Source organism: Nuphar pumila, chromosome 4, assembly GCF_984573655.1.
Source record: "Nuphar pumila chromosome 4, dmNupPumi1.hap1.1, whole genome shotgun sequence".
Taxonomy (NCBI): domain Eukaryota; kingdom Viridiplantae; phylum Streptophyta; class Magnoliopsida; order Nymphaeales; family Nymphaeaceae; genus Nuphar; species Nuphar pumila.
The window spans coordinates 143,296,983-143,360,199 of record NC_143252.1 but is presented as its reverse complement, the minus strand read 5'-3'; the positions used below and the strand labels follow the sequence as shown (position 1 = coordinate 143,360,199).

Below are 63,217 nucleotides of genomic sequence, written 5' to 3'. Positions count from 1 at the left end.
AAAACCAGTGTTGTAACTTGTATCCATAGACGTATGTGAAGTGGGAAAAAAACATTAAAATAAGAGTATGTGATTGAAAATGTTGTGCATTCAAAGACATTAAAAACAGCATAAAGAAAAGTTAAAAAACTGAATAATATATGATGTTAATTTGGTTTAGTTTTGCAAAACTTGTATATATATATATAGGAACAATTTAAAATTTTTATTTTTTATGAAATTAGGCCCACCCATCTTCTCTTTCTTGCCATAATTGTTTATTTCATCTCTTTCCGTTCAATCCTTTCCTCATTTAATTTCCTTAAATCTCTCTCTCTCTCTCTCTCTCTCTCTCTCTCTCTCTCTCTGGACGCAGGGGATCTGACCCTTCCATAGGATTCCCAAGTTCCATTTCTGGCTTGATACTGCACAACTTCATGCTTTCTGCATAATCTTCACAGTAGTTAGCTCGTCCACCTTTAGCCATTGTTATCAGACAGTTAGATAGTTAGGTCCATAGTCACAAATATCGAATCGTGAATTTTTTAAAAACCGACATAATCTGCAAAAAAAATATGATATTTTTCAAGATATCACCTATTTTTAAAATATCATGTTTTTATTGTGATTTTATCATGGTATTCACACTATACTTATATTTGTTATATATTTGCTATATTTTTAGTGTTTCTCTTATATTTTATAGTGTTTCTTATATGTCCCACGGGGTAATCCCCCAAATTGACCACCAAAAAAATGCAAAATTCAAAAATAAAACTAAAAAGAAATTTTATTATTAACTATATGCATTTACTATAGATTTTGGAGAGAGAGAGAGTGGCAATGCAACTTGCCTTTGTGAAAATAAAAATCCTTTTTTGCTGATTTAAGAAGGCTATTTGTTTGCCCACAATGGTTTGGTGCTTTTGGTCAGGGCGACTTGTGAATGCCACCAAGTTGATGAAAGGTCACAAGTTTGAAACCTACTGGTGGCATATCTTGCCAGGAGGTCGAAGCTGAGTGTACTGTCCATTGGGCAAGGGGGACCTCAAGGGTTTTATCAACCAGAGGCCATCCAATATGTTTCTTCGGATTATCAAAAAAACCACAAAAAGGATATTTGTTTAAGGTAAAAAATTTGAACTTATTCATGTTTCCTAGTGCTTCATGACTCACTTAGGATACATTGCATCTAAGAGTCATGATGCAATAAGAAGCTGACCAGAATATTCTGGTGCGATGCCCATTTTGCTGATAATGGCTCACAAAATTCCAAGGAGGTTACCTTATCTATCCTTCCAACCAACGGGTGTAGCCACAGAGAGCGGATGGTGTCCATACTAACCACACAACCATTGGGACAAACGTGCTAAAAGTGGCCGCTAGCTTGACAGTTTTCTGTCCATGATCCCTTTGATGCCGTCCATCGGCAAGATGAGCGGCACTCAAAAGCTGTAAAAAGGATGGTCTTCACCTAGATGGGTCCCACAAAAATTTTGGATGCCGTTCACTTCCTAGGTAGACAGCATCAATGGCTGAAAAAAATGAACGGGTGAAGCTTGTCCAACACCCAAAGCTTTGCTTGGTTTCTGAGTGCCGTTCATTTTGACGATGAAAGAATCCAAGGTATCCTTGGACCTGATCGGCTCTCCTTTTTAGGGAGAGCAGATCATGTCAAACGCATGTCTGACGGTAACATTGTCAGAGGTGTCTTGGATGCCCTTCATCTTAGAAGTGAAGGGCAACCGTCAAACATGAAATAAGGCTCATTGTGAGCTGTTCATTTTAAACCATTACACAAACGGGAAAATTTTGTGGGGGCATCTCATCCATACATGTTTGGATGTTGTTCATCTTAAGATGAATGGGCATCCAAAGGAGCTCCGGTATTACCATCAGAGCACACTCTGACCTGATCCCACCTCTTTTTTAGGAGTAGTTTGTTTCACCTTAGGACACGTTTGGAAAAGAGAAAAACTCTCATAAAAAAAAAAGTTTTGCCTATGTGAGTTTTTTATATGAGAAGTTTTTTCAAAAAAAGTTTTTAGCTTGTTTGTGTAGCATGACAAAAACAGAGTGAAAAAATGTGAAAAAATGAGAGAGAGGAGGAGCGAGTGGTGGTGGTGAGATGCGGTGAAATGGGTGGTAGAGAGTGTAAAAATAAATTTTCTTTTGGTAGAAAAAAAATCCCTCCACCCCACCCCCCTTCCCTCATGGAGGAATGTTTTTTTTTATCAAAAAGTGTATTTTTTATAAAAACTCTCTCAGTGAAAAAGTCTCTCTTGTTTGAGAGCATCGGAAAATTTTGCATCACTTTTCCTACATCTTTCTCGCTAGGCCCAGCTTTCAGCTTGGGTGAAACCAACACCCCAAGCCAAAAGTATCCTGAGGCCCATCAATTTAAATTAGTGGAAGAACAACTTTCTATTGGTTAGTTCTTATTAAAAATAGTTTTTTTATTTATTTACTTTTGCCCATCTGTTCATAAAATTTCAATAAAAAAAATGAAAATTTTCAATTTCTCAAGAGAATTTGGCTGCCTGCCTCTTCGATACTTTTGTCACTGTTGTTGTATCCAACCACATGGGATCCTGTCTACATTCAGCACAAAATTAGATGTGACCCATTAAAGATATGCCCAAATTCAAGTTTTTTTAGACATCTTTTTTTAGAGAAATGTAAAACCAAATTTATTAATTTGGATAGATTACAAAACTTATGATGGAGAGGCACCAACCATATGTTTCAAAAAAAAAAAACAGTACAAGATGATAAGAGTGGTTTAATCCATTTGAGATCTGAATCGGGCTACCTTAGTTTTGCCACGTGAAAAACATCAGATAACACCAGACGCAACACCGTGTGAAAACTGTTCTTTTTTTTTTTTAAAGGCAAGCTGGGGTTAGGCAGACTCCTACCAGTTATACAACTGTACCATTGGGATTTGAACTTGCAACGTCCCAACACAAGGTGCACTAGCTGCTCCTACCAGACAAGCGGAGCCCCCTTTCGTCAAAATTGGAGTTCTTATCGTTGAAGGTCCCGGTGAAGCAAGGCTGGCCCCAATAACAGGTCAAGGAAGACTTATTAACAGTCAACACCATTGAATCAGACTTGCAAGAGGTATTAAACATCAATTGGGTAAAGCGACATTCCCAAAATAAGTGTTTGAATCAGTCAATAGCTTTTTTTATGGACTTGTGCATGTTATAACAATAAATGGACCACTTGGCTGATAGTTATTGATTGGGTCTTAATTTTTTCACTTAATGACAGGATAGTCCAGATTTTTATAAGCTCTCTTTATTAAAACTAGGGTTTGCCAACAATGGTTTTCAAACTGGAGACCTCTTCTAGTTAATAATATGACTAGCACTTTAGGGGTGTCAACGGGTCCGGTTTGGATCGAACCCAGGTGAAACCAGACCTGGCCCCAATTTTTAGGTATGGTATCGAGTTCTTGGTCTAATGGGACCCACCATAAGAAAAATCATACTTTAACTCGATAAAAACTACATGAATCAGACCCGGGCCATACCCCGTAAAATAATATTTTTTATCATTTTTATATTGAAAAAATGTGGGTCTTAATCGAAACTCGAGTTGGGCCGGGGTTTGGTATAAAATTTCAAAAACTATACCCAGCTATCTTTGGATCCGGACCTAAGTCTTAATCCAGTCTTCTTATTTATCACCATACCTCAACCCTATAGGGTTTGGTTTGGGTCGAGTACGGGTTAACCCGACTCATTGACACCCCCCCTAAAAGTACAGCCAACAGTTACCGAGTCCAGATAGAGTGCAATATGATTGCACAAATATTTGTGCATTACGCACCTGATCACCCTCCATCAGGCCTTGGACCCCACAACTGACAGGCCCTTTCCCCAAGATGAAGAGTGATCAGGTGCTTAATGCACAAATATTCGTGCAATCATAGCACCTGATCTTTTCATACAGTTACCTGTCCCTGCGCAATTAGGTTTTCATGTTGCATAAGCATATCTTATATGTTAATAAAGAGTAGTTTCAAGAGACTGATCACCAAATTGCTTGTATCTGAAAGAGTATGTATTTTCATAATTAGACTCTCAAAACATGTTATCTGGTTATGTAAAACACTTAACACAGGAACAACACTTCTCAAGTGTTGTGGGACCCACAACTTATTTGATTGCCAGACAAGACCGGTGTCACCTCTTGTACAACATGGTTTTACCTGATCTGTCACCTGTAGGATATTTTCTTAAAAATTCTAGTTTGTGCAACTTGAGAGGTCTTTGTTTTCACGTAGACCCGAAAAAAATGTCTGTTTTCATATGAAAATGGGGCTGTATTCTCACGTTGAGCAAAACAAATGCACTTTGGGTGGGTCCATATGGGATCGGGTTTTTTCACATAAAAAGGCAAATTTTCATATGAAAGTTGCTTTACACCCCGCCACGGGAATGAGTTTCGTACGAAATGCTCGTTTCGTGTGAAACCTATTTCTACGAGCTACTGCGTGAAACAAAAACCAATCTATAAGGATAGTTTCATGAAAAGAGCTGCGTTAAAATATTCATTCATTGACAAAGACTGTGAGAGGGTGTTTGTCCTACCCTTGACATAAGGGTGACAAGGCATTTATTTGTGCTACTTAATGTTGACAATATTTTGAATCTATCACAATGAATTCGACCAATTCAAAACATCAATTTATTTCAAGTTATGACATATTTATCATGCTTTTTCTATACTTTCAATATTTTTAATTGTTGAATTGTTTTTTTAGAAAATGAACAGCTAAAAAAAATGCAAGCACGAGGCTCACACCCAATATCATGTAAGCATTTCGAGCAGAGCCGTACCTGTGTTTTATGGGGCCTGAGTCGGAGGGAAAAAATGGGCCCCCTATTAATAGTAGGAGTTCGGGGGCGGCGCCACAAATTTTTTTTTAAAGAATCAAAATAACAATAAAGTTTGCATTCACATTAAACAAATATAATATTCCAAATATTTATATTATATTAAATAAAAATGTATAAAATATTTATATAAACTACCTAAACAATACTCATTGGCCTTAAAAATGGGCCCCTAAAATTTTTTTGGGCCCAGGGGCCCTGAGGCCCAAGCTTCATTGGCCTCTTTACAGGTCCGGCTCTGATTTCGAGCACCAAAAGGGTTTGGCATAGTGGGATGGGGCCTAGGCTGCTAGGCAGGCGGTCTAGGTTCAAATCCCATAGGCATCACCCCTTGCTCAAGCCGAAGTGTGGCGACTCCCTGGGGCAAGGGGTACGCCCACAGAGTTTATGCTGACAGGATAGCAGCCGTAAGTACGACAAGCAAAGTCAGCATGACTAGGTCTCTGATCTTGAAGGCAATTTCTCCGCCCGCGTGTGTGTGTATATATATATATATAATAACAATTCAAGTTTGAAGCAGATATCCAACCAAAACTATGTTTATTTACTCAGATTAGGTAAGTGAAGCCAGATCCGAGTGATAGATTCGGTTTTAACAGTGTTATGTTTGAGCCTGCATCTAAGTCTGACGTGAATTGAGTAGAGGCATGCAGTATTAATTTGATCTAAAGCTGACTCTAGATCTAATTTGACCGCATCTGATTGATTGCATCTTACCCATGTCTAACCAGTTTATATTCATGGATATGACCACAATTAGTCTAAAATCGGTTCAATCCAAGCACAGAATTGTTATTAGTGGAAACTAGCTATGGATTTGAGGAATCTAGGTGAAGCAACTCCAACCAACCAACCTTGATTCCTTATTTCAATAAAATTTTGGTTTCCTTAGACAACATGTCAATATCTTTTTATTTGGCCAACTTTACTTTTTTAGTAAACTCAAAGAAAATGGTCATCTTATCAATTATTTACAAAATAAAACCAAATTTTCTGGTTATTACGATTAACTACTTAGATTTTTTGCCTTTGCTTCAAAAACATGTTTTTGTTTTTTATATTTACACGAAGAAGAAGCCGCCCCCATGATCAGATACCTAGTTGTGTTGGCTCTGCCTGTCGTATTACGATCACTGTCCTGGCAGAGTAAAATTTTGTGGACTTACCCTTGCCCCCAAGAAGTCACCATGCTTTGGCTTGCGCAAGGGATGATGCCCATGCGATTTGAACCTAGATCACTTGCCTAGCAAACTAGGCTTCAAAAACATGCTTGGTATTTAAAAGTTTTGATTGACCAAACAAAATATCTATCATGCCCTCAGCTAGATCTGTTTTTTTATCAATGAACAAGTAGAGGCATTTTTATATTTTTGGGGGTGTGCAAATCGGTCAAGTGATATATATTAGTTGGCATTATGTAACTAAGGGCACGTTTGAAAGCAAGAAAATGGTAGAAAAAAAAATTCCAACCTTTTCAAACTAGAAAAAAAATTATTTTATTTTATTTTTGTAAAAAGTACACTTTTTGATAGAAAAAATTCCTGAATCTTTCCTATCAAAATCTCTCTCTTGGGCGATGGTACGACTCGCCTCGCCAAGGGCGTCACCAGTTCCTTCGCATCCACCAGTCTTGTTTCCTTTTTATGTGTACTACAGATATATTCCAACAATAGCACCTTATCGTGATGTTTTGTTGACAAATAACAATATGTGCTTAGTGCTTTTCTCAGGTGCCTTATTTTTCACTAGAAAAGAAAAATAAAAATGATTTTTTCAATAGCCTTTTTTCTTTTGTTTTCGGTAATGGATATTTTCATACCCATCTTTAAGCCTCGATATAGCAAATGGAGTTATTGAATCCCATCAATGCTGCACATGCAGCAAGAAGGCAACACAAAACTGTCTGGTTTTGGTCTGATGGCTGCATTTTCATTTTAAGCAGCATGTACCACAAGCTGTTGGCTTTATGTGTAAGACTGGAATTTCATGTGGATGAGCCAACTTGCTTTATCTGTGATGTGTCCTTAAATCATTGCATCTTGCCTGTCCAAGTTTTTAGGTTTATGACTAGGCTTTGCTGCTTCAGTCACAGGCTTGGAAGCTTTGGCTTGAGTTGTCGGCAAAAACTGATCACAAAATTCAACTTGTATCAAGCCGGCCTAGCCTTAGGAAAGCTGGCTGTGATCAGGGCAAAGTGGAAATTGTTTTTTATTTTGAAATTTAGGTTTTCATTCCTAAAGAAAGCTTATGGCAGATGTTTTGCTCTCTTGAATTAACGGAGATTCAATGCGTCACTTATAGAGAATAAATGTTCTCCTCTATTATACTTATGTATCATCTCTAAGACTACTTGGTTTGCTTATAGATGGTGCTCTTGTTTTGCTGTTTCATGCTTAATTGTATGTTCATGAAAACCAAACTAGTAAATCTGCTGTGTGAAGTTGTATTTTAAAGACAGGCTAGAAATGATGTAAAACAGTGAACTAACATGTGAAATGATACAGGTAAGTGAACTTGCTGATATTGCTCGTTGTATAGCAAATGCAAATTTGCACAATGATCAAGCATTATCATATCTTTTGTCTTGCCTGGAGGGCCTTCAAGATGTTCTTCATAGAAAGAAGCATGCTGCATTAACTGTACAAACTTTTGGTGTACGCATAGAGAAATTGCTTCGGTGAGTTTTTTGTTCCTCTGATCTGATTATTATGATGACATATATTGAAACTTTCCTTTATGCATAGTGATGCCCAAAAAGTTGTTAACTTCCTAATAATTTCTAGCTTTGCTACACACTAAAACCTTTGTATTCCAGGTGCCTCCTTATTTAGATATGAATCTTATACTAACTTTAATTTTATAGGGGGAAGTATTTGCAACTTTGTAATGACAAAAAGGTAGATACTGCAAGTAGTGTAATTGATGAAGAAGGTCCACAGGAAGATGATGTTGTTCATAGCTTGCCAACTGGTCCAGTTTACCCATATATAAGACTTTGAAATAATAAACACTACAAGAAAAACGTTAATTAGCTACGGAAATAATCTATCGCAAATTTGCGATGGATTAGCGACGGAAACATTCTGTCTCAAACTCTTTCGCAACTTTGTGACGGATGAGCGACAAAATTTTGTCGTCGCTAATCCGTCGCTATTTAGCGACGGATTTTGAGACAGAATTTTTTCATCACTAATTTTCGATGTAAAACAGCTCATCTAGGGCACGAAATTAACTTCTCCCCATGCTCTCTCTCTCTCTCTCTCTCTCTCTCTCTCTCTCTCTCTCTCTCTCTCTCTCTCTCTCTCTCTCTCTCTCTCTCTCTCTCTCTCCTCTTCCATCGATCGCCCCCGCATTGTTCGCCTTCTCTGTCCCCACTCTTCGGCGACCCACCATCCGACAGCTCCCTCCGGAGACCTCGCCGACCACCTCCCGTTCTCCTCCCTCGATCGTTCCTCCTCTGTCTCCCCTTTCCCTCGGATTGTCCCTCTCTCCCACTCACTGTATTTTGGCCACCCAACGCCGGCGACCCCCACTCTGCGTCCGACCCTCTCAGGTGATCTCTTCCCTCTTCTCTGTTTCTTTTTCTTTGTCTTCTTTCTTTTTGTCTCTCTTCTCCATCCTTTGTCCCCTGCAGCTCGCCGACAACCCCACCCTGCGTCTGGCCACCTACCATTGTCGGCGACTTTAGCCAGAGCACCTCCCGACCTCTCTTCCACACTGCCATCTCCCTCTCTCCAGTTTTGGTTCGCTGGGCACCCAACCGCCTCCTTCTTCGGCAGCCTTGCCGGGCATCCGACCCCAGCCGACACCCTTTGTTCCCACTCTCTCTTTCTTCCCTCGCTCGTCCTTTTCCCCTTCTTACCTTCCACAGTCTGCCCTCTGGTGACGACGTCGACAAACCCTTCACCAGCCCCGCTCAGATGACTCGCTCTCTCTCTCACTGGCATCATGGGAGGGGCACTGACCCCTCCCCACCTTTTTCTTTGCCGACAGGCTGGACTGCCGACACTTCCTTTTTTGCTGGCAAGTTGGGCCTATCGACTCTCCATTTCCGATAGGCAGGGGCTTGCAGCCTCTACCTTCCTGGCAAGGGGCTTCGTCCCTGCCCATTGTGTCTTTCCCAGCAGGTAAGGGCAAGGCCCCTGCCGCCTTTGGTTTTGCTGGTAGGGGTGATGCCTCTGCCCCTCTCAGTCTCCCTCTTTTGTTTTGATCGGTAGGGGCGACGCACCTGCCGTCGTTGGGGTTCCTTCGGTAGGGGCTTTGCCCTTGCTCCTCTTTTTTCCTCGACATACAGGGGTGCACCCCCTGTCTCTGCCCCTTTCCCCCTCTTTGGTCCCCAAATGTCAGGGGCTTCGCTCCTGCCATTTGAGCTATCCGACATGCAGGGCAGTCTCTTTGCCTCTCTGTTTGTGCCAAGCAGGGCGGTCATCCTGCCTCTCAGTTATCATTTAAAATCTCTGTTGTATGATAGGAATCTAAATATTAGAAAATGCATTGTATTGCCTATATAAATGTGCATTGCAGGTACGCAGCAGAGCAAAATGTGCGATGTTTAATGTTAAGCATCACATGCGGCTTAAAATGTCATGCAAAAAGAAACAAGAAAAATGCAAATGCAAAAGCATGCAAATCGGGTAAATACACGTGGTGAGTAAGTGATGCAAGTGCATCACATGTTATTTACTTTCTTGGATGCAACACTTTTCTTCTCATACACTTACTTAGTTGTGGATATCTAGGACTGTTTTGCTGAAGTTAGGAGATCATGCTGAGCATGATTTGAATGTATGAGAATAGAAGTGCTCTTATTTTTGTAGTTCGGGTTCTATGTTAGTCATGGTAGTAGTTAGCAGGATATTGGAGTGTGTTTGCTGAAGGTACATGTTTGATATTATTGTGATATGAATGATTGAATGTATTGCAATGTTTGACATGACTATCCATGCTTGTATGAAGTTATTTTTTATTTGATTATGCATTCTATGTAAAATTATATTATGAAAACATGCTTAAATTGAATGCATCATGTTTGTAATATGATTTCATCTTTCTAAATATCCTTGTGATGTGTATAAATATGATGTGATGGTGTTACACACGAAAATATTGAATTATCAATGCATACATAATAGTTCATAGAATTGCATTATATGTTAAGCATGTTTGTAATAGAGAGGAAAAGAAAATTTATGCATTAACTGAAACAAAAAAATTGCTCACCAACAATCACCAAACAAGAATTTCTAACAGATTTGTTAACCATAACAAAGTGTTAACCAACTCAACACAAGCAACAAGCAAAATAAAGACTTTATGACCTACAATATGCAAATTATAGCAAACCAACAAGGAGAAATCAGTCATTATATATATATATATCAAATCATTACATCCATCATCAATGCATGATAAATTAGATATTTTCTTCATCATAGCATTATTATGATTCTCTTTTAACTGGTGAAGATAATATTCGCAACATTATAGGACAAAATGGATGCAAACCGTGAATGGATGTATTGTAAGATAGTTGATAATGAGGTATCGCTTGAATATATGGATGATGTTGACAGTTTTATTGAATTTGCAATGACAAGTGTCAGTACAGTGGATCTCACCGGTCGGATCAGGTGCCCCTGCACGATGTGTAAGAATAATTGATTTGTAGAACCTCATGGCGTTAGACATCACCTATACAGGAAGGGTTTTATGAGTGGTTGGCTGAATTGGACGCTTCATGGTAAAGAATTTTAGAATAATTTTGATGCACGGGTGGATGTGGTGCACGATAATCCATATGTGGATTTGATATTTGATACCGTAGGACCAGAACTGGGTTCTGCTATGAGTCCTAGTGATGTACCAACTGGGGTAGAGGAAGAAGCAGTAAATGATGCAGTTAGTAGATTTTATGACTTACTTACAGATGTTGATGAGCCACTGTATAATGGTTGCGAGAGTCACACTATCTTGTCTGCAGTTCTTCAACTACTTAATTTTAAGTCAGGGTATGATTTGAGTCAATCATGTTTTGACCCTCTTTGTTCTATTGTGAAGAGTATGTTGTCCAAAGATGAGAAATTGCCATAAATTTTTACCGTGTGAAGTATGGTCAATGCTCTAAGTATGAGGTAACAAAAGATAGATGCTTATCCAAATCACTGCATGTTATATTTCAAAGATCAAGAAAATAACAGATCATGTCTATCATGTGGGCATCCTTGGTTCAAGCCAAAAACAAGGGGCAATGCTAGCACGAAGTCAAAAGAAGTATCATACAAGTCACTCTGTTACTTCCCTCTCACCCCTATATTGCAACGATTGTATATGTCTTTGAGAACAACTAAACACATGAGATGACATGTAAATAAAGTTCGACATGATGAAGACAATATCACACATTCTATTGACGCAAAAGCTTTGAAGCACTTTGATCGTACTCATCAGACCTTCGCAATGAAAGTAAGAAATGTTAGGCTCGATTTATGTACAGATGGATTTAATCTATTTTGGGGTATATCAACCCCATACTCGTGTTGGTCGGTATTTGTTACTCCATACAACCTTCCTCTAAGCTTATGTATGAAGCATCAAAATCTTTTCTTGTCTTTATTGATCCCTGATCCGACGTTTCCGGGCCAAAATCTTGATGTATATTTAAGATCATTGATTGATGAACTGAAAATATTGTGTGATGACGGTGTTCTCACGTATGATGCCCATAAAAAATAAAACTTCAATATGAAGGTTGTTGTTCTATGGACAATTAGTGACTTCCCTGCATATGGTATGTTATCTGGTTGGAGCATACATGGGAGGTTGGTATATTCGTACTGCATGGAGGATACAAAATCTTTTAAATTGATGCATGAAAGGAAGCCGTGTTGGTTTGATTGTCATCATCGATTTTTACCCAGCGATCATCTATTTCGACGACAAAGGAATGTGTTCCGAGTAGGCACAACTGTAATAGAAGGTCCACCTACATGGTTGTCTGGCACAAAGATCTTAAGATGATTGTGACACTTTCTATATGGACTGACAGATGTCCGTAGTGTGATGCTCTTCCTTGGATTTGGGAAGGATCATAATTGGACAAAGAAATCTCTATTTTAGGAACTACTATATTAGCCAACCTTATTGATACGACATAATTTGGATGTGATGTATGTGAAGAAAAATATGTTTGATAATATGTTCAATACAGTAATGAATGTCAAAAGGAAAATGAAAGATAACCTGAAGGCCCGTATGGATTTAAAAGTAATATGTAAATGACAAAAATTGGAACTCATAGAGTATAATGATAAAGTACTAAAACCAAAGGCAAGGTACGTGCTTGGACAAGATCAAGTAAAGCAGGTATGTCAGTGGTTGAGACAGTTGAGATTTTCAAATGAATACGTCTCTAACATTGCTCGGGCTGTGAAGATAGATGAGGGACAATTATATGGGTTGAAGAGCCATGATTGTTATGTTATCATATAACGGTTGATTCCCCTAGCATTCCATGATATGTTAGACAAACCTATATGGGGGGTATTATCCAAGTTGAGTCGATTTTTTAGAACATTGTGTGCATCGGAAATTGTAGTAACTGAGGTAAAGAATCTAAAGGATTCTGTCGTCACTACTATTTGTCAGCTAGAGAAGATATTTCTTCCAGCATTTTTCGACGTTATGAAACATGTGATCATACACTTGCCATATGAACTTAGGGTTGGTGGTCCTGTGCAATATCAGTGGATGTACCCATTTGAAAGGTACTTTTTTTTTATATTTTTCTCTCTAATGCTATTGGAAATTTATTGTATTACGAGATGTATATTGTTGACAGATGCATGTTTGACCTCAAAAAAAAAAGTTCAGAATAAAGCAAGAGTAGAGGGTTCAATTTGTAAGGCGTAAACTTTAGAAGAGATTTCAAATTTCTAATCTATGTACTTTGAGCCCCGCATTCCAACACGTTACACTTGCCCACCTCGTAATAATGATGAAGAACAAGTTATTGTCGTTGACAAACTATCGATATTTAAACCACTTGGGAATGCCTTTGACAGTTGTCGGTCAAGACTCGTGGAAGATCGAGAGCAAGACACATCACAAATCTATATCCTTTTTATTTGCTAAGATATTGACCCCTACATCGAGTAAGTATATATAATATGTTACACTAAGTTCTCTACATACATGGTTCAGTAATATAATTATTTGTTAAATACATCTGATTTGATTTGGAGTTGCGAAGAGAACTTTCACATCTCACTGATTCAGAAGTACAGAAAGAACGTGAAAATAATTTTGAGGCATGATTGAAAGAGTTGGTAAGGACGATGACATGCATTCTTTTTGTGTAAACAACAATATGTTACTTAATTGTCTTGTTTACAGTCATTGTTTATGCTTGTAGGTCTACCATGGTGATGTTAATAAACAAGAAATATGTGATTTATAAAATGGTCCAACCAAAGTTGTGCAATGTTACAATAGGTACATCATAAATGGTTATTGATTCTATACAAAAGACTACGGTGTAAATGAACTTGACTACTATGGTGTTATTGAAGAAATAATGAAGTTGACTTACTTGGGCATAAATAACATGGTAACTTTATTCAAGTGTCATTGGTTTGATCCCACAGCAACAAGACTCGACCAAGCCTCAGGCATTGTGGAGGTGAATCATAAATCAATGTTTGGAACATATGAATCATTCATATTAGCATCGCAAGCGCAACAAGTTTATTATACTTCATATCCGAATACAAGGAAGTCAGATAGAAATGAATGGTGGGCGGTTTGCAAGGTGAAGTCTAAATTTTACCCCGAGTATGATCACTTACGGAAAGACAAGATTATTGAAGTGGATGATTACTATCAATCAGATGATATGTATGACTTCTCTTATGGTCACGATGTCACATATGGTCTGCATGTCACATCTCTATTGGTTGATGGCACACGTATGATGAATGTGATCCAAATGATATACCAAGTGGATAGCCACCCAATGAAGAAGATAACAAAGTGGACGAAGAGGAGGAGGAGGAGGAAGAAGAAGAATATGAAAGTCAAACAAGTGATAAGGAAGCATACTCAAACTAGTGAAATACATCTTGTAATATATACCACATCACTTTCTCATATGCATCATCTATTTTAACATTATATCTTGCATATCATGTTACATTTTATGCATACTTAGCATGTGCATACACAGTTCATGCCTAGTTATAAAACTGATTCATGTAGGACCTTTAAATATTTATATTTCATGCATATGTCATGTCCATGCTAATAACATTTTTATTTGTTAGAATATGGTTTGTGGAGGTCACAGTGGTCGAGCACCCAGTGGTCGAGGACCAAGTGGAGGCCGTGGGACAGCATTAGGTAGATGTCTTTGTGTTATATTTAAATATAGGCATTCATTATATTTTTGCTTATATGTTGATATAAAAATTGTTACTTGTTAATCGTTTTTATAAGATCCCAACTCAGTGATAGTCAGTCTTAGCTTTTGTCTTCACATAATGCTTCGATAGGTATATCATTTAAATAATTATATACATGATTAGTTTAAATATGCATTGTGTGAATTTCTAACTCATTGTTTTGTAGATGATATTTTGCATGCACATGACCCACCTACACCAACTACTCATACACACCACGATACAACGTTGGATGTTAGGTCTTCTCAGTCTGACACACGATGACTCATTGAAATAGTGTATATCGATAGTCGATCATAAGTATTTCATTATCACTTGTCCAATACTTATCTTATAAATAGTGTATATCGATAGTCGATTGTTAATGTGTATCAATTCATATGCAGCGCGAGGTTTGAGCCACAAGAAGTAATTTGAGAAATTAGGAAGTCACTAGTTCAGCATCTTCTAGGATCGATCGATCAATGAAAAGAGTACCCGAAGGAGGTGTTGGACAGATTATGGTCCTCATTCATGGTATATAATCATTTATCATAGCTAATGTGTTTTATATTTAATTTTTTTGTTATAGTCATGTGTACTAACTTTCTAAAATTATTTATAGGTTTTGAATCGCTTCGCGACTACGAAGGAGGAGCAGGACGCGAGGCTAGTGTAGCAGAAGGTGGTTGAGAGTCGATTTACCGACATGCTTCACAATATGAAGACTGCAGTAATAAAAGCAACTGGTGGGATAGATGATCCACTGCAGTGGAAGGGCTATGGCCCTTCTACTATCTGGTCAGATTATTGGGATGCAATGTGCGACAAGTGGGCGAGTCATGAATTTTGAAACCGGTCAGCAAAGGCTGCACAAAACTGAAGAAAGTTCAGCAGATGATGGGGGCTAGAGGCTTGGGGCAAAAAGGGGATTTTTGAAATTTAAAAAAATTTAAGGTGTTCACAAGATCCCACAAGGATCATCGATGAGAAGTTCAGTAGGAGAAAGTACGAGAATACTGCCAGAATACACAACCAATCGCATCTTGTATGAGCTCCTGCAAACAACCCGAGCCCAGCAAAGTCAACCTCAGACAATGATTTTTGGCATCACCTCATGGGCTGAGAGGTTCAAGAATATGCAACCTCCGCTCTTCGACGACACTCCTGACGGTGTCGTGGCAGAAAATTGGTTGATGCAAGTGGAGAAAGCATTGGATGCCATCCAATGTCCAGAGGATCAGAGGGTATGGATAGCCGTATCAAATCTGACCAGTTATGCAGAGCATTGGTAGAGGTCCATCAGGGACACCTTGGAGTCAGACACGCATTTACCTTGGTCTACATTTATGAGGAGATTTTACAGGTAATTCTTCCCAAAGTGCCAGAGGGTGGAAAAGGAAGAAGAATTCAGGAAACTGAAGCAAGGTGACATGATGTCGCCCAGTATACCGCTTGTTTCAACTCTCTTTCATGCTTTGCCAAGTCCTTAGTGTCAAACGAGAAAGAGAAGTGCAAGAGGTTTGAGAGGGGCTTGAGGCCCGAACTTTTGAGGTTGGTAGGGCCAAAACAAATAAAGAAATACAGTCGGCTCGTAGACTACGCCTCCAAGTACGAGTTTTGGGAGATGTGGACGAAAGAGAAGCCTCAAGCGAAAGAAAACCCAAGACTAAAGATAAGGCCCAACATAGTGGTGGCAATGTGGTAGAGTCCTCTCGGAGAAAGTTTCAGTCTAGAGAAAGATTTCAGCGAGACAACAAGAGGTAGTACAGAGGACAAACCCCTGGTCAGAACCAGGGTAAGCAAGTCAAGTATGTGGGCAATCAACAAGCCAAGCGGCAGAAGATCTAGAAGTCGGCCCAGTCGGACAACGCTTACAGGACTTGTGGTCTCCAGAGACACGAGGGTAAATATGACTTGAGGAACGTGAGATGTTTCAACTGCCAACAGATGGGTCATTATGCCAATGATTGCCCACAACCTGATCGAAGAAGCAACACCCCACCAAAGTCGAAGCTACCATGTCGCGCCTACACAGTAGCTCTCCAAGAAGCTCTTGCCAGCCTTGAAGTGGTTGAAGGTACATTTCTTATTTTTGGTGTTCTTGCTCATGTATTATTCAACTCAGGAGCCACACATAGTTTTACTTCTTCAACATTTGGAAAATGGTTGTCAGTGGTACCTTCTCGATTGAGTATTTCTTACTTAATAGAGACACCTATAGGAGCAACCATCATAGTGGATACAGTGTATTCTAACTGTGTAGTGAAAATTGAAAAAATTGCGAGTTGCCTGTGAACTTGTTGCAACTTAACTTCAAAGATAAAGACGTTGTTTCGGGCATGGATTGGTTGTCGTATCATCATGCCACTATTGATTATAGAAGAAAGTGTATCCGCTTTCAAATACCTCATACCTCTACTTTCACATATCAGGGTATTAGGAAGTTACCCAAGCCAGCTATCATATCTTGTTTAAAGGCCAATAAATATATTAAAAAAGGATACGTGGGATTTTTGAACTACATGAAAACTAAAGAGAGAAAAGACCTTACAATATCTGATGTAGACATAGTTCGTGAGTATGATGATATTTTTTTGGAAGATCTACCAGGACTCTCTCTTGATCGTGAGATTGAATTCCAAATTGATCTAGTTTCGGAAACAATGCCCATTTCGAAGGCTCTCTATCGAATGGGACCTGCAGAACTTAAGGAGCTCAAGGAGCAACTGCAAGAATTATTAGAGAAAGGTTTTATTCGACCGTCAGTATCTCCTTGGGGCGCTTCAATCATGTTCGTTAAAAAGAAAGACGGATCACTACGCATGTATATAGACTATCGACAACTGAATGCAGTGACCATCAAGAATAAATATTCATTGTCGAGAATTGATGATTTGTTCGATCAACTGCAAGGCTTGCATGCTTCTCGAAGTTGGATTTGAGACCGGGTTATCATCAGTTGAGGATCAAGAAAGAATATGTGGCTAAGACGGCATTCGGATCAAGATATGACCATTATTAATTTTTGGCCATGCTTTTTGGTCTGACTAACTCATCAGCTGCCTTCATAGATATGATGAATAAGGTCATCAGACCCTATTTGGATAAGTTTGTGGTGGTATTTGTCGATGACATCCTCATATATTCCACCACGAGGAAGCAATATGAAGAATATCTAAGAATAGTTCTCCAGACATTAAGAGAACACCAATTTTATGTCAAATTCTCTAAGTGTGCTTTTTGGTTGAAACAAGTATTCTTTCTTGGACATATTGTTTCTAAAAATAGAATTATGGTAGACCCGGTAAAGATTGAAGCAGTCACCAATTGGTCTAGACCCAAGAATCTTACCGAGATTCATAGTTTCTTGGGATTGGCTGGGTACTACTGACGTTTTATGGAAGGGTTTTCTTTGTTGGCGACTCCTATGACAAAGCTCACAAAGAAGGATGTAAAGTTTAAATGAAACGATAAATGTGAGCAGAGTTTTCAGGAGATAAAAAAGTGTTTGACCACTGTTCTAGTGTTGGTCTTACCTTCTGGATCCGGAGGTTTCACTATTTATAGCGATGTCTCTCACAAAGGATTGGGTTGCGTTCTGATGCAACATGGTAAGGTGATAACATATGCATCTTGCCAACTCAAAACTCATAAAGTCAACTATCTGACGCATGATTTGGAGCTAGCAGCAATGGTATTCGCCCTCAAGATATAGAAGCACTACCTCTATAACGAGCAATTTGAGGTCTTTACCGACCATCAAAGCCTTAAGTATTTATTTTCGCAAAGAGATTTGAACTTGAGGCAAAGAAGATGGTTGGAATTTCTAAAAGATTATGATTTCGAGCTGAAATATCATTCAAGAAAGGCGAATGTAGTGGCTGACACCCTTAGCCGAAAGACAGGAGCACTAGCCAGACTCGAAGATTGGGAGTTATTTTTCTTGATGGCTTATCAAAAGATAGAAGTTCAATGCTTATCAGGTCAATTGTTATCCGTGCAAACCACCATGAGATCAAAATTATGGGAGCAAATTAGAGAAAAACAACCCTTAGACTCAGAATTGGCCCAAATAAGAAAGAAGATTTCAGAAAATGAGGTGTCAGAATTCAAAGTTGATGGTCAAGGACTCCTTAGATTTTGTCAGAGAGTGTGCATTCCTAAGAATGACCAGCTTAGAAATCAATTATTGGAGGATGCACATCACTCTAGATATGCCATCCATCCTGGCAGCACTAAAATGTATCGAGATCTGAAAGATATATTTTCGTAAAGTGGTATGAAGAGAAACATTGTTGAGTTTGTTAGCAAGTGTCTAGTATATCAGCAGGTGAAGATTGAGCACCAACGACCAGATGGTATTTTGCAACCACTTACCATACCTGAGTGGAAATGAACGGATATCTCAATGAACTTCGTTTCAGTCCTTCCAAGGACGAAAATTGAAATGGATTCAGTGTGGGTGATTGTTGATAGGCTAACTAAGTCAGGTCACTTTTAGCCTGTAAAACAACTCAATCTTGTGACCAATTGGCTCAATTATTTATCAGAGAGATCGTCAGACTCCATGGAGTACCTAATTCGATTGTTTCAGATATAGACTCCAAATTCACATCACGATTTTGGTAAAGTTTTCAAGAAGTAATGCGGACAGTTAAAAATGAGCACAGCCTTTCACCCTTAGTCAGATGGGCAGTCAGAGCTAACCATTCAGACCCTAGAGGGCATGCTCCGGGTATGTAGTTTCGAGTATAGCGACTCGTTGAATGATATTCTACCATTGATGGAGTTTGCCTACAACAACAACTTTCAAGTAAGTATAGGCATGGCTCCATTTGCGGCACTATACGGTCGATGATGTCAAACTCCCTTGTGTTGGGATGAGGTCGGAGAAAGAAGATTGTTAGGGCCTGAGATGGTGCAGCGGATGGCAGACCAGGTGAGATTCATCTGAGAGTGTCTTCTCACAGTGCAAAGTCGATAGAAGAGTTATGCAGATCAAAGACGACGCGAGTTAGAATTTGAGCAAGGTGAACATGTATTTTTGAAGATATCTAATTTTAAGGGAGAAAATTGAATCCCAGATATATTAGACCCTTTGAGATACTCATGAGAATTGGTCAGACAGCATACCGTTTAGCCTTACCTCCTTTCTTATCTCGAATTCATAATGTGTTTCATGTTTTCATGTCACGGAAGTATGTGTCGGATCCCTATCACATATTGGATACAGTTGAGTTTGTATTGGATATACAAGATGACTTAAGCATAAAAAAAAAACCATAGAGATTTTGGATACAAAGGTATAAAAACTAAGAAACAAAGAGTTATCTCTGATATTGGTTAGATGGAGTCATCACAGCAATAAAGAGGCTACTTGGGAGTATGAATTTGACGTTCGTGAGCAATTTTCACAATTGTTTCTAGGTAAGATTCGGGACGAATCTTCTTTTAAGGGGGGTAGAATTGTAAACCCCCTTCGGTGAAGTCGCTGGAGAAGATAAACATAAAAAAAATTGGTTTTCCATTTGGGAAAACTGTCTTTGATAATTCGAGAAGGGGTGAGGATAAACCTCACCCCCAAAATTCGCAAGAGGGGGCAGGCCCTCTTTTTTCACCCTACATTGAGAACGAGAGAGAGAGAGGAAGACAGAGAGATCAGAGGGAAGAAAAAAAAATAGAGATTGAAGCTTACCAGAATCCGGCGTCGGTGGTGAGGTAACCACCCTCTTCTATCTTCTTCTTTGTCTTCTTCTTCTTCGTTCTACCTTCTTTTCGGTGGGGTGAGGGTTGGCAGCCACAATTTGCAGGGGGAGGCCGGCAACCATTGTTGCTGGCATGATACAAAAAAAAAAATGACAGAGGGACCGAGAGAGAGAGAGAGAGGGTCGATCGGCCCCGGCGGCCAGTCAACGCCGATGGCCGGCCCATGCCCAGATGGGAGCAGAGGAGAGGGTTGGCAGGGGCCGACCCCTCTGCACCTGAGAAACGGAAGGGGCCCTACCCCTTCTGCTCTTTTTAATCCAGATCGGGTCAGTCTGGGTGCGACCCAAGTTCAGATTACTAATATTACCAACCACTAAACATGTATGTAACTAATTTCATGCACTTGAATCTTTGCATAAATTATGGAAATATAACGTATTAACATGCAGTATCTACAATAGCAACTTCAATGGCTTACACTTACGTGTAAACACTATCCACTAGGTTTGGTGGATGGTCTCCGAACAGTTTGTCGGACTCATAATGAACAACAAAAAGTCAAAGCGAAGGTGCTCCGACAGCCCCAGGTCTCGTGCACACTTGAAGTCGAAATACGTGACCCTTGCATCGACCACAATGGGGATCCGGCCAAGTTAAACCGCCCTCAACGTCAAACCCGTAGGATATGGGGTTGATGTTGAAAGTTGTTCATCACTTTAGGGCTGCAACTCGTGAGGGAGTGCAATGCTATTTGTGTGACCAAAAGCCCATTCATTGTGGGTTCTAAATATGCCACACAACAGGGTGTTGACCTACACCATCAACAGCCATGATTACGGCTCGTGACCACCATAGTAGGCACATTTTCCCCGCTTGAGTTCGGAAAGGGAATGCAACGTACTCATACTATAGGGCATTAAACACCCACATATAAAAATAATACCCCTTACCTTGTTCGAAGATTCGAGTCGGCAATGAGGGTGTAGGGACTAGAGAGAGAGAGAGAGAGAGAGAGAGAATAGAAACTCAAATCGTGAATTAACGATTTTCTCTAGGCCTTCCCCTATTTTATCTCCACCAACTTAGGTGGGTTTTCAAACTTCAAAACAAATGAATCCCCCCCCCCCCCAATCCCACGATTTTTGGTGGAGAACTCTCCACTTACGATAATGCCCCTCACTGCAACGCCCCCAGAATTCCCCGACTTGAAAATCCTTTGGATTTATGTTAAATTTTTTTTTTTAAACCATTGCGCAAGTGCGGAAGTACCAAAAAGGGAAAACCAAGTGGGAGAACCCGGGGCGGGTCGCAGGAGTGAAACAACACTGAGTTGAAACAGCTTTATTAAATACATTTTACAAATAGTACAATAATTTACAAAACAACAATTTGCCAAGATCTCTGAAGAGCTAGAAGTGTGAGTTCATATTCGGTGCCGCACATCGAGCTCCATCGCACGCCTAAGCAAACACCTGTATCCCCATAAAACGGGGTCAGTACTCTTTCGAGCTGGTGAGACAAACCAAATACAACCAGACCGAGTCGCATTAAAAAAATGATGAAAAAAAAAAGTCTGAACCGGATCGATCTAGGTCACACCCAGACCGATTAAGGAAAAAAATATGTGAGTTGGTTGAACCGGTTCGGGTCGAATCGGTTCATGTCAAACCGGGTCTAGCCGAACCGGTTTATATAGAACAAACCAGTCTGACTTGAACCGATTCAGACCAACCTAGTTCAGGCCAAATCGATTCACGGGGAACTGGTTCAGACTAATTCGGGTATGAGCTGAACCGGTTTGGATCAACCCAAGTCAAACTGAACCAGTTCAGGTCTGACTGGATCTAGGTTCTTAGTCCGGATTCAGTTTGAACTAGACTTGTTTTGGATCCAGATTGACTCGTTAAGATCTGTTTGGATTAGTCTCAAACCCATATCAAAATCGGGTCTAGATCTGATCAGACAGATCTGAATCCAGTCAGACAACTCTGGATCCAGTTAAACAGTTCTGGATCCATTCAAACAGGTCTGGATCCAGTCAGACTGTTCTGGATTCAGTCAAACAGTTTTGGATCCAGTTAAGTAATAGATCTGGATGCAAGCAGATAGGGTTGGATCCAGATTAGAAATGGATTCGAATCGAATCCTAAGATAGTCTCGAAGTGTACTGAAATCTAAAATAACCATAATACCCTTTTGGGTACCCGAGATCCATTTTGATAAAATAGACATAACTTGCACTTTGAACTCAAAATTGAGTTACATTTGGTGTGTTGGACTCGTATTAAAGAGAGAAATCTATTGATACATTGATTTCAGTCAAATCAGTGACACAAAAATTGAGGTTTCATGAGTAAATTTGGGAAAGGGTATTTTGGTAATTTGATAATAACGTGTGAAGTTTTATGCATTAATATGAACATATTGTGTAACCATATCATACTGTTAGAGCTTCATGAGGCTCGATTTTATGGAGATCACATATTCGCCTTCAAGGTAAGGGATATTATAAGTAATTTTAGAAGTGAATAAACATTTTACATTGCATGTTATTGTGATTTTGTATATTAATATGAGTAGCATAATAGCTTTCGAGTGATACCGTGACATGCATAAAAATTACCATGCTTGACATTATGAGTTAATTTTATACATGTGATTGTGATATCCATGTTAGTTGTGGTGTGTCCTGCATGACTGAAAGAGATTGTATTTGTGATTGCATGTCTAAATGTTCATTAATATCATGCATTGTGATGAGATTATGTTAGATTAGAGTCTCATACAGTCTATTCATGTTGTATGAATAGATGTTTTGAGATCAGCATACATAACCCCTTAAATCCCGAAAGTGGCAACCTGTGGCAAGGGCTACCTGGTTCGCGGCCAGAGTGCAGCCACCACGGAGAGTGAGCCGCCAGTGATTTAACGATGTAGAGACCCTACATCTTTGCGTGCTTAGTGAGAGAAGTGTGAGTCCTTAAGTCATCATGAGATTTAAGAATGAGATTCATTGTGAAGAGTTCACAACATCAGTCGTGAGAGAACGAGTGTATGACGAGTTTGAAAACATGGTTCAATGGGTTGAACTTAGTTATGACTTAGGGTTTCACTCACACTGAGTTATGACTCTGGAGGACCAGGAATGGTTGATAACGATCATGGTTAGGATGTAGCATGAATCATACTGAGATTGAGAGCTTGACCTCCCGGCTAGCTACCGGTAGGGTCCCCGTGGTGCTTCACTGCAGTGCCTGGTAGTCTGGAGACCACTGGAAGTGTATGGTTCATTGTTTGACCAACATGAAGAATTGGGGTGTTCTACGGGGTTGCTACGCCCATAGACAGTTATGACTGGTATAGCCAACTTAGTGATAGTTGTGTGAGAGAGTGTTTGAAAAAGTTAATAGGAAAAATTAAAATATACCAACTTGTGTGGTGTATCGAAAACTAAACCAAGACAAGGGGCTTAGAGCCCACTACAGTTGTAAGTTAATAGTTTATTTGCTTATAATTATTTCTTACTGGGTTGTAGATGTTAAAATATATATGTTCTCATATATATATATATATATGAAATACCTGATAGTGGTATTTTTGTCATTTTACATAGTTGTTTTTAAAAACAACTATTTTATATAAATAATTATTTTTATTTTTTTGTTTTTTGTTTTTTCCTTTTATTTTGAATAAGGGATCCACGCATAAGGGGCCCTCACATAGAGTTGTTGGGGGCCCAACGGTCACAAATGTGATCGTTGGGGCTCCCAACGTCTCTATGGGGAGCTCCCAATGGCTCCCCTTTTTCAGCCCTCTTTCTTGTATAAATAGGGGTCTCTACCCCATGTATTTCTATGGCCTTTTAGGCCCTCATTCAATGAAGTATGTGCAACTTATGCCTCTTCGTAGGCTTCTTGTGGTGTCCCTTAGTGGACCATTTTGTTATTCTCCATTATGGGGTTGTGTTTTTCCAATATTGGACATTATGAATGCATTATGCATTCTTGTAATTCATTTCCGCATACTTTCTAACATGGTATCAGATCTCGGTTGGGATCGAGTTTTTTTTTGGTGCATCGGGAAGCGTGTTATTCAAGAAATTTTAAATAAAAATGGCAAAGTTTTCATTTCTCTTTCTTTTTTCTTTCTTAAAGTTATTTGGTATGCATTCTATTTCTTTAAGTGTTGAGCATTATGAAGAATTAGATATGTTTTTCATATGTGTTCTCTTTGTCATTATGTCTTTTTTATAAGAGTTTGGGTTACTTGATACTCCATTGAACCTTTTTCGTATATTATACTTCTTCGTATGTTTTTCTTTGAAAATTTTTAAATGATAATTTCTAAAAACCGGTGAACTTGTTTTCTTTTTCAATTAGATATATGATTGTTCAAAACGTGCTTTAATGGGTCAGTAAAAATTTATGACCATTGGAGTTTTTGAATTTATATTTAACTTTGTTTGTAAGAATACCTTTTATATGAATGATAAGTCTTTAAAGAAAATTGTGTTAAGATTAAAATGTTTGTGAGATATATAGTATTGATCACATACTCTTCTACACTCTCATCATATTTGTTGTTTTGTATTGAAGGTATGTGTTTATCCACTAAAAAGTCTTATATGTGGTTTCTTATAATATCGTATTTTTTGGAAAAATGATTGGCATATATCATCTATGAAAAAATCCTTATTAAGTTTTGATTCTCTTACCTAATGTGTCCTTTTCATATGAACAATATTTGATTAAGAAGGTGTCTTATAATACCGGTTGAATTAAGTTTTAAAATGGTCTTATGGAATATGGTTACTCTTTACATCTTTATACTCTTAAAGATTCTTCAAATTTGATTTCAAGAGTTTGTCTCATTGTAAAATTTATGGTCTTCATTAATGCTTGTTGCATTAGGAGTTGGTTATAACCTATTAAGTCATATGTTCTTGATAAACTTATGAGTTTTGAATTATTTTTCAATAAATATTTGATTTTATAGATTTATGTCATAGTGCAATCTTATTTTGTTGTAAGGTTTTTTAATAAACCTATTATTCTTCTTTGTTGGGATTTCTTCCACTTTAATGAAGTTTTTCCTCTCCTTTCGTGTGTACCCTCGTTTGGAGATCTTGCATGTTTTTTGTGTTTGAACTCTCTTTGAGGAGCCTTTTGGTCCTTGTAATCTTTTATGAGTATATACTCTTTATGAAGATTTCATGGTTATTGTGAGAAGATTGTTTGTGAGTATCTTTCTCTTTCATAATATCCTTCAAAGATTCATTAATAATTGTAAACCTTTGTGGATCTTTTGAGATTGGTTGTGAGCACCTTTTTTAAGTTACAATAGTGGTTTTTATAAGATTTTCAAACTTCATAATCTTACCATCTTTATGAATGCCTATGTTGTCTTAAATTTATTATTTGCTCATTCAAGATTATTGTCATTCGACGTCTTGTATTGCGTAAAAGTGCATGCTTGCTCACTTTTTTTTGTATTTTACATATTTGTGCAAGTGTGGTGTAAGTGCATTTGTGCACATTTGTTTATCAAGTATTTATTCTTGTATGCTTATAGCCTTTGTGCACATGACGTTGCTTAATATTTCATGTTGTGTTTATTGCATAATAAACCTTTTTAACTTCTTTGAAGAATTGATCATGATTAAGCATAATTCGTGTTTATGCAAAATCGTTGTTATAAAGCATATTGTTGTGATTGATTATATTGGACCTTTGATTTGATTTTTTCAAATCAGCCCTCTTTGTAAAATCACCTATTTGAAAAATGATTTCCCTAAGTGTTCATTGCCTTTTTATGGCATTTATATTTATCCATCACAAGTTATTATATGATGCATCAATCCTTTTTTGCCTTATTATTGTTATATTAGAGATGTTTGTTGAGGTGAGTTATGGGCACCTCGTGTTATGTCATTTTAGATTGTCAACTTATAGTTTGACTCTAAAATGACTTGTTATGTGATCTCTAATTTGTCACTCGTTTATTTTTTGCCATTGTTTTTATGGATGCTTTTAATTATGTGTACATGTGATGGATGTATGAAGTTTGAAACCTTAAATGTTTTAAGGTATATTGAAATTAATGTTTTATTTGTTAAATGTTTGTCATTACAAGTCTTATTGCCTCAAAAGTCTTCTCTTTTTTATACCTCTTATCTAAGTGTCATCATATGTAGACAAGACATATTATTACACCTTTGTGTGTTGGTAGCCCTTTAGTGGCATATTCTTATGCTCTTTGTCTAGTAGTTGAACGCATTTATCTTGAGTGTTATTATATGTAGACAAGGCACGTTGATTCACACCATTGTGTGTGATTTCAGTCCATGTTGGCATTTGTGTCCTTGAATAAGTCGCTGAGATGTATGCCCATGGTTGGCTTCTTTCACTCATTTCAAGTGTCATTTTATGTAGACAAGAGATGTTTTGTTACACCTTCGTGTGTGTTTTTGCCCATGGTTGGCTTGGTACTCTTGTTCTAGTAGCTGAACATACTTGATTTTGACTGTATTTTTACGTAGACAAGAGATGCTTTTGGTCCATGTTGGCGTGTATTATCTTGTTTTTGTCGTTGATGCACTCATTTCAAGTATTATAACATGTAGACAAGAGGAATTTTTACACACCTTTGTGTGTGTCTTTGGCCTTTAATGACATTATATTTATGTTATTGATCTAGTAGCTTATACACTTGATTTATGGGTTTTAGAGGACTAATGAGGTAGTTGCTTGTAGTGGATTGAAATTTGCAAAATTTTATTCATAACTTGTGTTTTAAGATATTCTAGTGGATCATGTCATTGATATGCATATTTGGAAACCAATTTAATATTTTGGCATTTAACCTATATATTAAGTGTTTTTTTATTTTTCGACCACCTAATGAGTTTTTGTATTTGCAAATATTTGAGTAAGAATTTCTTCAATGTGTAAGGCTTTCTACTCAAATATCTTTCACTCTTGATTCTTGGGTGGACATTTTTAGCAAGATCACATGTGACATTTGTTTAGAATTTCTTCTCTCTAAGATGTGAAAGAAATCATTAGATCATCTTGTGTTAAAATGTCTCCCTATTATTGATTTGTGTGTCAAATATGCTTTCGTTCGTATGTTCTTTTTAGGGAGCCATTAGTTCTTATGTGACATTTGTTTTGATTGGTTTAATTACAACTGTAGATTTCAGGCATTAGACCAATCAAAACGTGAGCAGTTTATCTTTCTACAATAGAGCATTTGGTATATTTCATTTTCTTGTCATTGACTAAAATGTATTTGTTTTCCTTTGTCATGAATGATGAACTTTGTAAGAAAAAATGTGATGATGGTAATAAAATAAAAAGTTTTTTTTAGCCACGTTTTCTCTGTGTAAACTTTGAACTCTTTTCTCTATGAAGTAATACCAACCGAACTTGGGCTCTTGAGGTCCCAGATCGGGGTGTTACAACAGGTTTCAGATTGGTCCATTTTATAATCTGAACCTGAGTCAGAATGCTTATATTTTGATACTGAATTTGATTGTCTGATGTGCTCTGAGCAACATGCAACTGAGCCAAGCTGAGATTCAACCTTGATACCTTGTGTTCGTCAAAAGGTTGATGTTACTATTGCTTGTGTTTTGTTTTAACTTTTAAATTATATATAGGATTTTGTATCGGTCTTGAATTTCAACTAGAAGGATCCAAGCTTGTTGAGCCCGAGTAAAAGTCTGGCAGGGTTGATTAGGCCGGATTGGGATTGACCCAGAGCCAGCTCGAATCTGTCCCATCAGCTGCAGTACTTGGCCTGATTGTGGCATTGTATCCTGAGTACAAATCTAAAGTCAGTTCCTAGCTCACAAAACAGTGGAATTTATGCTGGAAGAGGCATCTTATTTTTCCAGGTGAAACAGCATGTGTTTTTCAAAGACATCAATTGGGACACGCTTGCCAGGCAGAAGGTACGATGCGCTGAAATCATTATTAACAGTAGCTTGTAAGTAAATGATCTTAAACTGCCTATGGCTTCTAGGCTGCATTTGTTCCCGCTTCAGATAGTGCCTTTGATACAAGCTACTTTACAAGTCGTTACTCATGGAATACATCTGATGAGCGCATCTATGTACCAAATGAGTTTGACATCTCTGACACTGGAAGTGTAAGTGGCATACACGATTCCTTGAACAACCAGCTAGATGAATTGGTGCGTTCTGCAGCAGAACTAACTTTTCCTTTATGCTTAACTTTTGTTGCTTTAAAGCTTCAACTCTTGATTTGGTTTCCATTTTTCTTCGTGTGAATAGGATGATGAATGTGGAAGCCTTGCTGAGTTTGATTCAGGCTTGCCAGTAAATTACTCATTCAGTAATTTCTCATTTAAGGTATGCATTATATTAAAGTCTTGTATGCTCTTCAAATTAAGCATCCTATTTTCCCAAGGCTCTCTCTCTCTCTCTCTCTCTCTCTCTCTCTCTCTCTCTCTCTCTCTCACTCACACACACACACACACACACACACACACACATTTTCCTTCACGCCAAGGAAAATCAACCTGACATTGATTGAAGTACATGTGATTTATAGGAGCACAAAAGCAAGGTTTGTGCTAAGCCACCCTATAGCATGTCATGGTACCATTGGCTCAACAAGTTTTCATGCTCTCTGGAAATTTATGCCTTTTACCAAAAACAAATAGTCTTCTACATTCCACAAGAAAATTAACAAATTGATGACCATGAAATCAATAATTTTCTTAATAAATAAATTCTGTTGCTGCAATTTTATTGTTAGCTTTTACCCTCGTATTTTAATCTGTTTCTTGTCGCTGTTCAACTTTGTTTTTCTGGCGGCTTCAGACCTATTTTCATCGCCACTGACTGCTCTTTTCTTTCAGAATTTGTCTCAGCTTGCATCAATCAATTACGATTTGCTTACCAAGGGGTGGAAAGATGAAACACCCACAAGCTTTGATCCATAAATACCTATAAAGAGTGATGGACTCGTTCTAATTTACAAACTGCTGGAGTTCGTGGCTGTAAATATTGTAAATGTATGAGCCCATTTGAGTTCACCCGTTCCAATGATTTCATCAACTTCCATTTTATTCTGATGCTTATTTGGTTCTGTTCTGCAGATACACAAGATTTGAGGAAGTTCCAGGATGTGCTATTCTGGTTCGGATGTGCCTTGCCTCCCTTACGGAGCTCCAATTTTAATCATGAGCTAAATTTATGGCTGAAGGGCGATTGTTTAGTTTGAAGCCCTCATGCCTTTGGATGGATCGCCATGTACATCAAGGAGATTGAATGAAATGTGTGTGCAAGGAATCCTATCCACCGTAACAAATAACTTTAGTGTTAACTTGTTTGTAGCATTTTACTGTCGAAAAGAAAGCGAAAAAATAGGAGAAAAAAATTAGAAACTTCAGAGAGAGAGAGAGAGAGAGATCCTCATCATATAAAGCTCATATATGCGATCGACATTTTTGTCTCACAATGTTCATAAGCACCATGATTGTGGGTTCAAATGAGAAAGCTGGATGGTTAGGTTGCACTATCATAACCAAGGGGTCTCGAGTTCAAATCTCAATGTGCAGCTTGCCTGATAAAGAAAAAAAGAAAACACCATGATTGCAAAAAGGAAAAAGATGAATGACACACTGTGACGCATATACTTGAAAAACAATTTTGCTCAGAAAACCCTCTTGGATATCAAGGACGCTTCCAACCATGTTAACACAAAATCACATTTGGCCTTTAAAAAGACATTTTTTTTCTTTTTTAATCACAAACGTGTTCTTGGGGATAGCCGTAGAAAACACTTTGCCGAATTCCTGAATCGTCTCAACCATTATTAAAATGACAAATCATCATGCTGTCAGCTCAAAAAGATCTCATTCTTGAGATTCATTGCTATAATCAAAAGATGGCAAGAAAGTAACAGTAAAGAACCAGATTCACATAGACGCAAGAGACAAAGAAAGCTTCATGTAAAAGCTTAAAGCGTTTCAATAAAAGCAGAGGTCCATTACATATTCTATGCAGGAAAAACATAAAGTTCCCAGAGAAACTTAGAACTTGTCTACTATAACAATCAACAGTTCGTAATATCTTCTCACTATTTATGGGCAAAATTGGAGAACCACATTCCCGCTTTTTATCATTTCCTGAAACTCACATGCACCATCTTCCAGCTCTGTCCATTTAGCGAGTGAAACAGAAAGAAATATTGCCAACTTTGTCAGGAGAACACTCACTTTTTCTTCTCTCAGTTGACGAATCAAGTGCAGGAAGCTAGGTGTTTAATACAAGCTTATATGGACACTTTGGGCATTCATAAAATACTGTGTGGCCTTCATCCGCTGATCTCAACTGCCAGTCAGTGAACCAAGAAACATTAATGAATGTCCCAAACATAACTCAAGACCAAAATGAAAGAATTGAAATTGGCTCACCTGTCTGACGTAGTATTCAAGTTTATCATTGCCGCATTTAGGACATGACTCATTCACCTAAAATGTGAAAATCAAAGAACTCGGTCATTTTTATTGTAAGGAATTCACAAACCCTTGTTTCGGATAGTATGTTTATCTACCTCTAGTTTCTTCATCTCACCATCAGTGTCATCAAGCTGGTTAAAATTTAGATTCTTCCTCAACCTCTGCAATTGGAAGACAAATTGTGACAAGCTTAAACATAAGCGAATGAATTCTACAGTAAGCAAATCATGTGACCACGTTCATACAAGGCATTGTTAGTACACCAGAAATAAGCATTCTATGTAGGGGTGTCAATGGGTCAGGTTTGACCCAAACCCGACCCGTACAAAACCCTATAGGGTCAGGGTTTGGTGATAAATAAGAAGGCTCGATTAGAATCCAGGTCGGACCTGAAGGGTCCAAATAATATATGGAGTCGGGTATGGTTTATGAAATTTTATACCAGACATAGGCCCGACCCGAGTTCCAATTAAGATCCACAAATTTTCAATGTAAAATAATAAAAAATATTATTTTACAGGGAATGGTTCAGGTTTAATCCTTATAGGATCCAGGTATGGTTTCTTGTATGGTTTCTCTTATGTGGGTCGATTAGACTCAGGTCCGAACCCATTACCATCATCTCAAATCAGGTTTGGGTCTGGTTTCACCTAGATTTGAACCAAACCCGACCCATTGACACCCCTAATTCATTCTATGTGGTCTGTCTCAACAAACTTCTTAACAATAGTCATTGACACGAGTGGCATAATAAAGCCTTTCTAAAATGCTTCCCCTTTTGCATTTTGAAGTGATTTGGAAAACACTTAGGCATCATTTGCCGCATTCTGGGAACCTCAAAAACAGTACAGTCAAATGAGAGTATATGGCACTTGTTTCCTCGTAGTTTGAAGAATCAAACTATTCTTTTGTGATTTCTTTTTGTGATTTGGTCGACCTGAGTATGCCAGTCAATGTCGTAAACTGGCAGGCAAAATCAATCTCCCTTTTCAAATGTAGACAGGAAAAACAGGACGCAGTGGCAATAGTCCAGTTAATGCTTCACATTATCTTGAAACACACAGGGTTTTGTCTTTGTCTCCTTTAAAAAAAAATCATGTTACGTAAATGTGCATCATATAACATGCCCCCACCTATGACCATATACAATTCTTCTAAAGTAACCACAGAACTGATCAAATCCTGGATGCAGCATTGAGAAAAGACAAGCAGTTGATGTGTGATCACAATCATTTCAAGTTACATAGCAACATTAGGACAACATAGACTGCACCCAGTCAAGGTATTGACAAAAGAAAGTAAGCAACTTGTAAAGTGGAACCAAGTTTTTTCATCAATTTTCTTTACAATAAAGCTAACAGAAAAGGTACCACAGAGATTCAACTTGACAATAACATAATGCATTAGATGATACTCGGGTAATCAATGGCAGAGCTGATCCAACAACAAATACCACAACAGATGATGCTTTAGACTGTTATAGCAAATCTCACACAATAGAGTCTGCTCCCACACAAGGTATCGATCAAGTCATCTATGAAGAACAACCAGTCCCACACAAGGTATTGATCAAAGCAATCTATGAATAAGAACCAGGTGCTTTCATTCTCTTTTACGCAGGTTACATAAAGATGATTGAAGGTAAAACTGAATTATCACTTTTTTTTTATTTGTCATTTTATGAGAGGTCTGATGCTGAGCCTTAGCATTTAGTATCAGCAAAGACCATGGCATGCTGAGAAAACCTAGCAAGATGGAGGAACAAGAAGACTGAAGAATGAGGTTGCAAAAAGTTGGTCTTGCAGAACTTGCAAAGCTGATGAATATCAACATTGATAATATTGTGGCCTTGGTCAGTCGCTTATAAACAGGTAATCCTTGTACACCTCCATCCTCAATTTCAGTAGGTGATAATGATGGAGACACCATTCAAGATGGAAAATCCAGCCCTACTTTTCACTAATAGATTTCCCCAAGGTTAATGGCCAAGATCAAGATTCCATAAACTGAAAAACACCAAAAGATGAGGTCTTGTTGACCTTTTTTTGCCTCAATAGAGCGACATCACAATGGTTTCGGTGGTATCACAAGGTCCAGCCTGACCACATGCATAAAGGGATGGTTGATGCTAACTGAACATGTTTTGGTCCAAAGCATCATTGTAGACCCAAGAATTGTTTGTTCTTGACAGTGGAGATCATGATGATCCTACGAGAGGCCATTTTCCTCTCTCAATACTCCTCTATTAAAATCATAGGAATGATATTCACCATACCAACTACTCAGAGCTGGGGCTTAAGATCATCCAAGGACAGTTGCAAAAAAATCTTATAAAAAGCGGTTGTAGAACCCTTGTGGGATATATACTAGGTGAGACCATCAACCAATCATGTTTTAATTTTATAAACCTATCTACACGTTTTCTTTCCTTTAGGTACTGTTTGAATTTTTCAAGTTTTTGCCTTTTCTAAGGCCTCCAATTCATCATTTGTGGCTCTAATCTATTTTTTATGATTCTTAGCATTATTGTAAGATAATGGTTCTACATATGAGTGGATGGCTATAAGACATGTTCTATACTTGGGTTCAATGAATCTATATTTTGATTTTGAAAATATCTTTCTAAGGCATATGAATGAGGATGATCTTCGGTATGTTGAATATAAGTCTGTATAATGCTTATGTGAATTGCCTTTCTAGGTACAATTGATGAAAATTAAAAGGACGCTCTGTGCTGCAATCCAGGCAGAGTGTCCTTCCGCAGAAACGAAGTCGGGCCACCTTCCTAAAAGGGGGGTCGTCCCGTTGATTTCATCGCCCATTTTCTGAAATGAAATGCATTCAAGCATTTGCGTAGCCATGGTGGGGCCTGTGGAAACGCTTGTTTTCATGGCACGGCACGTAAACATGCCCTAAGAAAAAAAGGATACATTCATCAAATTAGAGAAGAATACATCCAATCTTGATTAGCTTAGTCAAAAACTATATTTGAGGGCTATGTTCCATCCATAAAACTAGGACATTCTTCAGAATTATACAGCTTTTATCATCAATACAGTGGCCATCAAAAACTGCCCCAACTGACAGTGCTAAGGGAAGTAAAGCCCATACTCTGGATTCTTTTCAGCCAAATAGCCTTCTCAGTCAATCCCAAAGTCATGGGTCTAAAGTCTAAACTCTACCTATTTTTCCAGTATCTCCTAAAACCGGCTGTCAACTAAAGGGAAATCAATTCCAAATCACAAACAAAAAAAAAAGTTGGTAATAGGTGGTCGGATTGATTGAACAATCCTATCAAAGAGAACCTTTCAGCAGCCACCACAGAACGACCAAGAAACCGCTGATGAACAAAGGTTTCTTACCAGAATATTCAGCATTTTCCATGCTAGCTGAAGGTCTCTATGCTCTATCAATGGAGGACACACTGTATGAGCTCATTGATCTAGTTATGGAAAAGGTTAACTTCTCTGCTAGTGATATTGTTGTTGTAAGGGGTTTCCTTAAGATTCGTAAATTGGATGATGCAATGGCTGCTGTAGGTCGTGTCTTGAAGAGCCATAAAACTAGAGAAAAATCATAACAGTAAGTGTAGCAGGAAAAATTTTTGTTAGCTAGCCCGCTTATTCAGACTAAGCTTCACTTTTCCATTTTTTTTATTTGATCCTTCTGTAATGAGTAGATAAAATCATAAAACTTCTTGTTTTTGTGTGGCACAACAACCCAAAGAGCCTCAATGGGAAGAAACCAGCTGAAATGAATGTGCTACTATGTATCATATTCTAGAGAGGCTTTTTATCCTTTTCCAAGTATTCTTCCACTTGCTGCTGCAACTGGAGAGAAGATGTGGGGATTTATTTGCTTCATTGGATGAAATTGTCATCAGTTTCAGAGGTAACATTCACAATACCTCCAGGCTTAATGATGTTATCATTGAAATCTTGCAAAATGATCTTTGCTGTTGAAAAACTCAGGTGTTCCTGTATCGACTTGATTCACATGAAAATATATACCAATTTCCATTAAATTATGAGGGTTGTCATATCACAAAATACTTAGTAAAATACACACAAGTATTGTAGTTTAATGTCCATACTCACAGTGATGCCTCAATCACATAATTAATAGCAAAATGCACAAGTATCATGGTTTCATGTTCATGCTCATAGTCATGCTTCAATCATGAGTAATTTGTATCCTGAAGCATTCTTTGAGTAGATATTATAGGAAAAAATGTTAGTTGTTTATCCTTGAGAACATGTGCCTCCTCAAGGAATACCCCCCACTAAAACTCTCAAAGAGAAAAATGGGGAAAGAAAATGACAATGCCCAACCATCCTGGTCTAATTATTATTTCCTTTTTCTTACTTGAAAAAGTTGTCATGAGAATTGGGGGATGATAAAACTGAGAAATTGTTGCAGCAATTTATCAAAGGGAGCCTTTGTGACATGTAGATCAAAGATCTACAAAAAGAATTAAGACTAACACAATCTGCACTTCCTCTAGATTGGATGAACAATTGGGAATAGGTCTGTCTCCATGGATGATCAGTTGTCAATTTCTTGCCCCTGTATATAAGCTAATTACAATTTTTTCTAAGATGTTTACCTGTTGGATGATTTGTGCAAAATTCAAGTGAAAAAATCCATTTCAACTCATTCTATTATTAGTCATTGCAAGATCAACACAGAAAATCCATGTTGAGTACTAACATCTTCCACTTAGAAGTAAACTTGAATGCATCCGCAACTTGCTAACAAACCTAGCATCCTAGCCAAGTGGGAAACTTGCCAAGGCCACAAGATCTGATGAATCTTCTTTATTGGATTATTTATGTTCATCTTGATACAATTGACTGGTGCTTATGGCAAGAACACTGATTTTCTTGAATCTTACTCTAAATTATTTTAGTTGCTCGTATATTAAATCTTATCACTGCAAACGAGTGTTTGAATGACAGATCTGGTGTGGGGCCCACACCAGTTCTGACGTTCACTCAAACAGAGGACCTCAAATCCCTGATCTGAAACCCTATCTAGTGAAACACGACTCTATAAACGGCTGAGCCAAGATTATCATGATTATCCTGGTTGTTATGATAAGCCTTATAAATCCAGCAAGATATCCTTATCTTGCTGGATATCTTTCCATGATATATTTTCATATTTTGTGTACTTATCTTCTCCCCCTACACCTCTATAAATATCGTGTATCTCTCGCTGTTTGGAATAAGAACAAATTGAGAGTGGCTTAGCCGTTTTGTGGATGTAGATCTACAACAGACCGAACCACGTTAAATTCGTGTCTTCTTCATATGTTTTAGTGTTAACGATTTATATCATGGTATCAAAGCTAGGTTGCTAAGGGTGCAGAAAGGACGATTCTATGGCAGACGCAAGCAATAGTGGAAGCCAGACCGTGGGAGACGTCTTCAATAACCCTCAAAAAATCATGATTCAAGAACAAGTCAGTCCAAATCTCAAAATCACGAATGTGTCTCTGAATGGTTTCAATTATTTACAATGATCCAAATTTGCTACTTTATTCCTAAGCAGCAAAATGAAATTGGGTTATGTGATTGGAAAAAAAATGAAACCTGATTTAAGTGACCCAGCATACGAAGAATGAGAATCAAATAACCATCTTGTAATGTCATGGTTACTTAATTCTATGGAGCCTAAGATTGCAAATGGTTTTTTGTTCTTGAATACGGCCGAAGAAATATGGGAGGCTACTAAAGGGATGTTCGGAGAACAATATAATATCGCCAAAATGTTCCAGATAACCCATAAATTATGCAACCTTAGAAAAAACAATCAGACCGCATTTAGTAAATTCTATGCGAAAATCAAAGTTTTATGGGATGAGTTGGACTCATACACCATAAGTTTTAGTAACCCATTAGATGCTCAAAAACAGAAAGAACAAGAACGAATTTTCCAAATGTTGGCCTGCTTGGGACCTGAATATGAAAATTTGAGAAGCCAAATTTTGATGACATAATCGTTACCTTCATTAAACACGGTTTACTCATTAATTATGACAGAAGAAGCCTGGAGGAGTGTAAAGAACTCATAAGATAATATGGATATCCCTGAGGCACCTAAAAAAAATGCCTTTATGATAAGCAAGAATGAACCAAGGCAGCAGTTCCCCAACAATAAAAACCAGGGGAAAGGAGTTAAATGCTCACATTGTAAAAAAATGGGACATACCTGCGAAAGTTGTTGGTTTCTTGTCGGAAAGCCAGAAAATATGAGAAATAAAAATCGTGAAGTTTATTAGGTTTCAATTGAGAAACAGGGTATCGAAAATCAAGATGATCTCCTCCCAGCCATGTGGAAAAGGAAATAATCCGATGAAACGCCGCTCACTATTGAGAGTTTGACGCATTTGCTCCAAACCCTTGAAAAAAATGGCAACAATATGGCAGCTTCAACAACCGTTGAGAATGTCTCACAATCTGCTCCTTCAGGTATAACTTCTAACTCTCAATGGATTATAGATTCTGGAGTTTTCCAACATATGGTGAATAACAAGACCATTTTACATAATGAAAATCGTATTAGCAATGGTTTCATTTCCTTAGCCGATGGATCTAAAATTAAAATCAGTAGTTTTGGCCTTAAAGATTTTTTCGGCTACGGTCTCAGCAAAGCTCTTATTATACCCACATTAGCCTCTAATCTTTTGTCGGTATCTCAAATCACCAAGGCTATTGATTGCAATGTGGTTTTTTCTCCGACTAACAATGTTTTTCAGGATCGACAAACCAGGAGGACGATTGGTGAAGGAAAGTGCATTAACAGTCTTTATTTTTTAAGTGAAAATCGGAATCATACAGCCTTAATGACTGCATAAAAGCATAATGGAGAATTTTGGCATCATCGTCTTGGGCATCCATCGAAAAAGGCATTGAAATCTCTTATTCCTGAAGTCGAATTTGATACTTCCTTATGTGATGTTTGCCAGTATGCAAAACTCAGTAGATTACCTTTTCCATTAGCTGAAAATCTTTCTAGTAAACCTTTTCAATTAGTTTATTCTAATGTTTGGGGATCAGTCCCCATGGTCTCTATTGGTGGTTTCAAATACTACATTACTTTCATTGATGATTTTTCAAAGTGCACATGGATCTACCTCATGAAATCTAAAGATGAAGCTTTGACTATTTTTAAAGAATTCTACAAGTTTGTGAAAACTCAATTTGATGGCAAAATCAAAGCTCTTCCAACAGATAATGAGAAAGAATACAAAAATCTGGCCTTTGATGAATTTGAGAAGGCTCATGGCATTGATCATCAAACCACGTGTGTTGAAATCCCTCAACAAAATGGGGTCGCGGAAAGAAAAAATTGTCATCTTCTTGAAGTCACACGTGCTATTATGATTCAAAGTAACGTTCCTAAAATTTTTTGGAATTAAGCTATCTTGACGGTCTGCTACTTGATAAATAGGTTGCCCTCAAAAAAACTTCAAGGAAAGTCTCCTCTAGAGATTTTGAAGAGAAGGAAAATCAAAACGAAACACTTACGCACTTTTGGATGTGAAGTGTTTGTGTGGATTTCACCCTGTCACCGTGATAAGCTCAGTCCTCGTGCTAAAAAATATATTTTTCTTGGTTACTCTGTGACTCAAAAAGGATATAAATGTTTTGATGTCAAAAATTCAAAAATGCTTATTTCAAGGGACGTCAGCTTCAATGAAAAAAGGTCATATTTCTCACAACAAAATTGCAAAAATGGAATAGAGGATAGAAACCCGATTTTGCCTAACTTGGGAAGTATGGACGATATAATTGTCATACATAGATCTCCTGAAGATTCTCATGAGACTACAAAATCCAATCCAGAAGATGATCCTGTCCCCGTTCATGAACCGCCTCTTCGAAGGTCGAAGTGCACTTCAAGACCTCTCGCTCGTTTTCAAGACTTTATTACATATTTGGTTGCTCATCCTTTAGAAAAACACATATCCTATGACAAGTTGTCACCAAGGTATGTTGCATATCGGAGTCAAATTGATCAGCATGAGCCCACGACTTTTCAAGAGACCAAAACTCAAAAAATGTGAGTTAGAGCTATGGAAGAAGAGTTAGATGCTCTTCATAAAAATCAAACCTGGAAGGTTATTTCTCGACCTATTGGACAAAAAATTGTTGGATGTTGATAGATCTACAAAATCAAATATAAGAGTGATGGGACAGTTGAAAGGTAAGAGGCTCGTTTGGTAGCTAAGGGACATACCCAAACACAAGGGATCGACTACACCGAAACTTTTGCCCTTGTGGCAAAAATAAATACCCTTAGAATTCTTATTTTGGTGGCTTGTAACCTTGAATGGGATATGTTTCAACTTGACATTAAAAATGTTTTTCTTCAAGGGTAGCTTGAAGAAGTATGTATGGAATTACCTCCAAGGCATCCTGATGAAGGATAACTCAACGTTGTGTGTAAGTTGAGGAAGGTCATTTATGGTCTAAAACAGTCACCACGAGCATGGTACTCTAAGCTAAGCTAAGCTCTTGAAGAAAGGGGTTTTCTTCAAAGTACCAGTGATAATACTTTATTTATTAAAAAAATCGGTCTTGATATCACTGTGGTCTTCGTTTATGTGGATGATATTGTCTTAACCAGAAATCACGAGGAAATTACCAAAAAATCACGAGGAAATTGCCAAAACTAAGGAATATTTACATAGAATTGTTAACATCAAAGACCTGGGAAGGCTAAAATACTTTCTTGGTATTGAGTTGGCATATTCAAAAAAGGGCATTTTTCTGTCACTAGAGAAAATACGCATTGGATATTCTCAAGGAGACAGGCAAACTTGGAGCCAAAGCCGTTGAAACTCCAAGTAAAATAGGAAAAAAGGCAGACAAGCTTAAGGGGGGAGCTTATAGAGTACAATGACAAATATCAATGACTGGTAGGAAGACTTATTTATCTTATTGTCACTCGTCCTAATATATCCTACGCCATCAATCAAGCAGGTCAAGCCATGCATGCTCCTACACACAGTGATCTTAAAGTTGTAGAGAGAATTTTGAAGTATCTTAAACGGGCTCCTGGTCAAGGCTTACGGTAAAAGAATAACGGGCATTGTGATATAGTTAGATACTCCGATGCAAACAGGGCAGGGGATGTTCAAGATAGACGATCCACTATGGGCTACTATATTTTTGTAGGAGGGAATATGATTTCCTGAAAAAGCAAAAAGCAGAACGTGGTTTCTCGATCCAGCGCAGAGGAGAATACCGAGCTATGGCTTCAACAGCAAGTGAAATCACATAGACAAAAATGGTGCTAAAAGATCTGAGAATCCAGAATAAGTTACCAATTTCTATGTACTGCGACAATCAAGCCACGATTCATATAGCCGCAAATCCTGTCTTTCACGAATGAACAAAACATATTGAAATTGAGTGTCATTATGTTCGTGAGAAGATTCAGAACCGTGAAATTCAAACTCCATTCACAGAAAGTTTGAACGAGTTGCCTGATGCATTAACAAAAAGTCTATCTCGCGATCAGTTTCTGAGCATCATAAACAAGTGGGGCTGCTATGATATCTTCGCCCCACTTGAGGGGGAATGTTGAAACACGGCTCTATAACAGACCGAACAAATTGAGAGTGGCTTAGCCGTTTTGTGGATGTAGGTCTACAACCGACCGAACCACGTTAAATTCGTGTCTTCTTCATATGTTTTAGTGATTACGATTTATATCACCATCCTACTTTCAAGGATGAAAAGATTCCCAAAAAGCGCCGACTCTTATAACAAACACACCAAAATCATAGAAGCAAATACAGAGACACCCCAAAGAAAAAAAAGAATCAAACAGAGGGAGGGAAGTACCTCGTTGGTGATAGTGTAGCGTATTTCCTTTCCTTGAATATCTAAGTAGAAGGCGAAATAGTGATAAAAGGCAGATTCAGTAACTCGAAATTTTATGAACCGGAGGAGAAAAGGGAGAAGATGGGGAGTTTAGGGAAGGGCTTGCCTTTGGCGTTCCGGCGGTTCTTGCACATGGGACACGACGCATAGCGGACGTTGTCGAAGTAGAGCATCGTCCCGCAGAGATTGCAGAACAAGAACTCCTCCCCACCGCAGCCCTCCATCTATATATGTATGTGGTAGCAAAGAGGACCCCCAAGAGGCCTAGCAGAGGAGAGGATGAGTCTTCTACGAGCTGCTTTTGCTTCGTTTATTGGGACGATTCGCTTCCTCTTGTCGATGCAGAAGCTGCCCGTCCAAAACCCTAACACGCCCTCCCAACCTCCGTCACCGACCCTCGGTCAGGTCGACCTGACGGTCCTGTCTATCTAGAATTCTAACAAAAGTTAAAAACGGCAAAATATAGTTTTTCAAAAAAACTCGCTAAAAAATGAAAATTTTCATACATCTCGCATTTTTTTGGCAAAATCTCGGCAATAAAAAACTAAATTAAAAAATATAATAAAAAATATTTAAAAATAAAAAACACATGGTTTTCATGATAAATAGCCATTAAAAACATAAATATCATGTTTAAATATTGGTATTTATGTTTTTCATAAATATCACGGCTCTGCCCTTGCCTGTCGAAAAACACACAGAGGCAAGGATTGTTTGAAACGAGGAGGTGATGGCAGGGCTTCGTCCCTGTTTGCTGGAAAAGCAAAGAGACAGAGGTGAAGCCTCTGCCTCACAGCAGTAGATGGGATGCTGGTAAGCAAAGAGGCAGGGGCGGAGCCCATGCCATGCATCGGGAGGCAGGGGGCTTCACCCCTGCCAATAGAAAAAGTATAGAGGCAAGGGCGGAGCCCCTGCCTGCCAGAAAAGGGATGGAGACAGGAGGCTTTGCCCCTGCCTACCAGAAGAAAGGCACAGGCAGGGGCTTCGCCCCTGTCGGCTGAAAGACTAAGAGGCAGGGGCAAAGCCCCTACCTGACAGCTTATATACAGGTGGCAAGGGGTGTTGCCCCTGCCGAAAAACGAAAAGAAGAAGACAACGTTGGGAGAGGGAAAGGGGAGAGGTTACCTAAGGAAGACGACGAAGGGGGGCGAGCACCGAGCGTCGGCAGGAGGGGCGCTCACAGGGGGTCCGACAACCGGTCACCGAAGGGCGAGGAGCGGGCGGGAGAAAGAGAGAGTGTGACGGTCGACGTGGGGTCGTCTGCGCTGGTCCCGGCAACAGAAGAGGGCGACAGAGAGGGGAGACCACAGAGGGTGGCTCGGGCAGTCTCCAGTCAACATGGCTCCTCCAAGGAGCAGAGGGGGTTGAGGGAGAGTGCAATGACCCGAGGGGCCTCTCCAGCCCGAGTTTGTGGATGTTAGTTTCTAGAACCAAATTACTCAATAATCTCAAAAATAACTAAAAAACCAACTATCCAAAGACAAAAGCAAAATAAAAATAAAGATGAATCATAGTTCTGATGTTGCAGAGTCGCAGTCTGATACTAGGTCTTGTGAGTGTCAGCAGTCCCTGAACCTACACTTGTACCCAAAAGAAGAGAGACAGTCTACAACCGGATAAGATTCTATTTACAAATAGACACAACCATTACAACTATAATGAGCTCTACGCTCTTAGTTTAGTTTGTCACTTATGCACACATATTATTTATGAGTTTTACCCCATTTTTATCGTATATCTGTTATCATTCTCAGACACATCTTTTACTCTAATCAACAGTTCTGAACATAGCCTCCTCGGGCGTAACAACCCACATAGACAACTCTGAGTCTACGACGTTGGTCAGACATATGAGCCACTCACAACAACGTAGCTCAAACTAACCCAAACTATAGACACAGGTGCTACAGTTGCTCATCGATTGCAAGCCGAGAGCGAAGGAGCTTAATCGGTAGCTAGTCGAAGACCCAGAGCGGCTATACATGCCTCCAAAGTTTTGTGGTTCATGATACATCCTACATGTGTCTAGTGGGCAACGTTTTAACCCCTAAGGGTCACCTAGGAACATCTGAGGTATTCTCAAGTTGCTCAAGAGGTACACACCTCAACATTGTCCCAAACCATGCCTCCTATTAGAGTTCTCTATCATATTCTATGTGGTAATTGTATACACAATTTTCTTTCAATATTCACATCTTGAAGTCAGTGCGCTATACAATCATCAATGTATATCCACTAACTACTTTTTTATACATGTTCACATATCTGAATTATTGAGGATGATAACTCATCACAGATTATTTCATGACACTTACAATGCCCCTCCTAAGGCATAAGCGTAACATTTCTCAAGGTAATACCTGTCATGAGACTTTGGAACTTTACCCTCAATTTTCACATAACACATCAATCGCATACATGTAATCATGTCATGTCACGTTTATTTCATCACTCAAAAAATATGCATGATCAGGTTTAAGCATCACACTTGAACTTTATAGATTCCTAAGCAAGCAAAACAATGTCTATTTATAATAAATAAAACTAACCTATTTGAAGCATTTGAAATCATATTGAAAAATGCCTAAACTAGCTAGCATGTGTTTTAATCAATTAAGGAGGAATTTGCAAATGTTCACTTACTTGAAACGCTTAAATTCTAAATTCTTAGTTTCATGCAACCTTTGATCTGAAATCAATAAATAGCTCGTATTATTATCAAAATTACTAAAATACCCTTAGACTTAACTGTCAGACTCTGACTCCATTCTTTTAAAGTTTGTCTCTATATCCCCTACTAATGGATTTTACTCAAGCAGTAGAATCCAAGGGTTCAGAAATCACATGAATCTAAGTTTGGGCATCAAGTTATGCCTTGTTTGCTATGTAAGCATACCAAGGCAAAATGGTCTTTTTGCTCTTTCGCTCATTCATAGCAACCTCTATGTCATATTTATCTTATGTTACTTTAAGATCCGCATCCATACTAAAAAAATAGATCACCTAGATCATTGACTCAACTCCGATTTAGATCCTAGATCCGATATTCTCGATCTAAACCTGCTTGGAATGGTTTGTCTTGATCCAGATCAAGTTGGTCTAATTGAGTCCATTCATAAGAAGGGATCTGACTTGTTGTACTCAAATTGATTCCTCCTTAACAAAACCTGACTCAACTCGATTTGGCAAGATTAACTCGGTCTATCCGTTAGATCCCAACTTGATTCTATCAAACTGCATAGACCCGGCTCTATCTATCCCGACCGAACCGGTCTGTCGACAAAACACAGACCTAGCTTGATTGTCCAGACCGAACCAGTTTGTTCACACTATGCAGACCTGGCTTGGTTAAGTCCAAACTGAGTTAGTCTGCCAATCGATGATTATTTTACTCGGTTTGTTACAGTCTTAACCTGAACCTGGTTTGATTTGTTCAGATGGAACCGATATATTTGAACCACAACCTGACTCGGTCTAATCAGACTGAGTCACTCAGACCAAAATGCACGGGCCTGAGTCAGTTGTCCAGACCTGGCTTGGTCTGGGCCATGCCCAAACCGAGCAGCATGGTCGGCTCGGTCTGCATTTAAAATGCAGACCGAGTCTGCCCTACAACAGTTTCAGCAACACCATTGTTGTCGAACTGTTGCAGTTTCTACAGGTGGGGCGGTGTTGCTGGCCATCACCAATCGTCAGCGGCTGCCGATCCCCTTTTTTTTCTTCTTTCATCCACTGTGTTTATTTTTTCCTTTGTGTATGCACACGACGAGGGCAGCGGCCGAACCTCCTGCTTCCTCGCGACAGGCAATTTGTCCCTCCCCATTTTCCATCACCGGTGGGTTGCAATAGCATAGAGAAAATCCCTCTGCCACCCCCTTATCTCATAAGAGACAGAGACAGGGTTCTCTCTGTCCTTTTATCTCTGCGATTCACCGGCAACCTCACAGTTGTCGGTGACCTCTGCTCTAAACAAAAAAATGAGAGAGAGAGAGAGAGACTTACCTGGTGGCCAGGGATTGCAACACCTCCTTCTCCCATTTTTCCCTTCTCGCTCCCTCTCTACTCCTCTGGTGTTTGAGTAGGGAAAGGGGAGGAGCCCTTCCATGGCTTTTATAGCCATGGAGGTCGGTTACCCCCCCCCCCCTCCTTCTCGTATTAATTGGGGGAACCCCCTCTTCCTCTCCCACGATCAAATTCGTGGGAGATGAAGGGGCGGCGGTTCCCCCTCATTCCGTAACCGCCCTACAGTGGGGTGTGTGTTACAATTTTACCCTCCTTACAAAAAGATTCATCCCAAATCTTTCTCGAAAATAACTGAAAAAATTATGCACGCATATCTGCCTCATTTTCTCATGTAGCCTCATCCTTATTGTGATGCTTTCATCTCACCAGAACCATTGGAACAACCTTGTTTCTAAGCTTATGCTTCTTAAATTCAAATATCTCAATTGGTTCTTCCCAAATACGTAAATCTTCTTGGATCTCCAATACCGATTTCACTATATCCAATATATGTAAAGGATCTGACATGTACTTTCTTAACATGAATACACAAAATACATTATGTATCCTGTAGAGCGATATGAGTAATGCCAATTGATAGACTATAGACCCTATCCTTTTCAAAATCTCAAATGGCCTGATATATCTTGGACTTAGTTTGTCCTTTTTTCTGAACCTCATTACCCCTTTAAATTGTGATATCTTCAAGAAGACGTGATCACCTAAATTGAACTTTAACTCACGTCGCCTCTTATCTGCATAACTTTTCTGACGACTCTAAGCTGCTTGGAGTCTTTCACGGATGAATATGATTCGCTCCTCCATTTATCGCACCAACTCAGGTCCTAAGGTTTTTCTTTCACCTACTTGGTCCCAGCATAGAGGTGTTTTACAATGTCTCTCATATAAGGCTTTGTAAGGAGTCATCCAAATACTGGCTTGAAAACTGTTGTTATAGGCAAATTCAATTAGCAGCAGAATTTTGTGCCATGAGCTACGATACTGTAGTCTACAGGCTCGCAACATATCCTCCAGTGTTCGGATGGTTCTTTCTGACTGCCCATCCGTCGGTGGGTAGAAAGTTATGCTCATCTTTAACTGAGTCTTCATTGCTTCTTGAAAGCTTTGCCAAAACATGGAGGTGAATTTTGAATCTCTGTCAAAAATAATGGAGTCTGGCACTCCGTGCAATCTTATTATCTCTCTTATAAAAAGATGAGCCAACTGTTCAAAAGAACACATTGTTTTACACGCAAAAAAATGCATAAACTTAGTCAGTCTATCGATAATTACCCAAATCACATTTAATCTCTCTCTTGTCTTAGGAAATTCTGTGACAAAATCCATCGTGATATCTGCCCATTTCCATATAGGGATAGGTAGCGGTTGTAATAGTCTACCCGGCCTCTGATGTTCAAGCTTTACTTGTTGACAAATTAGGCACCTACTGACAAACTTAGCAATATCCTCATTCATTCCATTCCACCAAAAATTATTCTTCAAATCTCTATACATCTTTGTACTTCCCAGGTGAATGGAATACTTGAAATGTTGTGCCTTGGCAAGCAATTATTTCCTAAGTTCCTTATCCTTAGGAATACATACCTGATCCCGAAATCTCAACATACTTTGGTCGTCTACTTTGAAATTTGGATCTCCATCATTAATTGTTGTTGACCTGATACCTTCTAACTCTTGATCTAAGAGTTGCTTTTCTTTGATTTTGTCCTAAAATTCTGACCCTAAGGTCGTCTAGACAAACATCAGTCAACCTGAAAGACATTGTACCTCTATTTTTTGTTCTACAATGATCACCAACATATTTGATATGCATAGTCTTGTGACTTATTTTGTTTTTCGACTGAGTGCATCAGCTACTACATTAGCTTTTTCTGGGTGATACTTCAGTTCAAAGTCATAATCTTTGAGTAGCTTCAGTCATCGTCTCTCTCATATTTAATTCATTTTGAGAGAACAAATATTTTAAACTTTGATGGTCAGTGAATACCTCAATTTATTCTCCATATAAGTAGTGTCGTCATATTTTAAGTGTGAGCACTATTGCAGTCAATTCTAGGTCATGAGTTGGATAATTTATCTCATACACCTTTAGTTGTTGTGAGGCATATGCAATAACCATGTCGTATTGCATAAAGACGCAACCCAATCATTTATACGATGCATCGCTATAAATTGTAAAACCCCCAGTGCCAGAAGCCAAAACTAACACTGGTGTAGTAGTTAATCGCTTCTTGATCTCTTAGATGCTTTTATCACACTTTTCGTTTCATTCAAACTTTACATCTTTCTTTGTCATCTTAGTCATAAGAGCTGCCAATATTGAAAATCCTTCCACAAAGCATCTATAATAACCAACTAACCCCAAGAAACTTTAAATTTCTGTGGCATTCTTGGGTGTAGGCCAGTTGGTTACCGCTTTAACTTTTGCGGGATCCACCATCGCTCCTTTTTTATAATTATGTCTAAAAAATGAGACTTAGTCAAGCCAGAACGCATACTTAGAGAACTTGGTATATAGCTTATGATCTTTAAGTATTTGTAAAATGATTCTCAATTGTTCTGCGTGTTGTTCCTTACTGACCGAATATATAAGTATGTCATCTACAAACACCACCATGAACTTGTCTAAGAATGGTTTGAACACTTGGTTCATTAAATCCATAAATGCAGCTGGGGCATTTGTCAGCCCAAAGGGTATGACCAGAAATTCATAATGACCATATCTTGAGCGAAACGCTGTCTTGACAACGCCCTCTTTCTGAATCTTTAACTGATGATACCCATAACGTAGATCCAACTTAGAAAAACAAGTTGCATCTTATAGTTGATCAAATAAATCATCTATCCTTGGCAGATGATACTTGTTCTTTATTGTCACTGCATTTAATTTTTTATAGTCGATACACATACACAATGACCCATCTTTCTTTTTCACAAACAAGATCGGTGTGCCTTAAGGTAATACTGATGGTCAGATAAATCTGATATCCAACAACTCCAGCATCTGATCTTTGAGTTGTTTGAGTTCAGTTGGTCTCATCTTATATGGAGAAATAAAAATGGGTGTTGTACATGGAGCTAGATCTATCTGAAATTTGACTTTCCTATCTGGTGAAAGTCCTGAAAGTTCTTCGAGAAAAATAACCATGATTTTTTGTACAATCTCTACCTCTATGACTGGAAGTTTATCGTTGACTTCAGTCTTTATATAAGCCAAGTATCTAATACAACCCTTCTGTATATACCGGTTGGCTTGAAGACATGAGATAATTGTCAATTTTGCAAGTTTTCTAATACCCTGAAAGGTAAAAGTAGGGGTTTCAGGGTGTTGAAAACTGACATTTTTTCTTCAACAATCAATCGTCGCATGATGGTTAGATAACCAATCTATGCCCAAGATAACGTCTACTCCCTTAAAGTCTAATATCAGGAGGTCTACTGATAATTGACGTTCTTCGACTTGTACCATACATCCTTGGATGACTTCATCTACATACACTGACTTTCCTACTGGTGTCTTTACTTGATATTTTATTTCTAGAGATACATGTGAAATAGGTAATAATGTAGCAAAAGTAGGGGTGATGAAACTATTTATAGCACCTGAATCAAAGAGAATATGTGCACTAACACTAAAAATTTAGAGTGTACCTTCCACTACGTTCGGACTAACCAAGGCTTCCTATAAAGTCACTGCATAAACTCGGCTTGGAGCAACTAGTTTCTCTCTGAGTTTTGCTCATTCTCCCTGTAATGGCTGATGACATTTTCTTGCAATGTGTCCCATTTGACCGCAAGTGTAGCATTTGATATTATTTTCATCACAACACCCTTCATGCTTGAAGCTACAAGTCCTACAACTGTTGCTGCCCTTGGAAGGCGGTCCTCGATAATGAGGTTTCTTAGCTTCTAGTTGTTCAGACTTCTTCTCTTGCCGCTTATTATTGTTTTTTGCACTGCTTCCTTCCTATGCCTTCGAAGATCTGTCATTGCCTTGCCTTTTCTTGAAAAACCTTCGGGATGATGAACTAGTTTGTCCCTATTGTACTTGCTTGGGTTTCTCCTGTACATTCAGTTTTGTTGTTCGAGCATCCCAAAACTCGTATTGAGATGCCATTTCTACCAATCCAGCGAGCCTCCAAATTTACAAAGGTCTCATCATCCTCAAAATTTCAGGCTTTAGTACACACTCGTATAGCTTGCATTTTTGCTTTTCAGTAGATACTAAAGCCTTTGTAAATTTGGATAGTGAATTGAATTTGGCGGTGTAGGCCACTACACTCATGTTTCTCTATTTGAGCTTTCTAAACTCTTCTTTTTTCTTCATCCTCTCGATCCTGAGAAAAAATTGTTTGTAGAACTTGTTCCTCAAAGTGATCTAAGGAACAAACTCTCTACTTCCCAGGACATCTCTGATGGATCGCCACTAGTACTCAACATCCCCAATTAAGTTGGATACTGCGACCCATGCTTTCTGGTTCTTTGAGCATTGTATCACATCCAGTGCTTTCTCTGCTTGTATCATCCATTTCTCTGCTGCTACTCCTTTAGGAGTTTTGTCGAACGTGGGAACTCTCATATTCTTAAACTTTTCAGCCCAAGAACTGTTTCCTTATGCTACTTGGTTTTGGCTTTGATGTAGTGAATTTTGTAATAGCTCATACAAAATTCTTTTCATGGTATAGCCTGGAGGTACACCACTACCAACTGTAGCACATTCATGACGAGGTGAAATTGGTGAATCACCTTCTGCTCTCATGCTCCTTTGAGGTAGATTGCGTGATGCTTCTGGGGACACACGACCAACGGGGCTTGCAACACTTCTCCTTGCAGAACCCTCATTCACATGTCTCGCTTGTGAAGGGTCTGCTTGTCTCCTGCTTACTTGGAAACCTTTTGATTGGTACGATGTTCCCTGATGAGTCCTCTAACTGCAACATGAGTAGAGTGATTACTAAAAGATTACATTTACATACTCATTCACATTCTCGCAAGTTTGCATATTTGTTAAAAGAAAATTACTATTTATTAATAAAAACAATACTTTTATAACTTTTCATGGGTTCTTCCGTAATACAACCCATTACTTACTATGAACACTAGGCCACCATAGGCCTTTATTACATGACTTAAACAAAACATCATAAAAACTAAGGTATAGAGGTACTAGGGGTGTAAATAGGGTCTTCTTCTTCCTCAGAGTCTAAAGGAACCCTAACTGGTGTTGGGACTGCCATGCTGTTAAAAGTGCGTAGGTATGCGTGCCTATTCATATGTCCCTTGCCTCACCTTAGTAAAGTCATTCATCGAAGAAGTTGCACTGATTCTCTTATTTGTTCATCTTCTATGACATTAGTGCCACTGCCTTGTTGCACCATCTACCCTTAAACACCCTCGTAACAGGATGTACTGGATTGCTCCTCACTTCTTCGGTTATTGGTAGGTATAGTGTTGCTTGGCCCTGTCCCATTTTGGCTGAAGCGAGACCTATCGTAGCCTGAACAACATGTTGCAGCTCCCCTATCACCTCGATTTGCAAGCGAACTTCTCCCGACATGTTTGTATAGAGGACGTCATCATGGCCTTGGCGATTCTCCAACGGGCGGTTGGGGTGGTGTTACCTCTTTCTCTTGTTCCTTATGCCCTCAATTGTTGATTGTGACTGAAACTGGGGCTAGAGAAAAAATGAGAGGTATCATACTCCCCATTGCCCTAGAGACATCCAGTATGACCATCATGAAGAGCGAAAGGACAACGACCATCTGATCCGTCTGGATCACTTCAGGACGCCTCTGCTTTCCTGAGCTCCTAGTGCCTCTACAGTCGCTCTTATTGCCGCTATCGCTATTAGCGTTCATTTTTGCTAACAAGAGGACTCATAAGTTCAGGTTCTATGTGGACCTTCCTATAACTCTTTTGCCACATAATCATTTGGATGGTTGCAATTATCATTCTTTTAGGATATTCAAATTATTTTAAATTCAAACAAAATTCTTCTTTCAAAATCTAATTTTTCTTATCAAAACCTGACTTTGATACCACTTGTAAAGACCCGATCCAGGGCCTCTCGAGCCTAGGTTCATGGACGTTAGTTCCCATAGAGAAATTACTCAATAATCTCAAAACCATGCCAGAATATTTTTTATTTTTTTTATAATTGAAGGTTCAAACATCCACTTACAATATCATAACCATTCAAAGACAAAAGAACAATAAAAGTAAAGGTAAAACATACTTCTGATGTGGCAGAGTCGCAATCTGATACTAGGTCCTGTGAGTGACAACAGTTCCTAAACCTATAGTTGTAACCAAAGGAAGGGGGTGAGTCTATAACCCAGTAAGATTCTATTTATAAATAGACATGATCGTTACAACTGTAGTGAGCTCTATGCTCCTAGTCTTAATTTAGTTTGCTACTTATGCACACATGTTATTTATGAGTTTTATCCCCTCTTTACTGTATATCTGTTATCATTCTTAAACACATCTTCTATTCTAATCGGCTATTCTGGACATAACCTCTTCAGGTATAGCAACCCACGTAGACAACTCAGAGTCTACGATGTTGGCCAGACATATGAACAACTCACAATAATGTAGCCCAACCCATCCCAAACTACGAACATAGGTGTTGCAGCTGCTTGCTGGTTGCAAGTCAAGAGCGAAGGAGCTCAATCAGTAGCTAGCCGAAGTGTCAGAGTGGCTATACCTGCACCCAAGGTGTCTTAAGGAGCTATACATGCCCCCAAGGTGTCTCAATGAGTTATACCTGCCCCCAAGGTTTTGTGGTTCATGCTACATCTTACATGTGTCTTGTGGGCAACGTTTTAACCCCTAAGGGTCACCTAGAAACATATGAGGTATTCTCAAGTTGCTCAAGAGGTACACACCTCAACATTGCCCCAAACTATGCCTCCTATTAGAGTTCCCCATCATATTCTATGTGGTAATCTTATACACAAGTTTCTTTCAATATTCACATTTTGAAGTCAGTGCGCTATACAATCATTAATGTATATCCACTAACTACTTTTTTATACATGTTCATATATCTGAATTGTTGAGGATGATAACTCACCACAGATTATTTCATGACACTTACAATGTCCCTCTCAAAGTATAAGCGTAACATTTCTCATGGTAATACCTATCATGAGACTTTGGAACTTTACCATCAATTTTCACATAACACATCAATCTCATACATGTAATCATGTCATGCCACGTTTATTTCATCACTCAAAAAATATGCATGATCAGGTTTAAGCATCACACTTGAACTTTATAGATTCCTAAGCATGCAAAACGATGTATATTTATAATAAACAAAACTAACCTACTTGAAGCATTTGAAATCATATTGAAAAATGTCTAAACTAGCTAGCATGTGTTTTAATCAATTAAGGAGGAATTTGCAAATGTTCACTTACTTGAAACGCTTAAATTCTAAATTCTTAGTTTCATGCAACCTTTGATCTGAAATCAATAAATAGCTCGTATTATTATCAAAATCACTAAAATACCCTTAGACTTAACTGTCAAACTCTGACTCCATTCTTTTAGAGTTTGTCCCTATATCTCCTACTAATAGATTCTACTCAAGCAGTAGAATCCAAGGATTTAGGAATCACATGAATCTGAGTTTGGGGCATCAAGTTATGCCTTGTTTACTATGTAAGCATACCAAGGTAAAATGATCTTTTTGCTCTTTCGCTCATTCATAGTGACCTCTATGTCATATTTACCTTATGTTACTTTAAGATCCACATCCATACTAAAAAAATGGATCACTTAGATCCTCGACTCAACTCTGATTTGGATTTTGGATATGAAAATTCTTGATCCAAACCCGCTTGCAATGGTTTGTCTTGATCCTGAGCGAGTTGGTCTAATCGAGCCCATTCATAAGAAGGGATCCGACTTGTTGTACTCAAATTGATTCCTCCTTAACAAAACCTGACTCAACTCGATCTAGTAAGATTAACTCGGTTTGTCCGTTAGATCCCAACTTGATTCTATCAAACTGCATAGACCCAACTCGGTCTGTCGACAAAGCATAAACTTGACTCGATCGTCCAGACCGAACCAGTTTGTTCACACTATGCAGACCTGGCTCGGTTAAGTCCAGACTGAGTTAGTCTGCCAATCGATGATTATTTTACTCAGTCTGTTACAGTCTTAACCTGAACCTAGTTCGATTTGTTCAGATGGAACTGATATATTTGAACCACAACTTGACTCTGTCTAATCAGACCGAGTCACTCTGACCAAAATGCATAGGCCTGGGTCGGTTGTCCAGATCTAGCTTGGTCTAGGCCATGCCCAAAGCGAGCAGCATGGTTGGCTTGGTCTGCAGAAAATGCATACTGAGTCTGCCCTGCAACAGTTTTGGCAACACTATTGTTGCCGAATTGTTGTAGTTTCTGTAGGTGGGGCGGTGCCATTGGCGATCGCCGATCATCAGTGGTTGTCGACCCCCTTCTTTTTTTTTCTTTCTTCCACTATGTTTTTTTCCTTTGTGTCTGCACACAATGAGGGCAACGATCGAACCTCCTACCTCCTCACAACAGGTGGTCCGTCCCTCCCATTTTTCCGTCACCGTGGGTGGCAATAGCAGAGGGAAAATCCCTTTGCCACCCCCTCATCTCACAAGAGACAGGGACATGGTTCTTCTTGTCCCTGCATCTCTGCGATTCATCGACAACCTCACAGTTGTCAGTGACCTCTGCTCTGAACAGAAAAATAAGAGAGAGAGAGAGAAACTTACTTGGTGGTTGGCGGCTACAACACCTTCTTCTCCCGTTTCTCCCTTCTCGCTCCCTCTCTGCTCCTCTGGTGTTTTAGTAGGGAAAGGGGAGGATCCCCTCCATGTATTTTATAGCCATGGGGTCGGTTACCCCCTCCCCCCTTCTCGTATTAATTGGGAGAACCCCCTCTTCCTCTCCCACGATCTTATTCATGGGAGAGGAAGGGGTGGTGGTGGTGGTGGTGGGGGGGGGTCACCGACATCAGGAAGAGAGGGGTGGAAAAGGGGAAACTCGGGGAGAGAGAAGAGAGCAACGAGGATAGGTGGTGTCGGTCGGGGTCGGATGCCCGACGAGGTGATGCCGACGAAGCTGCCAGAGAGGGAGGCGATCGTCGAAAGGGGGAGCAGAGAGCGTAAACAATGGTGGTGGGGGAAACTCTTTCCCCTACGTGCCTTAAATAGACAAAGCGGGGTTAGGTACCAGGGTATGAATCTGGGTCAAATTTGGATCTGATCTGGTTCTGATTTTTTTTCTTAAAAATGTGGGTTTTACATTAATTTGTGAGAGTTGTGTGAAATTATTCCAATTTGCCAATTTTGATGAGTTTTAAAAATTAAGATTTTGAATCATTTTGGGTCTACTTGGGTTAATATCCAAGGAAATAAAATTATCTAAATGACTTTTAATGTTTTTAGGGTCTTCTTATGGGAAGATAATGAAGGTAGGGGCATGAATCAATGAACCTTATAAATGTCAATTTAAGAAGGTATGTGAAATTTTTGGTCATTATAATTCTAAATTAGGTCATGTTAGAGATCCGTTTTGAGGACTTATTTAAACCATAACTCTTGGGTTGGATCGTTGATCTATCCGCTTTTATTAAGTTGGAAATCTAACATCATCTATTTTAATTCAATGTTTCCAAGTAAAACTATAAACATTGTTTTGATGGCCAAAAACTGTATTAAAAACAAGACTTACAAAAATTTAAAGTTGTTATAAAATAAACTAATTTCCATGGGCCATAACTTTTGACAACAAGATTTGATTCAAATGATTTTTGTCTTGTTTGAAAGATAATATTTCTAATTATAATTCTTGTTATTTTAAAACAAATCTTGAAAACATCTCTTTAGATGTCAAAACTCCAAATAAATTAGGATTTGTTTGAATGATTCAATTTTCATAACTTATTTTAGTCAAAATTCAGGTGTTTATGACTCTATGGTCAATCATTTAAATCATTCGAAATATTGGAATATATTGAAAACAATCATGATACTTTTATTGAATGAAAATACCAAGATATTTGTTTTATAAGCGATGTCTTGAGAAAAGGTTATTTGTTCATTTATACGTTTTTAATTCTAACTCATTTTTACTTGTCTTAATATTTAATTAATAGTTTTGTATTGAAAAAATGCAAATAAAAGAATTTTGCTACCCTTATTATGCCGTTTTGAACGTTTGTCACTAAGATTTAGACGAGGTCAAGATCATTCCCATTTGTGGATGAACCCAACTCATTTGATCATGCCTAATCAACTTCTTCACAATGCTTTTACTTGGGTAGTTTAGATATAGGCACCTAATTTATGGTGAATTTTAGGTTTAGCTGATTCAGTTTTCAAACATTTACTTTGTTATGAAAATACTTGAAATCAAATGATTGCCAATTTTACCTTTTACTTTTAAAAAAAATGTTTTTTGATTTTGATTGTAGCTAAAAAAATGATGAACTATGAAATTGACATGGAATAACTTAAAGAAATGGAAGGGTTAAAAGCAAAGGTGTTTGAGTTTGACCCGGTGTAATATGTCATAATTTTTTTTTTATGATTTTTAAGCCTACAAAATGTAAATATAAATTAAATATTAATATTTAATATGATAAAATCATGAAGATTATTTAATTATGAGCTGACGTCAGTTGGATCTGGACTTGGTCCAGAGCCCACTGATAAGATCTAATTATGTTAAGTAACATTTGTGAATATTCAAAATCAAATGACTATCAATTTTACCTTTTACTTTTTAAAAATTTATTTTTGTAGCTAAAAAAAATGAAGAACTATGAAATTAACATGCAATAACTTAAAGAAATGGAAGGGTTAAAAGAAGACGTGTTTGAGTTTGACCCAGTGTAATATGTCATAAATGTTTTATGTTTTTTAAGCCTAAAAATATATAATTTTAAATTAAATATTAATATTTAGTATGGTAAAATCATGGAAAATATTTAATTATGAGGTGACATCAGCTGGGTCTGGACTTGGTCCAGAGCCCACTGATAAGATCTAATTATGTTAAGTAAAATATATGAAATTAATTATTTTAATATTTAAATTCGAACAAAATTTAGGTTAAATTCAAGCAAAATTCAGAAGCAAAATTGAGCCAAGACTATCGTTAGATCCGTTTCGAAACGTAGATCTCGTAGGAGATCTATTATATCGAAATCGGATAACAGTTGGCTAAAAAAATACATTTTTCTTAAATGATCAGTTGCTATTTTTTAGTCTTTTCTTGTTTGGATAGAACTAGACCACTCCATTGGACCTATGTTAATATAGATCTGGACCCAGTTTAGGATCCATATTGACTAGGATCTGGTCTGGGTTGAGTTTTAATTGGATTTGGATCATGAATCTAATCAGCATTCATAATCCACCCATATTATTTTAAAACTAAATGAATTTAAAGTAAAAACAAAACTTTTAAATTAAAGACTAAAGATGAAGTGAAGTTCTACTTGGGGTATAACTCTACCGCATATAGTTGACTAGAAGAGGAGGTCCCCCCTAAAATAATCCTGAAATATAAAAGAAAAAAAAAATGTATTAAAAATCTAGAAGAGTGATAAGATTATTAGAGGTAGAGTTCTCACCCCCCCTCTAAAAGATCTTAACCTATTTAAAGATGTTAGAACCTTTCTCTCTAGAACTCAACTTCTAAAGAGAGGAGAGAAAAAAAGAGGAAAAAAGAGAGAAGAAGAAAAAGAGCTTCACCATGATTTTCATCATGTCTCTAGTTTTTTTCAATCTTTGAATGAAGGTATGGGTTTCTCTCTTAATCCGCACGGGAAAGGAGTTAGTGTAAATAAATTCGAGCATGAGTTTAGAGAGAAAAAAGAGAAATCTGATCACAAATATATATATATATCAGTTTTTTTTATTTCATGTTCATGCATCAGAAACATGTTTTTTTTAGTATGCCGATTTCATTTGCTTGAGCATGTTATTTACGTCCATAATTTCACTCTCTCAATTTTATGAGTTTGAATCATATACGTATATGCATATATGTTAAGTCTGTCGATCTCATGTCTGAATCTTATATATATATAATAATAATAATAACTACCGATCCGACCATAGTTTTAGGGCGCTTTCAGCCACTTTGCCTCATAATGTTGTTGTTGACTCGACTGTAATTATTGGTATACCAAGAAAGTGGCTTCAATAGATGTTGATTTTTTTGATGGCTCGGCATTAGGTGTTGATTTATAATGTTTTGATTGATGGTGTTGAATTCTGATATCGACCGAGAAATAAATATATAATCTAATAATTAAAATATAAATTGTGTGTTAAGCTATAATTAAGAACTAACTTGAACCTCAGAAATTGTGTCCATTTTGAGTATTCATGGGTTTAAGAAAAGTTGAAATTAATGTGTGTATTTTAATAGGGATATGCATGCAAAAACAATTCTGATAAATAACTTAAGAAGTTATTCATGCATATGCATTGAATTATGAATCTTTTACCGTTCAGCATTAGTTTCATGCATTTCTGAATATTTGATTTGGCATGATATTGTTGAATACTTGAATGATAAGTTATTTTTGGTAAATTATTGTTTGTGATTTTCTCTTAAATTTGTATATGAGTTAATTTATATTATTTTTTTACTGTTAAATTTTTGTAAATGAATTCGTAAAAACACTTTGTTTCTTACCCGTTTTCTAAACTGTTTTTCAGGCACAGGGGGCTCAATGATGTGTAAGACTAGTTGACTCGAGGACTCGAGACTTGTGACTTGGAGCTTGGGTTTTGACTTATACGCAGGATTTAGCTTAAGTAGATTTTTATATTTTGACTTTTGACTCATTGATTTAATTAACGAAGTTCGATCTATTATTTTAAATTGAATCTATGCATGGAATGGCTCGTGATATGGATATATTAAATCTGTGATGTACACTAGGTCACTAAGAGTTTTTTTCACAAATATTTTAAAAAAATCACTATTTTTCGAGGGTTAGTTGAAGTTGTTACACCTGGACCCGACCCGTAGCAAATAGGGTTAGGGTTTGGTGACAAATAAATAAGAAGTTTAATACAATCCGAAGGGTCTGATTAATACATGGATCCAGGTATGGTTTGCAAAATTTCATAGCAAACCCAACCCTAGTTTTAACTAAGATTCACAAATTTTCAATATAAAAAAGATAAAAAAATATTATTTTATCTGGTATGGTCAAGTTTTGGTTCATGTAATCCTTATAAGATTAGAGCATGGTTTCTTGAATGGTGGGTCCAATTGAACTCAAGTCCAGACCCTGTAACAGTATCTCAATTAGGTATGGGTCTGGTTTCACCTAGCTCCGAACCAAACCGACCCGTTGACACCCTTAGTTAAAAGTCAAAGTGTTAACTAAAGTTAAGTGATTAAGTAGTAAATCAAGCCAAACAATTGAATAATTTATTGAAAAATGAACATTCACCTTAAAATATAAAAAGATTTAGACTCTAAACATAAGTTTAACATCCTTAACATTCTTAAAATTAACTCGCTTCGCCTCACTCAGTTTTTAGATAGGGGATGGACGACATGAAACAGGGATGGAGGTTAAAATCAAAACAGGCAGAATTTTGAGACAGGGCAAGAGTGAAGACCTTGTCTCCCGTCCCTGGTCTGGTCCGGTCCACTGCCATCCCTGTTTTACTGCAGTGCAACCTGAACCATCCGGTCATCTCATTCGTCAAAACATCAACTGCAATCCCAGATCTGTGCATCCAAGGTACATGGGTGCCGCGTCGACGAGATCACTGCTCGTGAGTCAGTGAAGTACACGGGAAGGCGATCCAACCCAAAAGCCAAGGGCTCCCACGTCACCGATCCGTGTTCTCCGTCTCGACCCACTCGTCACTCTCCGATCGGATCACCACCATTCATTCCCGTCCGTCCGATCAACCATCCCCGGACCCTTTTAAAAATCCCTTCGCCCGTTATCCTTTTCTCTCTCTCTCTCTCCCTCTCGCTTCTCTGTTACTCGGCAGACCTCACTAATGGCGGACGATGAGGCAGAAAAGGCTACTATGCAAACTTCAGGCCACCCTCCCTACTATGAGGTAAAGGAAGGAAAAGCCCCAAATTTCTTTTTTTTTTTATTTAGGAAGGAGAGCTCGGGGAGCCCTAACACTAAATCCCCACCATCTTCCCCAATCCAACTTGTGCAGATGATCCTTGCTGCAATTTCTGCGCTGGACGAGAAGGATGGCTCCAGCAAGGAAGCGATCTCCAACTACATCGAGTCGACCTACTTAGAACTGCCCCACGCCCACTCGTCCCTCATCTTGCACCACCTCTGTCAGCTCAAGGACAGTGGGGACCTCGTCATCGTCAATCAGAACTACAAGCTTGCCGCTGCATCTCAGAGCCCCGACCCTAACTCCACGCTCCCGACGGAACCTCTGCAGCCGAAGATCGATGTTCCATCGCCATCGCCAGGCACACGTCGGCCCCGCGGTCGGCCACCGAAGCTGAAGATAGGTCTCTCATCTTCAGGCACGCCTCGGCCGCGTGGTCGCCCATCGACCACGAAGGTCGGTGTTCCTGCAGCCGGGTCTCCAAAGATTGGTGTTTCGGCAGCGGGGTCGCCTCGGCGGAGCGGTCGGCCGCCGAAGCCTAAGGTCGGCGTTTCAACGACAGGATCGCCTCCGCTACGCGGGCGGCCGCCGAAGCCGAAGATTGGCCTACCGGCGGTGGGTTCTCCTCGCCCTCGTGGAAGACCACCGAAGCCGAAGATTGGCCTACCGGCGGTGGGTTCTCCTCGCCCTCGTGGAAGACCACCGAAGCCACAGATCGGCCTACCGGCGGTGGGTTCTCCTCGGCCTCGTGGGAGACCACCGAAGCGACAGATCGGCCTACCGGTGGTCGGTTCTCCTCGGCCTCGTGGGAGACCACTGAAGCCCATGGATTCGACGACTGTCGTGAAGGTGCCGAGGCAGAGGGGGAGACCGACGAAAGTCCCCAAGATCGCCGGCTCCATCTCACCTACGCAGACGGCGTCGCGGCCGCGCGGCAGGCCACCGAAGGCGAAGACGGCCCAGTTGGCCCCGAGTGTTCCGGTGCAGCTCGCCAAGGAATGAACGGACGGCATACCTCTTTGAGGTTGGTCGCCGATCAGAATACCTTCTTTCCTTTTCCCGGAATTCTCCTTTCTCTTTTATTAATTTTCTTGACCATTGAAAAGATGGTGATTGCGTGTTTGTAATTTACCTGTTAGCTTTGTCTTTTTTTAGTTCTTACCGAAGATGACTCGAGCTGCTGTTGGTAGATGTACTTCGCTTGAGCTGCTTCGAACTTTAGCTGAATTTACGTTTTTAGACTTTTCCGGAAGAAGAATTTACCAGTTTTTTTTTCAAGTCCTTAGCGCTCATGAGCCTTCCTTTTCTTTTTCTTTTTTTTTGGCTTTTTGTAAATTATAATTGAAGTGCGAGTAGTTCATCCTGCCGACATGAGACCCGTGGTTAATACAAAACCACCTGGTTTACCTGTGGGAAAACTCTATTTAGAGGTTAACTTTTAACCCTTAATTTCAAAATGAGGCTTAAGTTTCTGAATTTTATGTTATGGGATTCACGCTTTCTAAAAACTGCCAAATAATGGCCTACTTTTTATTATTATCTTTTAACTACAGTTCAAATCTCAAATGATATACAATGATGGACTTCATAATCAAATGTTGAAAACCTTTTTTTTAAATTCTTTCTTATTAAAATAAATATGGGAAACAAAATATTCAACGTCTCTTAACATGATGGATCACGTTAGCTTGTGGTGTATTTATTTTGACAGTTTCCATGAAAACGGTGGTCATATCAGAAATTTCAGGAAATGGGGCCTATATATTGAATTAAAGGCAACTGTTGTCCCCAAAATGAAACTTTTTTCCCTGACGTTGTTTTGCTTGAATTTCAAATAGAACTTTTCGCTCGTTGGAATTTTAGAGAAGATTAGCGTTATATGCGTCTTCGGATTGACTTGTCCTATTGATCTTTTTATTTGTCGGGTCACATGGTGAAGCGATAGGAACACAATTATTATTATTATTATTATTATTATTGTTGTTGTTGTTGTTATTATTATTATCTTTAAAAAAATATCTGTTTTTTTGTGTGATCTTTGGTTCTTTGTTGCTTGGTGAGTTCCTTTGAGCTTTGAGAAACATCAAATTGTCAAGGTGATGGTGGGTACCCGAACTTTCACTGCTTTATTCGTGCTGCCTCCTTCAGTGGTCTCGGGTTCGAATCCTACCGGGGCATTTTTCATCCCTATTTAGAATAACTTTTTGTGTCGTAAATGTACGAACTGGCAACATGCGAGGGGTTAATTTAGTCTGAGCGGTCCTCAGCTGTCAGACGGGACGGGCAATTGGGTTTGATTCCCGTGGGCGTTGTACCGCTTTGCGCTTCTTGGGGTCCAGTCAGTCCGAATCGGGTGCAATCACATGACACAAAATTTGTGCATTAAGCACCTGATCGCTCTCCATCAGGCCTTGGGCCCCACAACTGACAGGCCTGTCCTCAAGATGGAGGGTGATCAAGTTCTTAATTCACAAATATTTGTGCAATCATATTGCACCTGATCTTTTCACGGGTCGAGGGGTGCGCTCATGTTTACATCTTTGGAGGAGATGGGGTCCCCGTTCTTATGGAAATAAAAAATGTACGAACTGGCATAAGAGAAAGAAAGAAGCAGGTTTTGTGTGTATCGGCTTTATGCTGACAATGCATTGATGCCGAAAGAATACCCTGCAATAGTATAGATTAGGGAAGGTGGGCAGTCGACTTTCATGGTCTGTTGAATTTCTTGACAATCATCTCCCTTACAATGAATAAATAAATAAATTAATAGGTCTTAAATACATTTATATCCTGAGATAAAATATATATTTTTTTTTCTCGTAAAGGATGGGGAAACTACTCTCCCGATCAGAGACCTAGATGCTCTGGCTAAGCCACACCTCTCTAGCTTGCTGATGGTATCTATTATGCTCCATTGTCGTCAGCATTTGTGGTTTTGGTTCACTGTGGCTGATCAGTATGGTTTGGATAATGGATTTTCATGATGGTTGGGAATATGCGTGTCCCTATCTTTGTTTATAATTGTTACTCTACCTTTTGTTCATGTGTTTTCATGGTGTGTGTGTAAAAATTCTGCTAATGCATAAGGTTAGTACTTTATGCTATTTGTTTTATGAGGTGCATTGCATAGTATATGCCATTGAACTGAAGTGTCTTGGTGAATTCATGTGGTTTGTAAGATAGATGACTTTCGTTTTTTTTTTCATCTTCATGGATTCACTTATTCTTAAAGGAGTTTTAATGCTTTGGCACAAAGTCTCTTGGTTTTTTTCTGTTCGCATTGAGTTATTGCATATCTTTCCATATTAGTGAATTGTCCTTGGTTGTTTTGCTTTACCATTTGTACTTTTTTCCCAAATGGGAAATTTTGAAGGATGGTATGTACGTTATAATCCTTAGCCTTTCCCTATTTCCTTCACGGTGGCATCACATGGGGTGGGTAGTGTGAGCTTAAGAACTTTTGGGTTTGCTTTTCTTATATAATCTTAAAAGAGATGAAATATAGTTGCAAATATTGTTTTTCCTTGAGATAATGATGGAATCTCCATTGGGTTCTTGAGTCTAGTTAGGTTGTGGGCATTGAAGGTGGGTTATGTGCGCTAGAAGTTGGAATCAAACCTCCAAATGTGTCACAATATGTTCTTTCTTTGAACTATTACATCTCCTTCTCCCTAGTCGTTATCCTAAAGGGGGAGAGGGTGTGGGGCATTGGAGGGAATTCGCCACATTTTATTGAGAAGTATGCTCCACTCTCCAATAACTATCACATAAATATGATTATAAAAATCGACATGATCATGTTGCATAATATACATAAAACCTTTGAAGCATGAAAAACATCTCTTCATGCATTCCAAATGTCTACATGTATAAGTTATAATTCAACTCTCATTATTTTACACATTGCAATGCCACATTTTACTTGTATTTTGTCCATTAAAAAAAATCTCTTCATTTGGTAAGTGGAGGTGATCAACCTTCACTAACTACATGAGATCTAGAAAAGGCCATCATGTCCACCAATCCTCTCAACATGTAATTTTAGGAAGGCTAGTCATTTTCTTTGCATCTTGTGTAGTAAAAATTTTTCTCATATGGTAAGTAGAGGTGATCAGCTTTCACTAAACACACAAGCTTTAAAAAAGACCATCAATTCTCTCTGCATATATATTTTTTTTGGAGGAATGCATAACCCTTTAATAACTATTTATGGGTTGCTATCCAATAGTTGATTAATTTTCAAATTGCTCATGAGCAGTAGGTTGATTGCTATACTATTATTTAATTTAACTTCAAGAATTTATCCATTGTAAAGTTATTCATCAATCCATTAATGCAAATTATCCATTTAAACAAACTATATTGATAGTAAATTTCAAACACATTCATGCTTAAAATAATTTATCTGGACTTAAATTTAAATTAAGTAACATTGCATGCAATTTATATATATAAACTTTAAATATATTAAACCAAACTTATTTAATCAATTCTTAAAATATGATAAATGCTTTCACTTTTCACGTGCATTATAAAAAGCCTAAGCATATTCTTTATTAAACATTCAATAAAAATGATGTACTCTTTCTTACCCAAAGTGAATCATAACCTTATTACTATCTCATCACATGAGCTTTGGATATCTGTATCCAGTTT

At 38.5% G+C, this 63,217-nt stretch overlaps 2 protein-coding genes and 1 non-coding gene across 3 annotated transcripts; 2 read left to right on the top strand and 1 right to left on the bottom strand.

Annotated features, from left to right (window-relative positions):
* Positions 1 to 29,995: 29,995 nt before the first annotated feature.
* On the bottom strand, positions 29,996 to 40,799 carry LOC149841439 (DNA-directed RNA polymerase I subunit RPA12-like). The gene is made up of 5 exons (XM_090004802.1): positions 40,523 to 40,799; positions 40,378 to 40,418; positions 30,616 to 30,681; positions 30,476 to 30,532; positions 29,996 to 30,392 (listed from the first exon to the last, which is right to left on the bottom strand). Exons 1-5 carry the CDS (start codon positions 40,638 to 40,640, stop codon positions 30,315 to 30,317), a joined length of 360 nt encoding a protein of 119 aa, XP_089860928.1. The 5' UTR covers positions 40,641 to 40,799; the 3' UTR covers positions 29,996 to 30,314.
* Positions 40,800 to 57,979: 17,180 nt separating this feature from the next.
* Positions 57,980 to 59,842, top strand: LOC149841438 (uncharacterized). The gene is made up of 2 exons (XM_090004801.1): positions 57,980 to 58,543; positions 58,652 to 59,842. Exons 1-2 carry the CDS (start codon positions 58,481 to 58,483, stop codon positions 59,561 to 59,563), a joined length of 975 nt encoding a protein of 324 aa, XP_089860927.1. The 5' UTR covers positions 57,980 to 58,480; the 3' UTR covers positions 59,564 to 59,842.
* Positions 59,843 to 61,168: 1,326 nt separating this feature from the next.
* LOC149841437 (small nucleolar RNA snoR135) lies at positions 61,169 to 61,310 on the top strand. The gene has a single exon (XR_016431756.1). It is a non-coding gene; the product is annotated as a small nucleolar RNA snoR135 (small nucleolar RNA).
* The last annotated feature ends 1,907 nt before the right edge of the window (positions 61,311 to 63,217 follow it).

Coding starts and splice junctions, on each gene's coding strand:
- LOC149841439 (XM_090004802.1), bottom strand. CDS start 40,640: ATGGAGGGCTGCGGTGGGGAGGAGTTCTTGTTCTGCAATCTCTGCGGG. Junction 40,419..40,522: donor GAACCGCCGGAACGCCAAAG/GCAAGCCCTTCC, acceptor CCTTCTACTTAG/ATATTCAAGGAAAGGAAATA. Junction 30,533..30,615: donor GTGAGATGAAGAAACTAGAG/GTAGATAAACAT, acceptor TTCACATTTTAG/GTGAATGAGTCATGTCCTAA.
- LOC149841438 (XM_090004801.1), top strand. CDS start 58,481: ATGGCGGACGATGAGGCAGAAAAGGCTACTATGCAAACTTCAGGCCAC. Junction 58,544..58,651: donor GCCACCCTCCCTACTATGAG/GTAAAGGAAGGA, acceptor CAACTTGTGCAG/ATGATCCTTGCTGCAATTTC.